This window comes from Hemiscyllium ocellatum, chromosome 48 (assembly GCF_020745735.1).
Source record: "Hemiscyllium ocellatum isolate sHemOce1 chromosome 48, sHemOce1.pat.X.cur, whole genome shotgun sequence".
NCBI lineage: Eukaryota > Metazoa > Chordata > Chondrichthyes > Orectolobiformes > Hemiscylliidae > Hemiscyllium > Hemiscyllium ocellatum.
In genome coordinates this window covers 16,732,384-16,793,334 of record NC_083448.1, presented here as the reverse complement: position 1 = coordinate 16,793,334, position 60,951 = coordinate 16,732,384, and the positions used below count along the sequence as shown (strand labels likewise).

Sequence of the window (60,951 nt, the reverse complement as noted above, 5' to 3'; positions counted from 1 at the left end):
CTTCCTCTGGGAGAAATATCCCCTGGAAACCTCCTGTCTTTCACTTTTCCCTTATTCCTGAGCCATCAAGTAAGGGGAGCAGCTGCTTCCTGTTCACCCAGCTCACAATCCAAAACACAATGTCTTGTGTCAAATCCTCACCTTCATGCTAATGTCACCCTTGTGCTCCAAGGAGAACTCCGGCCTATCCCTGTTCCTGGAATCCATCATTCCAAAAACCCTCCCCATCAATGTCTTCTGACCCTCTCAGCTTTGGTGGCAGAGTTGACCTAACTCTACGGTGACTCAGTGGTTAGCACTGTCACTGGGGACCCGGGTTCGATTCCAGTCTCGGGTGACTGTGTGGAGTTTGCACATTCTCCCCGTGTCTGCATGGGTTTCCTCCCACAGTCCAAAGATGTGCAGGTTAGGGTGGATTGACCATGCTAAACTATCCATACTGTTGAGCGATGTGTAGGCGAGGTTGGTTAGCCATGAGAAATGTAGGGTCTCAGGGATACGGTTGTGGGGGGGGGGGGCGGGGAGCGGATATAGATGGATCTGGATGGAATACTCTTCAGAGGATTGGTGCAGATTCGATGGGCCAAATGGCCTGCTTCCACACTGTAGGTATTCCATGATCCTTAAGGAGGATTTGCAGCCCTGAACGTTTCTCTCTCTGCTCCCTCTCGAGTCTCATTTCCTCCAGGATCTAGCCAACATCAATCACAATGTTGAAAATGTCAGCTGAGGACAGAGAGAGAGAGATGGAGACTTCTGTCCACATGGATTCAGGATCTGAATGTGTTGATCAAACACACAGCAGATGAGATGACCATCTACTCACTCTGCAGCAATACCCAACTTGGAGACTCTTTGCAAAGACCACCAGAGGCTTGGGGACAGGAGGAGGGCAGGAACATGAGTCCGGAGTTGGACTGCAGCAGTCGCAGGGTTGTTGTGAAACAGAGAGAGCAGGCTGGGCGCCTTGCCTTTGTGTGTGGCTGGCTTTCTATACTCGTCACAGTCGGCTGACGCAGGAACAAGGATGTGGGCTGGTAGGCATCTGTACAGGCTGAGTCGGGGACCAACCTTCTTCGAAGACAGCCGCCTGCAACACAGTGAACAGAACACAGTGCCATCCTTTCAGAAAAGGAAAATCATGTCGCTGAAACTACCACGCAACGTTTGGGACTTCAACCTGAAAGGAGATGGCAATCGAATAGGTAATGAGTGATCGCCCCTTCCCCCCACCTTCAGCCTGTTAATTTCCAACCTTTAACGTGCTTTACTGTCTGCATGAGTGTGAGCGTGTGTGGGGAGGGGTCTCAGAATCACGGCTGCTGGAGAAGGAAACGCATGACGTTTTGCAGTCTGTGTGTGTGTGTATGTGTGTGGGGGGCTCCCCCTCTGCATCTATAACCAGTTACTGTGGAAAGTGAGGGGCTACCGAGAGCTCTGAACTGGTCATTCAGGGGAGGTGAACAGGGAGAAAGGGTGCCTGTGACGGTGGGACTGATAGTGCTGGTATTCCCAGGCCAGTCCCCCGCCCACAGGACAGCCTTGGGGGAACTGGGTTGGAGAGGGCTGGAGGAACCTTGCTGTCTGTCTGTTAGGGTGAATGAACAGGATTCTCCATTGGGCTGACGCCCTGAGAGGTGGATGACAATACCTCAGAGAGTGAGCAAGTTCCAGTCTATGTAAGGCTATAAAGTGAACCGGAAAGAGAGAGAGAGAGAGAGAGAGAGATAGAGAGAGAGAGAGAGAGAGATAGAGAGAGGTTGCAGGCGTGGGCATGGAGACAATAACTAATGATCCAGATTGAAAGATGCATCGTTACTTGAACAACATTGGTTGCTTCAACATTTGATGTGGTCAGATGTGACCATGTCTCTCCAGCCTCCAGATCCAGGTGCTGGTGTTTGCCTGGTAGGGTTCTATTGGCTGGTGTTACACTGATGTTCACCTTGCCTTTATTCTCTCAGGGGGATTTGGCAAGTCCTGGCTCACTGGGCCATTACTCCAAGACAGTGAGAGGATTCTCTGTGTGTGGAGTCAGGCTGGGATTAGAAAGGCACTTCCTCTTTCTGTCAAAAAAACAAGGAGGAGATGAGAGTGACACAGATTTCTACCATCAATGATGGTGGCCATCATTCCTGCACGGTGTACAGGAAAGTTCACTTAATTCATTGCCACAGAAGGCTGTGCTCATTGAGTATATTTAAGACAGAGATGGATAGGTTCTTGGTTGTCAAGGGGATCAAGGGTTACAGGGAGAAAGCAGGAAAATGGGATTTGAGAAACTTATTAACCATGATTGAATGGCTGGGAAACCCGAGGGGCTGAATAGCCTATCTACTCCTATGTCTTATGGAATTCCACCAGCTTTCAGAGTGGGATTTGAACTCGCTTTCCTGAGTGCGTTAATCTAGGGCCTGTAAAATGGCCAGACCAGTGACATGACCTTAAATACCTCTGGCTGAGTAGATTGGACAGTGTAGACATCCCATTCTCCCAATATCCTGGTGTCGAACCCTCACCCTTCCCTTCCCTTCTCCCCTTGGTGCCATTGCTAGCCCAGTCTCCAGTTTCCCAGTGTAAAACACTGTCAGACCCAAGCCAAAGCCAAGCTGTTTGCTCACACTGGACTCTCCTCTATCCCTGTTCTCCTCAATCTTTCACTGTGCAGGAGGATTGGAGATGACCTCGTGACAATGACTGACAAACCCAGCCCTGCCTTGATGTTGCTTCTCAGTGGACAGGGATAATCTGAATGCCCTCTGTTGTTGCCAGAGAGTGCACTGACAGACCATTCGGCCCATCTGCTGGGGCTTGTGTGGGTGTTCCACGTGAGCCTGCCCCTAGCCCCATAATTGTCTCACCCTATCAACATATCCCATCCCTTCCTCACTCCCATCCACTCTCTGGTTATCTAACTTGATATGAAAGCAGCCCACTCCCTGGGATGTGAAAGTTCAGAGCCTCACCAGTGTCTGGGGGACATTCTCATGGGGACTAACCTACACTTCAGGTAGACACTGCTCTCCTACCATGGAAGCTTCATGTCTCTCCGTTGTTTCTGGTGTTGGGGATTTCGGTGAGACACCAGATTGGCAGGAATACAATCACTGCCGGACAGAGGAACTGGTCACAACACAAAGCTTGGAATGGGCCCAGTCAGTGATCCCTGATCCCATCTCGGAGCCTGTTCCCTGATCCCATCTCAGAGCCTGAGCTGTGATTTCCATCTTGGATCCCAGTCCGTGATCTCTGATCCCACATTGGAGCCCAGTCTGTGATCCCTGATCCTATCTTGGATCCCAGTCCATGATTCCTGACAGTGGGACCTCATTTCTCCCAGCACACAGAGAAAGCTGAATCCCTGTGATTTGTGAGACAGTGAGCCAGCACTGACAGGGTCTCCCGCCCAGCATCCTGTCCCAATCTCACTGCCCACCTTGACCACACGTAGCTGTTCCTGGATCCTGGCTTGATCCGTGCTTCAGTCCTGAGTGCACCCACCCATCTTGATGACTATGCTGATCCTGGCTCAGTCTCCCCGTCATGTTCAAGTGCCTGTATGCTTTCACCTACCCCTACCTCTGTGTCTCTGTCTCGAGAACATCTCACAGCACCCCCCTCTGCCCCAATAACTCTCCAAGTGCTGAGCTAGCTTGAGTTACTGCGCCAGGCTAACGGATAGACCTGATGGACAGGCAGGTGCTGGGATCCAGAGCTCAGCTAGTCCTTGTTCATATCCCCCTCCACACCTCTCCTTAACCAAGGCAATCACTACCTGCCCTCAAAAGACCCGCATTCCGTCTGGGTCACGTTAGATTGGATTCTGGATCCTGGGAGGTGCTTTGGGACATATGACTGCAAGATAAGGAATCATATCAATCACTTCAATCAGAGAAAGGGGAGCGGGTTGGAGGAAGACAACATTCCATGCCTGTTGGTGGGCAGACTGGGGATTCCAGAAGAGAGAACGTTTGGAATCTCATGATCCCCCCTCTTCCAGTTCTCGATGTTTGTAGAGTTAAGTTCACAAGAGGGATTGAAGGAACTGAGAACCCGTGGCCAAATCCAAGAGGACACAGCCAGCCTGGGAGCTAGAGGTTTCCTACAACAGCAGAGGGAGTCAGAAGCTTAGTGTTACAATAACCAGGACCAACCCCACCTGTCATGTCCTCACCTGCTCGGTGACCTGCTGGGAAAGGACAGAGCAGGATTCAATTCTGTCTCAATGCTCACAGCTGAGCTGGAGGAGGATAATGTCCAGCAATAACGTGTTTTACAGAGCTGCAAGCAAACAGCATGGGATTAGCTGGACTGAAGAGAACAATAACAACATTCGAAAGCCATTTGAACATGGAGGTAGCTCAGAGGGATATGGGCGCATGTGACCAGTTCCATTGCAGAAACCTGGTCAGCATGGAGGAGTCTGTTTTTATGCTGTATACCTCGATGACTCTTTTGGGTGAACAGCTACTGCAGGCATGATGGGTCATACAGTGTGTGTGTGTGTGTGTGTGTGTGTGTGTGTGTGTGTGTGTGTGTGTGTGTGTGTGTGTGTGTGTGTGTGTGTGTGTGTCCCAGGGTGACTCCCAGTCTGGAATTTAGGACACACGAGGGTGTGAGAGATTACATCTTCTCTCTCCCCAGACTGTGAGGACTGACAGTTCCTCATCCTTCTGATAATATCAAGCCCTGTGTCTGCAGGAGGCTGAAGGGACCAGATGGGAACATGCAGCCCCCCCCGAGCGTGTTCCCACCAAGTAGCCAGAACAGGATCCATTATCTCCCGAGTTCCCTCACTGAACCACAAAAGGGGGAAAATCAGCCAACCTCTCTCAATTCCAAATCTGACCTGTGACCCTGAAGGATGACTGATGATGGGCCTGAACATGTGAAACCCTGACAGGCAGTGTCAGCAAACTTCCAGCGTTCAATCCTCTGAAAGATTCACCCTCTCAGACACCTCCACTGTCAGAGGAGGGAGCTGTCCCTGGTATCCTGGTGCACGTTTATTACTCAGCTCATAACGCTCAGACAGATTCTCGGGACATTATCACTTCCTGACAATGACAGAGTTTGCAAAAGGAGGACTTCATTGAATTAGAATCCCTCTCCTGTGGAAATAGTTGCTCAAAGAGGAACCCACCCCCAACCTCTTTATTCCCCTGATTAATGCACCTCGTCTACATATCCCTGAACACTATCAGGCAATGTAGGCTGGCCAATGGGAGGAAACCAGAGCAAACCCACGCAGACACGGGGAGAATGTGCAAACTCCACACAGAGTCACCTGGGGCTGGACTTGAACCCAGGTCCCTGGTGCTGTGAGGCAGCAGTGCTAGCCACTGTGCTGTTCTAGACTGAGGCTGACAATAGTGATACCTGCCCTGCCAATGGACGATATCAATGTTGAACAACATTGGAAAGGACAGCAGTGTTGGAATCATGGGCAGGGTGTTGATGTTTGATGTATGTAGGAGTGAGGGGAGGGATGTGGTACACAATATCGTACTGTCTAGTCTACAGTATAACTAACACGCTGGCTGCAAAGCAGAGGAATTCACAGTTAGAAACTAGAGAGCCAGTCACCAATGTGATCATGCAGAGGATAGCTGCTGGGGAAGTGGGATTGTTATTTTCCCATTCCCATTGCTGTCTCCTCAGACCTGAACTCCTCAAGACTCTGTGTGAGTGAGTGTGTGCATCTGTGTGAGAATAAGTGAGTGTGTGTGAATGTGTGTCTGAGTAAGTGTGTGTGCACGTGTGAGAGAGAGGGAGAGAGAGAGAGAGAGAGAGCGAGAGTGTGAGTGAGTGAGTGAGTGAGTGAAGGTATATTGTGAGCTTGAATGTGAGACACAGAAAGAGAGGAGAAAGTGGTCATGAGAAAAATCAGATGTGTTCCTGAAAGTGATTGTGCACTCACACAGAGGCATCAGAAAGGGAGGCATGGGGGTGGACTGTGCATGTCAAAGCTTGTTTTCAGTGTCTGAAAGTTCAGCAAGAAGATTGCACCCGTTGTTTAGCTGAGTTCTGTTACAGGATGTGGCTTTGCTGATAACACTGCAGTGCTGGAGAGACTGTACCTCTTCAATGGGGAAACTAGCTCAACTTACTCAGCTCAGGCGAGAGAGCCTGTCCTCTCCCTCAGGCAGAGCGCACACTGACCCATCATCAAACTCAGCAATCTCAAACCAAAACCCCTAGTGCTGGGGAAACCTCGTCAGTCTGGCAACATGTGTGGAGAGATAGAGAGTGAATGTGTCCAGTCAGTCTTCTTCAGAGCCCAGGCCATTCTAACACTGGGGTGGGCAGACACAGGGAGAAGCGAGCTTTGGGAAGAGCCTCCTGTCTTCTTGACCCACAGATCTTTATTATCAAATCCTGCCGTTTCTCAGATACATGTGCAGGCACAGGCAGTGACAGGAAATGGCCCACTCAGAATGGAATCTGAACAAGGTCTTGACACGGGTTTCGCTGAGTTTTGCTGTGCAAGTGGACCCTCCTTGGGGTATCTAATTTTCCATTCCCTGGGTAGTGCTAACCCACTGGTATCTACTCCAAGTGCTTGCTCTTTGTGTGTCTGAGATCCAGCAGCCTGATGTCCTAAAGCATAGGATCAGGACCCTGTTACAACCTCCAAATCCACCCAGAACTTCGAAAACAAAAAGAAACATTGGACTCCTCGCTGACCAAGTTAAAGGAATTGCTCAACGAGGTTACAAGTCGGAAGACTTTTACTGTAACAAACAAATTAAAAGCAACATTGTCAAAACAATTCACAGCAGGCAACTGAGATTCAAAGCAAGAGTGAAGATATCCCTCATTAGTTACCAATTAGACAGATATCCTCATGATCACTGTCCTCTCCACAGGATTACAGAACCCACTCCAGATTTAGTCCTGGCTTTCGGTCGGTGATTCTCCCTGTTTCACTCAAAACCCACGACCAATGACTGTAAAAAACCAACATCCTCTGCTGAATCCTTTAGATTCCCACGGCTTCCTTCCTCTGGACTTTATTAACAAAACACATACTTTGGTGGAATGTGGGTTCATTAATAAGACCGCTGTTTGGTGCCCGTCCCTAATTGCCCTAGAACAGAGGGCAGGGAAGGGTCAACCACATTGGTGTGGGCCTGGAGTCACGTGTAGGGTAGAGGGAGCAGATGTCTTTCCTTGCAGACAGGACATGGGAGAATAGAGGGTGGACTGGGCAGTAGGTTTGGAGTCACTATGATGGAGATGTCTTTCATCTCCCAGGTGGCTAGGAACCGGATTAGGAATTGCACCAGTTGTGGTGCATGGTGGGCTGGAATTGAAATCCACAGCTCCAGGGCATTGGGCCTGGTTATCTGGATGATGTCTCCATGTTCATCCCTGCCCCACTCAGGTCTAAATCATGTTTTCCTGCCCCCATGTGATCGTCCTGCTGACTGCAGCAAAGTGAGTCTCCAATGATTGCTCACCGTCTTCCCCATCTGAAGGTGAGCATTGTCATGACACCTCGGAACGCCCTCTGTGGAGGTATGGGGGCTCTGGGAGAGTTGGAGGGGGGGAGTGATAGAGGGAGGTTTGGGGACTCTGAGAGACCTGGAAGGTGGAAGAGGGCTGTGTTTCTGCTCAGAACGATGAGTCAGTATCAGCTAGCGACTGAGCTAGGAGTGCGTGGACTGTGGGGTCAGGTTCTGCTGTTCAGGGTCTTGGTGAAATCAGGGTCACTTGACGCAAAGCCATCCAATTGGCCTTTGGCTGTGAAACATAGAGCTTGCATTTTGGCCAATGCAGATTTTGGGGAGGGGTGGGGGAGTAGTGCCCGGCTCCCATTTTTATCTCTCAGCCCCCCCCCCCAGGCCACAAGCCTCATTCCTGATGAAGGGCTCTGGCCTGAAACGTCAATTCTCCTGCTCCTCAGATGCTGCCTGACCTGCTGTGCTTTTTCAGCGGCACACTCTTCGACTCTGCTCCTGTGTTGACCATCTCTTGCTGGTCAGAATCCAAAAACATCAAGAGAAATTGCTGGAGAAACTCAGCAGGTCTTGGCAGCAACTGTGGAGAGCAAGAGAGACAGAGACTGTGTGAAAAAGAGAGAGAGAGAGAGAGAGACACACACACACACAAACTGCGTGTGGATAAAGAAAGGGTAAAGGTCAGCCAGGGGGGAATCAGTAGCTACCAACGGGGGCCATAGTGACCAACAATGGCAGCCTGTTTGAGAACAAAAACAAGGCTGTGTGTGTGTGTGCACACGTGCGTGTGCAAGAGAGAGAGGGAGGGAGAGAGCGAGAGTGTGTGTGTCTGTGTAGAGGGTGGTGGGGAGCAGTGGGGTGGGATAGTGGTTTGGGATAAGGACCTGGGAGACAGTGCCCAGGGCCTACAGAGAGAGACAAACACACAGAGCACTGTGTGCACTCCCAGCTGAGTCACACACACACACATATTGGTGATACTGTCACATACAACGTGCACTGCCAGAAATAACTCCTTCCCCTTCCCCCCGCTGGGTCGAGATATATCACAGGAAATCAGACGAACAGATGTGGGGGGGTGTCGGCAGGCTGGGGAGCTGAGGAGATAAAACTCAGGTCACATCATGCTTTGAAAAAAATTGACTTGTGTTCTCAAAGGCCTTTGCACAGACAGCAAAAAGTCCCAAAGCATTTCGAGTCAGAGAGGCCTACAGCACAACATCAGGCCCTTCAGCCCATTGAGTTTGTCCTGGTCCAGAAACAAGCATCTTGCTGCTCTAACCCCATTTCCCAGCACTTGGCCCATAACAAGTGTACACCTCAACTTTCTCGATGTGCTGGAGGTTTCTGCCTCTCCCTCTCTCACAGGCAGTGAGTTCCACCACTCTCTGGGTGAGATATGTCTCTCTCACATCCGCTCGAAACCTCCTGCCCCTTAGCTTCAGTCTCTGGCCCCTGGTTGTTCATCAAGAGGGAATTATTCCTTCCTCTCTCTACTATCTATCGCCCTCAGCATGTCATCCATCTCCATCATGTGCGTATTCTGTGTTCCCATCTCCCTCAGACAGACATCCCACTCTTCGAGAGTAAAACAGGCCCAGTCTTTAGGGCAGCACGGTTGCTCAGTAGTTAGTATTGCTGCCTCACAGCGCCAGGGACCTAGGTTCAATTCCACCCTGAGGCAACTGTCTGTGTGGGAGGTTGCACATCCTCCCTGTGTTCGTGTGGGTTTCTTCTGGGTGCTCTGGTTTCCTCCCACAGTGCAAAGGTGTGCAGGTTTTAGTGGATTAGCCATGGGAAATACAGGGTTACGGGGATAGGGTGGGATGCTGTCTGGAGGATCAGTGTGGCCTGCTTCCACACTGGGGCAGCCCTGAGGTATATGCTGGGGAGTACAGGCTGTGGGGAAGGGGAACTGGGTTTCTCAGCCTCTCAGTCAGTGCATTCTGCTGCCTGAATCTGCTGAGAGCTTCCTGCATTACTTCCTGTTTTCCTCACAGCTCTCCTGCCCTTGCATTGATGTACTCATGTCACCTCGGGTCATATTCAGGCTGCTGTGGGGCGGGGAGTGGAGGGCTGACCTCATCCTCTGAGCCAACACTGCCCTTCAATGACAGTGCTGCACTCCCACGGTGTGGCCCTGGGGATGTCAGGCAAGGTCAAACCCTGCAACCCTCAAGGAAGGGGGGGGTGGTGGGGAGACATGAGTGTGTGTGTGTGTGTGTGTGTGTGTGTGTGTGTGTCAGTCAGTCAGAGTGAGAGCTCCCAATGTCTCCTTCACTTCCAAACACACAACTCTGCTTCATGAGAGGTTCAGGCCAGATCTTGGTGGGGAGGCTGTTTCCCCTTGAGGGAGAGCCTGGGACCAGAGGGTGTCATCTCAGAGAAAGGGAGAGATGAGGAGGAGTTTCTTCTGTCTGAGGGGAGTGAGGCTGTGGGATTCTTTCCCGCAGAGGGATGGCGAGGCTGGGAGGGGTCTATTCAAGGCCATGACAGTGAGGGGGAAGGAAGGGCTGTGAGGAACAGGCAGGAAAGGGGAGTTCCGGAAGATCAGATTAGCCCCAATCTCAGTGAATGGCGGAGTGGACTCGATGGGCTGAATGGCTTCCTGCTGTTCTCATGTCTTATGGACAAAAAGAGCAGATGGAGTTCACTCCTCGCTCTAAACCTGCCTTGGCCTATCCCCTCAGTTGATCTTATCAGTCCCTTTCCCTGTCTCGGTGGTGACTGAGAAAACAAAGGACGCAATTCATCCTCAAGGGGAAATCTTCAACCGATGGTCAGTTTCGACAGGGCTGTGTGGGTGGGAGAGCAGGGTGTTCCTGACTCTGAAGGGAACTCAGAGATTGCAGAATAACTTTGCTGGGTGTTACTACTGAATAGACCCAACTCCAATCGAAAACAGGACAAGGGGGTCAAGAGAGAGTGCTGCTGTTTGGAAGGCACACTTGACAGCTCTGTCAGCTCAAGAGAATAGAAAGCAAGCAGCTGTTCATGGAGATGACTGTGCTCTCAGTACGGAGGGGAATCATTCCCAGTACAGAGGGGATGGAACCCAGTCGGGAGGGGATCATTCCCAGTACGGAGGGGATGGAACCCAGTACAGAGGGGATCATTCCCAGTACAGAAGGGATCAAACCCAGTACGGAGGGGATGGAACCCAGTACAGAGGGGATCTATCCCTGTACGGTGGGGATCATTCCCTGTATGGTGGGGATCTATCCCTTGACAGAGGAAAATCAATCCCAGTGTGGAGCAGATGTCGGAAATGTGATCCCAGTATGTCTGAGCACTTAAGGATAGTCATGTCAAACTTCTCAGCTTTATGATCTTCTTTTTCGACTTTGTAAGAAAGGTTGTGTAGCTGGGGTGGTGCTAGGAATGGGGACATTGTCGAGTTTTCACTGTACTCCTGTACTTGAGTAGGTGAGAGATTGTAGAACCCCCCTCCTGGAAGCTGGGGATGAGTCATTGAAAGTTATGTTTTGTGATCTGTGTTTGTTTGCGAACTGTTACTAGGTCGATCAAAGAGTGTGATGCCAGGTGAACACTGTGCTGTGTCACACAGATCATCATCACCCAACACATTGGAGCGTCCCGTCAAGTCAGGCTGGTTGAAGAAACGGAGGTCACTTGTGAAACAATGGCACCAACGCTGGTTTGTCCTTCGGGGTGTCTATCTGTGTTACCACAAAGAGGAGGAAGACGGAAAACCACAGGTACATCTAACCGGGAGCAGTTAGTCACTGTGCTGCTCCTCACCAGAGAACTGTCCGCTTTTTGGCAGCAGTATCATCACAAGAAACTGAAACAGGAATAGTTGGAAATACTCAGGAGGTCAGGCAACTGTTATCGACCAGACCAAACCCCCCCTCCAAATACATTCAGGGGATAGCCTTGACCCAAACCTGTCCTTATTTTAAAGGACAGTGCCTTTAAGGCAGTGCATCCCAGATGCAATTTGATTGGTCAAACTACCAGGTTTGAAGCAAAGTACATTGCTTCAATGTACTTCATTTGTACCCCATCAAATATATACCAAAGAGAAAAAAAAACCTTAGAATCAATTACCTCTGCTGGGAAACGTAACAGTAACTGTTCCAATATAGTCCCATCCTATAAACACACCCTTGGCAAGGGCAAATTCAGTAAAATAGATTGTCTCACGTGTGATTTTCCAGTCCATGAGGAAAGAACATCAAGAGAAAACTGAGAGGAGAGAGAGAGAGCAAGAGCGAGATGTTCTAAAGTTTCCAAACCTCAGCTTCAGGACCCCACAGGCACCTGCAACTGCAAAACTGAAACTAAAACCTTTGTTCTGAGGGAGCTTGACTCCACCCTGTCAGGCTGCTTCTATTGTTCCAACTTTTAAAAAAAATTACCCAAGGCCTCACAAGTTGCTTCTGTTATTGGAATCAAATGGACAGCTAGGTCTTAAGACAGTGGGCGGCACGGTGGCACAGTGGTTAGCACTGCTGCCTCACAGCGCCTGAGACCCGGGTTCAATTCCCACCTCAGGCGACTGACTGTGTGGAGTTTGCACGTTCTCCCCGTGTCTGCGTGGGTTTCCTCCGGGTGCTCCGGTTTCCTCCCACAGTCCAAAGATGTGCGGGTCAGGTGAATTGGCCATGCTAAATTGCCCGTGTTAGGTAAGGGGTAAATGTAGGGGTATGGGTGGGTTGCGCTTCGGCGAGTCGGTGTGGACTTGTTGGGCCGAAGGGCCTGTTTCCACACTGTAAGTAATCTAATCTAAAAAAAACCTCTCTTTTAAAACAAACAGGAAAAATTACACCTTTTAAAGCCATAATATTCTCACTCAGCATGTGCGAGTTAACGCTTTCAGTCAGTAGATTCTCCATCAGATATGATAGCGGTGAGGAAAACGTTGGTACTTGAGCAAAAGGTGAGGTTGGGGGAGAAGGGAGTGTTGCGTGGATACGTGGAGGTGGAGCTCAGAATGAGAGATGTGAAAAGGGGAGGGAAATGAGGGAATTATTGACGGTAACTCAGGACAGAAGAGAGGCTGACTAAGTGATGATGGGAGCTCAGAATTACAGAGAATGGGTACTCTGTTCTGAAAGGAACCCATTACATGTTCTCCTTGGTCCTGAGAGAAGGTGCCAATGGGTTAGCTGAACGCAATGCAACGCATATCATAACAAGACTGGGTTTGGGGATGTGTAAGATCAGTATAGAAAGATTCAATCAAGTTCTCCAGTTACTGAACTCAATGTCTTAAATTCGATAGAAGGCTGCAGGGACCCCACGTGGAAAAGGAGATGCTGTCCTACATCACTGGAGCACTGTAGCAAGCCTGAGACAGAGATGTTGGTCAGGCATCATGGGTGCTGTGTGGACAGAATGGAACTGCTCTGTGGAATGGTTGCTCAGTGGGGATTTTGTCTTCCCTGTGTGGAGAGGAGACCACATTGTGAGCAGCGAGTACAGGAGGTAATTCTGCTGCCTTGGATCAGGAGGAGGGAGAGGGTCACAGCCGTGGTGGATGTACTGGCAGGGTTACTGACAGTGCTGGCCTGACCAAGGGCCTTCACTCAGTTCATTTCCAGTCTGTGCGTGACTGCACCACAGCTGAACGGAGTCCATACTATGAGAATCAGCATCAAATAGCAGTCACTGCCTGGTGCCTTTGGAACAGGAGGTCCATGGGCAGATGGGCAGAGTCTGACAGATTGTGTAAGAGGCTGAATTTGGAACATGGTTGTGTTATTTAGCTGAACTGCACTGTCTGTCCCCAGCCGAGAGAGAGAGAGAGAGGGGAGAACGAGACACAGTCCACACTTTTCAAGGGAAGGGGAATGGAGGCAAATTAAATATCATCATGAACTCTCACAGCTCTGGGGCAAGGCACAGCTCAGTTCCTCTTGGGAGGTCACCTCAGCCACAGTCAAAGTGATGCACACAACAGGAGCAGGCCATTCAGCCCTCAGAGTCTGTCCTGTCATTCACTGTGATCATGGCTGATCATCCACACAGGCTCCTGCTCCCGACTCCCCATCCCGTTTCAGCCCTTTTCTTCCGAGGAATTACATTGGACCCTTTCTGGAAGTACTCTGGCATCAACCACTCTCTGTACCAGAGAATCCCACAGGCTCCCCACCCTCTGGGTGACGCCATTTCCCCTCAGCTCAGTCCCACCCTGTACCCTGAGACTGTGAGCCCTGGGTCTGGACCTCCAGGTTAATCAGCAACATAACTCCGAGTTTATGCTGGTGACTCATCGTCAAATTTATAGGTTTCTGCCAAAGGCTACCTGATTCTTCCAAACCCCAGTGCAGATTGTCTGAGGGATCAATGTGGGGGAGACCATCACTGCATTCCCATCATGACTGGAATAGCCTTCCTCAGGTAAGGAGACTGAATATAATCCTCCCAGCTCTCCATTCTCAATGTGACAGAGGAGAAGGGCTGCAGGTGGAAGCTAAGGGTAAGGGTCAGACTACTCAGCAATTTCCCTGGTCACATCTCCCCAGAGTAGAATTGGAAAAATGATCCCTTGCTGTTCACCAAGGTCATGTCAGGCTGCAGACCCAGTGGGATCTGGGTGATCTGTAAGCTTTCCCCAGGGTCAGTGTCATTGAGTGGGTGGGGAAGTGTTGTACATCTGTCTATCGCCTTGGCACTGCTTTGGTCTTTTGTTAATCAATCAGAGGGATATTGTGACTGCAGGCTCTTGTTATTTATACCCAGGGATTGGGTGATGCAGTCACTAAATCGGTGTCTTTTCCAGGGCTACATTGTGCTCCAGGACTGCAAGGTGAATGAACTCCCAGCTAACCCTGATGATCCAGGAAAATTCCTCTTCGAAATCACTCCAGGTATTGTCTCTCTCTGTCAGAAACCCCTGTGTACGTATTTCCCCCCACCCTGCCAATTCACTCTCCCAGCTGGGAGCTATGGCCATCTTGGAGGAACATCCCTGGGCAGGGACAGGAAGGTGAGATGAGGGGGGAGGCAGGCAGGTCTGAGCATTCCCCCATTGTGGCCCATTGTTTGGACATGGAGCAGATCCGCAAGGGGGTCTCTTCACAAGCTATCAGCCCCCACCCAATCCTGGTCAGTGATAGATGGGTTCAGCATCAGTCCCAAGGAGGCCTTGCCCCTCTCAGTGCTATCTGGTAGCCCTCATTGTCACTGCCTCTTCATCATGTAATGACACCCTGACCTAGCTAGCCACAGCCACATGATCTTACAGGGAACGGGATAAGATATTGTGAAGCAGTATGCGGGTAAGGTGAGGATTGAGCATGGCTAAATCAACCGTTTGGTTCATTTAATTACCCGCTCATCATTTGTTGTGCCGAGTGAAAATTTATTTTATTAACACCCAGTTTACCCTCCACCCTTACTCAATGACTAAAATACAATAACTTTATTACTAAAATAATAAACACTTAAGATTAAACTAAATTATTTCTAAAACCTATTTAAAATTCTAAACTTAAAAATTAAATAAAAATTTAATTACATTTGAAATGATTTTTATTTATGTCCAACAGAGGATCTATAAAAGTCCTAAGAGTCCATAAAAGTTATTGAGCCCTCCACTATCACCTGATGAAGGAGCGTCGCTCCGAAAGCTAATGTGCTTCCAATTAAACCTGTTGGACTATAACCTGGTGTTGTGTGATTTTTTAAACTTTGTACACCCCAGTCCAACACCAGCATCTCCAAATCATAAAAATTCTCAACAGTTCAAGGGTCAAAGACAACTCTAGGTTTGCAATGGTCTGTGCAAATGTTTTACACTTCTCAGCCCCGAGTGCTTTCATTAATTCATTGTTTTTCTCATACCATTTCCCCCAGGCTCCCATCACAAAACCATAAAAGGATACTATCGATCCCTTGGTAAAAGTTACGATTTCTTCCTCCAGATGTTTATATTTAGTAATCTTCTCTTCCCATGCCTGTTTGAGTGAGTTTATTTCGGTATCCAATTTAATTGTCACATCTACCACAATTACTTGCTGTACCTTTTCAAAAATCAAATCCAGAATCCATAGTTTTCCTTCTTTGTCTTTTATCTGCGGCTGTATATATGTTGTCCATCCCTTCGCTTTGACATATTTCGTTATTTCCTCTGCCATCCTGTAATGTCTTTTAATCCTCATATTTTTAACAAAAAGCCACCAGCCTGAAATATGTGCCATAGTTTCTGTTGATTCGTTACATCTCCTGCCATTTTTAATATTAAAGGGCCTTCCGTAGTTCAATGACGCTCTGGTTGGGAATAAAATTGAGTTGATTACTTTTGATGTCTTCATATATTGGACTTCTTGTAACCAATTATTGGAAATCCAGTCGTTTTTAAAGTAATGCCATCCATTTTTGCATTTCAATATCTCTTCAGTTGTTAGAATGCTTACTGTTGTATTCCTCAAGGAGAAGGTGAGGTCTGCAGATGCTGGAGATCAGAACTGAAAAGGTGTTGCTGGAAAAGAGAAGCAGGTCAGGCAGCATCCAAAGAACAGGAGAGTCGACGTTTCGGGCATGAGCCCTTCTTCAGGCCCTCACCTTATCACCCTCACCTTGACCTCCTTCCACCTATCACATTCCCAACGCCCCTCCCCCAAGTCCCTCCTCCCTACCTTTTATCTTAGCCTGCTTGGCACACCCTCCTCATTCCTGAAGAAGGGCTTATGCCTGAAACGTCGATTCTCCTGTTCCTTGGACGCTGCCTGACCTGCTGCTCTTTTCCAGCAACACATTTTCAGCTGATGTATTCCTCAAGCCCATTGTTCATACTTTCATTATTCTCTATTTCATCCAATTTGCTCATTAATTTGTGGATTCCAGATTTCTCTTCAATTATTTAGTTTCCTTAATTTTTGCATTTTAGATATGATACTAGTTCCCTCGAAAGAAAATGAGGCATGTAAAATTTCATCCGAGGAATTGTACAACATCTCGAATTTTCTTAAAATAGCAATTGGAATAAAGAGAGATAATTTAGTTAGCCCTAACCCACCATCACGGTTTTTAGTATATAATAATCCATCTGTGATGGATTGTGGCAGATGTAATATTTCCTTAACTGTGTTTTTAATTAAAATGTCTAATTTATTGAAATAATTTTGGGATGCTTCGGATAAAATAAGGTAATAATATAAGCTGGGGATAAAATACGACTTTACAATTTCAAATTTCTGTACTGGTTTTAAAAAGGCTTTCTTAAGATTGTTTACCCAATCCCTAAATTGCAACTCCGAATGGGATTGGCTAATCCCAATCCATGGGTCAATTTTAGCCCCCAAATATTTATCAATTTTACCCGGCTCTATAAACTGTATTAGTCCATCGTTAAGTTTCCAGTTAGGCCTATTATTATAAATAAACGTTTTGTTCTTATAGACAAAATAAAATCCTTTTGTCTTTTTGACATTCACCTCCAAACCAGTGTTCCTACAAAATCTTTCTAAGAGTTTGAAATGATAAGCCATCCCTTCATATGACTGACTAACCAATGCGATATCGTCTGTAAATGTCAGGGAGGCAGAGTGGTGACTTGAACCATCTGGACCGAAAAAGAATCCCTTTTTACTCTCGTCTATCATACTAATTAGAGGGTCCATTATAATATTAAAAAGTATGGTAATAGTGAGTCACCCTGTTTAACCCCTTGTAAAATTTTTATTGGATTAGTTTTACAATTAAAACCCTCAACCACTGTTGAATTATAAATTTATAATTAATTTAATAACTTTGGGAGGGGGCTGTACTCTCTTTCGGGCACTAATTATTAATTTATGTCCCACTGTATCAAAAGCTTTCGCCAGATCAACAAAAAATATCACGAAATCATTTTTGTTTCTCTTGGCCCCATGAATGATATTTTCGAGGATCTTAATAATCTCCTTGCAGCCTGATATCCCAGTGAGAAACCCCTTTTGTCATTTACTTAGTTCTATTGCCTTACTCAATCTCTGAGCCATTATTGTAGTGAAGAGTCTGAATAAAATTGGCCCTACTGTGATAGGTCACCAATTGTTAATATCCTTTAGTCCTCCTTCATCATTAACCTTAGGGATTCATATAGTCCTCCTAACTTTCATTATTTCTGGGATCTTAGCCATTTTAAGCCAAATAGAAAATACTCTGGGTATAATATTGTTATCTTTATTAAATATTCCAACAATACCCCCGAGTGACATCTGATCTGACCCTGCTGCAGTTTTCATGTCCATCGCCTTAATGACCTGATTGATGTCTTTCACCGAGACGGGACCGATCAGCATATCACCCAGGGTACCGTCCCCATTACCCCTCCTCAATTATTTTTATCATTGGGAGTTGATAATCTTTCGTCAAAGTATTGTTCCAATTGTTCTTTGCTCAGGGGGAAACACATTTATTTGGGGCTCCCATTAGCATCCTTGCTCAATATTGCCTCTTAGTTTTATATAACATCTGAGTTTGTTTAAACATCCATTTCTTCTTACTGTATCTTTTCTTGGCATTATTGGGTACTGTCTTAGCTTTCTGCCTATTACTATCCAAGCCACCATTTCATTTATTTCTTTTTACCTCCCTTTTTATTCTCCTTTCTAATATCTAACTTCTTAATTATCTCTTCCATAACAATATCACCTCCACTCATTGTTACCTGTTTACTCTTATTAATCTTGTCCTCAATAATGTCCAATAATAAATTTATGAGTTATTACTTAATTCTACCTTCCCTATATCCTCACCTCTTCCTTGATATTTATCTACTCCCGTTCCTATCCCTTCAATATCTTTATCTATATCCCCCTCACCAAAATCCTTATCTTTGTTCATCTCTTTATCATTATTGAGGCCCACTTCCTGATTACCATTCTTGCCCTGTCTGATGCTGAGACCAGGGCTCCCAGCTTTGAAGTTCCTTCCCTGACCCTCTTCCATCTCTCCCGCTCTGCTCTCAGGCCTGACTGAAATCTGAAACTGAAGCACGGCAGACCCAGGTCCTGGGTGTGCCTCAATGGTTTCACAAAGGCTGGAGTGGCCACCTTATACAACTTTATAAAATAATGGAGTTCACATCAAGTTCATGGTGGGTGTCTTTTCCCTCGGGTGGGGGATTTCAAGACTAGGCGACATGTTTTTGATGAAAACAAGCAGACATAAGAAAGATGTGAGGGGCAACTTTTTTTTTTAACACTGAGGGTGGCTCATGTGTGGAAAGAACTTCCAGGGGAAGTGGTGGATGTGAGTCCAGTTACAGTGTTTAAAAGATAATGACATGAGCAGGAAAGGTTTCAGAAGGATCTGGGCCAGGAGCAGGCAGTTGGGATTAGTTTATTTTCGGATTATGGTCAGCATGGACTGGTTGGGCCGAAGGGTCTGTTTCCTTGCTGCATGACTCTATCAAAACAAGGCCAGTAGCTTCATGCTGAAAAAGGATAGGGCAGAGTCACACAGTGCTGTCGGGGATAGCCAGTCACAGAGAGAGACTAATCTCACCAAAGACTCTACTACTCATGGTCTCGAGCAGGACAGAGCTGGATAGATCTCAGACTCTAGCCACAGCATCCTGCAATCGTTCCTGCTCTCCCTTACTCTCCTCACCTGAAGGTGAGACAGTGTTAGCTCCATGTGCTCCTTTTCAGTCGCTCAGTGGCTTGCTGTCGTTTAGTGGGCAGGCAGTTAGGCCTGACTCACAGAGACACACCCTGGGCCGAGGGGGAAAGGAAGGTCAATTCATTTCCAAACCTTGGAGGCTGGTTGCAGAGGTAGGACACACACACGCACACACAGATGCAGGCATCCTGTCTGAGACTCCCTCTGACACAGGCTAACAAGTCACAAAGCAGACTCCGAAACTGCACAGGATGTGGTCTCCGTGTGAATTGTTGGCAGCTTCCTGCTTCACAGAGTGTGGCCCTGTGGGAGGGGGTAAGAAGGGGAACAGCTTGGTGTGTACCACCAGCCCTCGGTGATAAGCCAACAGGAAAGGTATACCTCACTCACAGCAAGGTTCCTTTCTCCAAGTCCCAGAGTTTGCAACAGGAGAGCTCCTCAACACCCCACCCACAGCCTCAACCTAAAGCAGATCCCTATGCGTGTGCCTGAAATTCAGAGGGAGCACTTTCACTCCAGTGGAAGGTGAGAAGGCTCAGGGCCTTTCCTTGAGGTGGGTGGCTATGCCCTCTGAGTGGGCAAGCTGCAGAGCAAGGGTGGGCAGGAGACAGGGGCATTTACTCAGAACCCCAGGGAGTCTGATGGAGACTACCACCTTCTTAAATGGGTGCTGTGTGTGTGTGTGTGTGAGAGATAGAGTGAGGGGGCTGTGAGTACACTCACAGCTCTGGGAGACCACATGATGTGCTGTGGCATCCTCACTGCCTGCAGGTAGTCCTTCCTACTCTCACTGTACGGGGGGTTGGGGGAGCTCCTCTCAGGGAGAACCTCCCTCAGTATCAATCCATGCTGAATGCACACAGACAGGGACAGGCCACGCTGTCCAGTTTACCAGTACCATCACCAACTCTGCTGTTCCTCCACATCAATTCCACTTGACCCAACCATTCTCCATTATCTCCTGGTGTTAGTATCTCTGTCCTGAACATACACAATCACTGCGGAGAGCTGGCAAATGGACAAAAAGGACTTTGTCTCAAATTGTCTTTTTTTTAAAAACATTGGTTTCTCAAGCAAGGACTGGTATTAGGGTCATAGAGATGTACAGCAGGGAAACAGACCCTTCGGTCCAATCTGTCCATGCCGACCAGATATCCCAACCCAATCTAGTCCCACCTGCCAGCACTCGGCCCATATCCCTCCAAACCCTTCCTATTCATATCCCCATGCCTTTTAAATGCTGTAATTGTACCAGCCTCCACCACATCCTCAGAACTTCTCTCTGCTATGTTCTAATTGATTGGGGTGATTTTGTACTTTTGATTGTCTGGAGTGCTGCACTTGTTATTTCTTCATTTTCCGAACTGATTTTTCTCCTCAGAGTTTGTACTCATGCATGTGTACCTTTGCATCGAAGTTGTGAGGGAGACAGTGGAGGAGATTGCAGAGGCATTGGCGATGATGCTTCAGGAATCAATGGAGTCAGGAAGGGTCTCAGCAGAGTGGAAAATGGCCAATTTAAGGCCCCTGTTTAAGAAGGGAGGGAAGCAGAAGATGGAAATTTATAGGCCAGTTAGCCTGACCTTGGTCATTGGGAAGATTTATTTAGGATGAGATTGTGGATTATTTGGAAATGCACAGTATAATCGGACTGAGTCAACACAGCCTCATCATCGGGAGGTCATGGCACACAGATCTATTTGAATTCTTTGAGGAGGTCAGGAGCAAGTTAGACAAAGGAGAGCCAGTGGGTGTGATCAACTTGCATTTCCAGAAGGCCTTGGACAAGGTGCTGAACAAGATCAGAGCCCACGGTGTTAGGGACAAGGTACTGGCGTGGATAGAGGATTGGCTGACTGGCAGAAGGCAGAGAGTGGGGAGAAAGGGGTCTTTCTCAGGAATGGCAGCCGGTGACTAGTGGAGTTCCACAGGGGGTCAGTGTTGGGACCACAGCTATTCACGTTATACATCAACGATCGGGACAAAGGAGCTGAGAGCATTGATACTGAGTTTGCAGATGACACAAAGACGGGTAGAGGGACAGGGTAGTGTTAGGGAAACAGGGAGGCTGTGGAAGGATTTGAACAGGCTCAGAGAGTGCACAGAGATGTGTCAGATGGAATATAATGTGGGAAAGTGTGAGGTTATTCAGTTTGGTTGGAAGGATAGAGGCATAGACTCTTTTCAAACTGGGGAAAGGCTTCGTAAATCTGAAACACAAAGGGATTGAGGATTGCCTTAACGTTAACTTACAGGGTCAGTGGGCAGTTGGGAAATAAATGCAATGTTAGCATTCATTTCAACTGGGCTGGAATACAAGAGCAGGGATTTACTGTATAAGGCTCTGGGCAGACCACATTTGGAATATTGTGAACAGTTTTGGGTCCCATATCGAAGGGAATATTGGCATTGGAGGGGATCCAGTGGAGGGTCACAAGAATAATCCCCAGGATAAAGGGCGTGTCATGTGAGGAGAGGGTGAGGACTCTGGGTTTGTAATCGATGGAGTTTAGACAGATGAGGGGGAATGTGATGGAAACTGACAGGATACTGAGAGGTCTGGATAGGGTGGACATGGAGAAGATGTTTTCACCAGTGGGAGAGACTGGGACCCAATGGCACAGCCTCAGAGTGAAGGGACCACCCTCGAGAACTGAGACAAGGGGGAATTTCTTCAGCCAGAGGGTGGGGGATCTGTGAAACTCTGGAGGCCAAGTCACTGAGTGTATTTAAGACAGAGATAGATAGGTTCCTGATGAGTCAGGGTGTCAAGGGTTATGGGGAGGAGACAGGAGAATGGGGTTCAGAAACAGATCAGCCATGATGGAATGGTGGAGCATTTTCGATGGGCTGAATGGCCTCATTCTGGTTTGATGCTCTTATATAAACAAGAGTAGGATATTTGACCCCTGAAGCCTGTACTGCCATTCAATCGGATCCTAACTGATCCTCGATCTCAATAGCCTAATCCGCCCTCTTCCCCAACCCTGATCAGAAACAACAGCTGCATCCACCACCTTCTTAAAATCACAGTATCTTGGCCTCAACTGCTTTCTGGGTTGGTCAATTCTACAGGTTCAGCAGTATCAGATAGAGACATCTCTCATCATATCAGCACGAAAGGTTTATCCTTTATCCTCAACCAAGCACCCTTGTTTCTGGACTTGCCCGTCCATTGGGAACACCATCCCTGGGTTTACCTTGCCAATTGCTCTCACTATTTTATAGCTTCCTTTGAGATCCCTCCTCATCCTTCTCAACTCCAGTGAATACAGTCTGAACCGACTCAATCTCTCCTCAGACCATAATCCTACCATCCCAGCATTTGGTAAACCTCCACTGCATTTCCTCTCTAGCAGGAACATCCTTCCTCAGATAAGGTGAGCAAAACTAGACACAATATTCCAGGTGTGGCTTTCCCACCGCCCTGTACAATTCCAACACACAAGCTGGTCAGAACGACCAGAGACTACGTCTGATGCACAGTCTGATACAATTGCATCATTCTTCCTCTGGTGATGGTACTGAAGTTGCACAGTCCCTATTCTCAAAAACCCACTGGATACCAACCGGTGTTCTTTCTATTTGCTGTTGAGACTGTCAGACTGTCAGACATGGTGATGTCCGTTGTTGGTGAGTGATTGTGAGTGAATCTGAAGCCAGTTGGTGGGTCAGTGGTAGTGGATTGAAAGGCCTGCTGTTTGCTGACATTTCTCCCCATGTGATGTCTTACAGTGGGCTCGAGTGACCGTGAGCGGACAGGAGGAGTTCAGGACTCCCATGTGCTGATGGCCAATTCACAGAACGAAATGGAAGACTGGGTGAAAGTGATTCGCCGGGCCATGGGAACGCTGTCCAGTGGAGGTACCACACTATCCTCTGGAAATTCTCTCCAGTGTATCCTGGTCTTTGCCCCTCCTTGTTTCACATCACTCTGGAGGTGAAGAGTTTCACTCAGCATGTTTACAGAGGGATGGCCTCTGCTTCCGGCCATTGATGGGGTGTTCGGGTCATCAGCTAAACCACCATCCCACTGTGGGCCTGGAGTCACATGCCAACCCAGATTGGGTGAAGATGGTAGATGACCTTCCTTGGATGAACCAGACTGGGTCTTTAATACTAATGTCATGGGCATCAATGGGATCACCTCTGCAGATTTCTCTCCAGCTGGCCATGTCCACAGAACAGGAAGCTGGATTGTTCATCCACTGACCTGACCGTGGTTCGATTGGCACCCCATCAGTGCGCTCCTGCCCATGGTCTTGGCTGGTACAGCTGAGGCTCTTTGTTGCATTGAGAACTCAGAGCAGCCCACCCCTCAGCAACACATACATCCATGATAACTACTCATTGCCAGACCAGACTATGCCAGCCTCCCAGCTCCCCACACTGCCATACCATCCTCATGGGAAGCATGGCTTTCCTTCAGGAATGTGATCACCAGCTGGCAAGAGACTTCAGGAGACCCAGTCGCTAAGGGCCCACTCTCAATTGGAGGATAAAAATAGGCAGGTTTTCACCAAACTCTCCCAGGCCTTACTCAAACCCCAACTGGGATCCTATGAACAGTTTTCAGCCCCTTCTCTAAGGAAGGATAGACTGGCCATTGGATGCAATCCAGAGAAGATTCACTTGGCTGATCCTGGGGATGGAGGGACAGGTTGCGTAGGGTGGGCTTGTACTGACTGGAGCGCAGAGGAATGACAGGAGACCCTTGCTGAAATGTACAAGATCCTTCGGGATATGGAGAGGTTGTTCCCCCTTGTGGCAGAGTCTGGGACCAGAGGGTGTACTCTCAGAGAAAGGGGGTCACCCACTGAAGAGAGAGATGTGGAGGAATTTCTCCTCTCTGAGGGGAGTGAGGCTGTGGGATTCTCTCCCGCAGAGGGATGGAGAGGCTGGGTCACAGAGGGGAGGGAGGGAGAATCAAGGGTGTTGGGGGACAGGCAGGAAAGGGGGAGTCATGGGTGAGCAGGTCAGTCACGACCTCAGTGTCTGAGACTCGATGGGCTGAATGGTCTACTTCTGCTGATGATTGTAAAGAAATGCTTTGATAAATTAACTTACAGTAAGATTCTACAAAACAGCCATGATCTTTCTGACCCCGATAATTTGCAGAGTATAAAGAAGTGAAATTGAATCTCTGTCTCCCACTGCACAGATGCTGTGAGAGCTGCTGAGATGCTCCAGTAATGGGTGTTCTTGTCTGTGACTCATGGGCTGGGTTAAGAACCCAGGATTGGCCAGGAGGAAATCCCAGATACTTCTCTGATTACACCCAATGGAACCTTTGGCCTGGATGGGGGATGAGGGATACCCCCCCAGTTGACCATCCAATCCAATCTCTCTCTCTCTGAGTGAGTAGGTTTCCCTGAATGCTGCCTACAGCTGGCTACCTCCGAGAGTTTCAGGAAAGACACAGCTCAGCGTTTCCCCTGGGGCCGTGAAGAGTGAGTTTCCTTTGAGTTGTTCCTTGGAGAAGAAGGTGGAGTTTGTGGAGGCTTTGGGAATATTCTGGGAAGCAGCCCAGAGAACATCTCTCCAATGGACATCACTAGGTTAACTTGGATGCTGTCATGGTGAATGGACAGCTGAGAAAATGCAGAGATGTATGGACAACACAAGCAGGTCTTGTACTGAGTTAGGGTGTGCCAAAGGAGGGGATAATGCTCAGAGATTTGGAGCTCACATATCCTCAATCTAGGTAGGCATCATGGGATCCAATCTGGATGTGCCCATGACTAGAGACAGTCACATACCATGGTCAGAGAAATGGCTCAGTGAATGGGTCTGAGGCTATTGAATCCATATCCTGAGTGAGGGATGAGGAACATCCCTTTGATAATGTGATCAGCAGGTCCTGGAGAAGGAAGAGGGAAGGGCAATGGCCCTTTTAAAGAGCTAGCATGGTCCTCCTGTGCTCCAGGCTTTGAGCTTTGGATGGGGCCAAGCCACATAAGGGGGGACCTTGGAGCAAAAGCTCCAGGACATGTGTAGTGCCCATCACCGTCTTCACCTGAACTCCTCTTCTTTCAGCTGTCTTCGGTCAGCGCCTGGCAGAGACGGTGGCATATGAGCAGAAGTTTGGCCAGCACCTGGTGCCTATGGTCATGGAGCAGTGCACAGAGTTCATTCGGAAGTATGGGCTGAATGAGGAAGGCATCTTCCGCCTTCCAGGGCAAGACAACCAGGTGAAAGAACTGAGAGATGCTTTCGACTCTGGAGAGAGACCTTCTTTCGACAGGTAGGCAGATAAACACTTCCCAACACCCAGTCAGGCTGCTTCTATTGTTTCAACTTTTAAAAAAAATCCAAGGCCTCACCAGTTGTCTATCTTCTTGTAGATTGCTTGCTATCTGTCCCCAAGTCACGCTCTCTAAAAGAAACCAGAGCAAAGCACACTCTTAAAGCCATAATGCCATCACCCACTCTGTGTCAAATTCAAACCAACCACCTGGTTCATGGCTCAGGCACCATCATCACCAACACACAATGAACATGACCTTGGACAGAGATGTGTTTCTGTTGCTGGTAGTTTTACTGTGGGAAAACTAGGGGGTTTTCTAGGGGGTACAGGGGCTACACATCCACACATTCCCTCCCTGAACTCTGCACACTTTTCCAAAACTCACTTTGGAAGGAATTGAGTGCTCTTGGACTCGGATTCACAGGATCATGATAGGGTAGGAGGAGGCCATTCAGCCCATCATGACTTGCACCAGCTCTGCCATCTTATGCCAATCTCCTGCCATTTTTCAAAAAGCCTACACACCATTATCATCCCATAACCATCTGGATGTCCCTCTTCAATGTCTCCACCATAGCATTTTTCTTCATTTCTCCCAGAGGTGGAGTACTGAGACACCAGGTGGGCACCATCGTTTTCTCGAGAATTTAGAAGGTTAAGGGGTGAGCTGAGATATTAACAGGAAAAAGACAGGGGAGACAAAGATAAACTACTCCCACTGATTGGGGATTCGAGAGGTGGGGGGCACAGCCTGAGAATGTGGGCCAGAGATGTTCGGAAGCACTCCTCCACACAAAGGTGGGGGGGGGGGAAGCTTTGGAACTCATGCACAAACCCCAGTGGATGTGGGATCAGTTGTTAACTTGAAATCTGAGAGAGAAAAATGTTTGTGAAACATAGATGTGAAAGGGAAATGGGCCAGGTTAACAGAGTTAGGCTTCAGACCAGCCGTGATCCCATTTGATGGTGGGACAGGCTGGAGGGGCCGAGTGGCTGCCTCCTGTTCCTATGTTTCATTATGGTATGAACAGACAGAGAAGGGTGGACAGGGAAAGATTGATTGGCTCATCCAATCTGTCCCATGCCTGGGGTCTGACGATAGATGTCCTCCCAGTCATCTTCAGGGAGCGATGAATGAACTGAGACTGAGAAGACAGAAACATTGGCAGGCAGCATGGGCTCAGGAGACTTGGAATAAACAGAAGCTGTCCAGAATATCACCACCTTGTTTTTCCTCCTCCCCCATTATAACCCTGACACCAGTGTCCCACCAACCTCTCTGCATGTGAGGGGAACTGGTGGCAAACGTGAGAACCAAGGAAGAGAGAGTTTGGAAAGAGTCGGGACCAGATGGAATAGCTCAGTAGAGGACAGAGATAGAGAGAGAGAGAGAGAGAGAGAGAGAGAGAGAGAGAGAGATGGACACAGAGAGAGAGAGAGAAAAAGAGAGAGAGAGAGAGAAAGAGAAAACCAAGTCTCCCAGATCCTAACTTTGGTCTGCCAAGGTTATTCTCCTCCGAAGATTTGGTGATAACAGAAGTATTTCGGTCACACCTTGGCCAGAACTATAATCTGAGCCCTCACTCACAGGGATGATCTCAGATCAAGCTGAAGGGGTGATTGAGCACTGATCTGTTCCAGAACAGGTTAGTTTGAGCACCCTGAGCACTAGGACAGTTTTTTTTTAGATTAGATTAGATTAGATTACTTACAGTGTGGAAACAGGCCCTTCGGCCCAACAAGTCCACACCGACCCGCCGAAGCACAACCCACCCATACCCCTACATATACCCCTTACCTAACACTACGGGCAATTTAGCATGGCCAATTCACCTGACCCGCACATCTTTGGACAGTGGGAGGAAACCGGACCACCCGGAGGAAACCCACGCAGACACGGGGAGAACGTGCAAACTCCACACACAGTCAGTCGCCTGAGGCGGGAATTGAACACGGGTCTCTGGCGCTGTGAGGCAGCAGTGCTAACCACTGTGCCACCGTGCCATTGTTGAGCAATGTGGTGGTCACTTGCCAATGATGGAGCAAGGATAGGGGCACTGGCCCCTCAGCTCTCTGCTCAATGATTGTGCAGTGTTTCAGGGAAGCATCATCTTTCCACCATGGGGGAGAGGTGGTAATCTCTGCACTGCTGCCATTACTGGCCACTCACCCCATTGTGATTATGCCAATTCCAATCTCCACATATCCCTGCACATTACTTCTCTCCAGAGAATCATTCCAAGCCCTAATACATGGCATACAAACAATGACAAACAGATCAAGAGCCTTTGGATGTATACTCCCTGCTCTGTAAATGGGCAGGGCAAACATGACAGTCCTTATTTCCACCATCTTCTCCAGCTTTCTCCCAGCTCAGCCCAGACATTAGGGAAAACCTAAGGGATAAGTTCATTGGAGAAAACAACATTCGCTAGGTCCTATTAGCTTTGTCCCTGAGAGCAGGCACATACTCAAGCCTCACTCAATTGGGCATTGGCATGTGGGGGTTGCTGGCTGGCTCAGTATTTATTGCCAGTCCCTAGTTATCCCCTTGGGAAGGTGGGGGAGAACTGCCTTCCTGAACCACTGCAGTCCCTCTGCTGTGGGTAGACCCACAATGTCCTTGGAGAGGAAATTCCAGGATTGTGACCCAGTGACTCTGAAGGAAAGGCAAGAGATTTCCAAGTCAGGATGGTGAGTGGTTTGGAGGGGAACTTGCAGGGGGTGGTGTTCCCATGTACGTGCTTCCCTTGTCCTTTCAGATAGAGGTGGTCATGGCTTTGGAAGGTGCTGTCTGAGGAACTTTGGTGAGTTTCTGCTGTGCATGTTGTAGGTAGTACACACTATTGCTACTGAGGGTCAGTGGCAGAGGGAGTGAATTTTGAAGGTGGGAGATGGAGCACCAATCAATTTATGTTATTAAGGTCAACAAACGTCCACATCATTCCCATTGAATCCAAGTCATTTGATCCAGTAATTCATTTGAGGTTGAAGTGTGGGAAACCTGGGGCTGAATTCCTTCCCCTAACAGTGAGGGTTTTGTCACTGGGAGGAAGAGCACCTGAACTTCTCAGTTGTTTGATAGATCATGCCACCTGTGGGGTTATTTGTGGAGTGAATTCCTGTGAATCCTTCCTTTTCTATTCCGGGTTGGAGATACTGGAACTTGTTTTCTCTTGCAGGAACACTGATGTACACACCGTTGCCTCTCTCTTTAAGCTGTACCTGAGAGAGCTCCCCGAACCAGTTGTCCCCTGGTCTCAGTATGAAGACTTCCTGACTTGCAGCCAGCTCATGAACAGCGATGAGGAGCAGGTAAGTTCTGGACCTGTGTGTTCTGCAGTGCTCTGTGTGTTGGGTGAAACAGAACCCAATCTCTCAGTCTCACTGCCATGTGTTCAGACAGACAACAGCAGGAATCCCAGTATGTTTCAGAGTGATGACCTGGTTCCGATTCTCAGAATAAAGAGGAACTGAGCTCGGAAGGGTTCAGGTCCTGGAAAGACACAGGGTTTGTCCCTCATCACAGCTGATGGAGAGAGTAAAACAGTATGGACCATCCTGTGGTTCATTGTTACATCTGTGTAAGACCCTGGTGAGACCACACTGAGAATATTCCAATCAGATGTGGTCACCACATTCCAGGGAGAATATGGAGGCTTTGGAGAGGGTACGGTTGTGATTTCATCCGGATGCTGGATTAGAGGCTATGAGCTGTAAGGAGAGCCGAGAAAAAGCTTGCGTTGTTTTCTCTGGAGCAGCAGAGGCTGAGGGGAGACTTGATAGAAGTCGATGAAATTATGAGATGCATACTGATGATCAGAATCTTTTTCCCATTGGAGTTGAAATGTCGAAGACTCGGGGACATACACTGAAGCTGAAGGGGAGGGGGTGATGTTCAAAGGAGATGTGAGGGGCAGGTTTCTCACACAGAGACTGGTAGGTGCCTGGAACACACTGCCTGGGGTGATGGCAGAGACAGATGTGATAGGAATGTTGAAATAAGCACATCAATGTGCCAGGAGTGGAGGGACGTGGGTCAAGGGCAGGCATTAATTTGAGGTCATGTTCAGCACAACATGGGGTGGGGGCTGGAGGATCTGTTCCTGACCTCTACAGTTTGGTATTCTGTGTACCTCCCAGTGGATGTCCAGCAGAACCTGTCACTGTGATGGTGCATTGGGATCCTCTGATGTTTCCCACTCTCAGCTGCACAGAGAATGTGTGTACCTGCTGGGGCCTTGCAGTGGGCAAAGGGAAGGGGTTCAGGTCTTCCAACACCATGGAGTTTCAGCTGATGTGACAACACCATCGCTCAGACCACAAGATGCTGGGTGTGGATGTTGTGGTATTGAAGGATCCAACAGACAGTTATTACAGTTAGCTGTCATGTAAAACAGAAAGATGACATACCTCAGGCACACAAGTGTCTGGGCTAACATGAAGCATCTGAGGTTAGAACAGAGAAGAATCACATTCCTCTAGTGATCCGGGGTAAGTTGGGGGATGTGATCCTTAAGGCTTCAGGTCAAACACTGTGATGCAATGATAATATCACAGGCATGGTCCCTAAAGGCATCCTGACTTACTGACTGTGAGACATCACACAACACTGGGGCTGTCATTGTCCTGCCCCAGTGAAACCCCAAGGAAGATATGGATGGTGTTAGAGATTGACTAGCTGTAGAAAGCAGGCATTTCTTAATGTCAGCCAGGTCACCCTGGGGAACATGGTGTATGAAAGCTGACCACACTGTGAGCTCTGAAACTCATTCTGGAGACAGGTCAGAGAGCTGGAAATGTTACCTTCACATTGGGAAGGCTCAAGCAATCTCCTCCAGCTGTCATCACTCTGACTCAATGGAAGAACAGACCCACATAACTCCCTGTCAGGGCTTGAGCTGGTGCGGTGTGGTTTTGTTACATGCTGGTATGGGGTAGTGTTCCAGTACAGCTGACAGGAACTGCCTTTGGAGAAGGGTCACTGTTAACTCTGCTTTCTCTTTCTCTTTCTCTCTCTCTCTCTCTCTCTCTCTGCAGATGCTGCCAGACCTGCTGAGTTTCTCCAGCATTTTGTGTTCGTGTTTCAGATCTCCAGAATGTGTTATCTCATTGGTGTTGTGTTGAGATTATCTCAATGTCATTTAGAGGTGTGATTGGGATTGTAAAATTGACATGTATGACATGTGAAAAGGAGGGCAGGGGTATCAGTTGAGAGATATTGACTGGGACAGTGAACACAGACTCTGAAACTGCACCAGAATCTTCTTTCAAACATTCACAGAGTGGACAATGAGAGGAGACAATCCATCTGACCTGTAACTTATTCTCCACAGGGTCAACAGGAAGTGATGAGGCAGATTTCCTTACTGCCTCAGGTGAACTATAACCTCCTCAGCTACATCTGCAGGTACTGTCCCACCATGCCACACACTCACTCACTCTCATCCCAACCTTGGCCTCTCCACAGCTTCAGAACAGAGAGTGATGTGGGTTTGGAGACAGGGAGAAGGGAGAAGGGAATGGCAGTCAGGGATCTGGGAAGTCGGTGTGGGTGGGGGTGGAGGTGGTGGTGATGCGGAGCTCAGGAGAGAGCAATGTGGATCATGTAAAAGGGGGTCTGGACTTCAGAGGGGTGGGAATGTTGGAATGGCAATGAATGCAGGTGGGATTGGAAACAGGAACGTCAAGTTTGGAAGAAATGGATGTCTGGCATGAAGAGATGGGAATTATGTGTTCAAGGTTTCGATAGAGGACAGTGGCTGAATGGACAAAGTAATAGTGCTTCCTTGTCACATTCCAGAAACATGATTTGCTGATGGATTTTCCCACCTGGGAGTGTTGACCCTACCCATTCCCAACAGTCAGAAACCCTAGTGGAGAATGTTTTTAGAGTCCACTGGCAATATTGTTTCCCGAGGCTGGGAATCAGAATATCAGCATTCCAGGTGGTTCTCCAGCATGGAACACTTGCTGGGTAACTCCCTAGGGAATCCTCAGGGGTAGAATTTCCATACCATCACCCTCACTAGACAAGTGGGGTTTAAAGACAGACCAATTCCCTGGTCCCTATGGCTCTGATCCGAGGATCCTGAAAAAGGTAGATGCAGGGATCGTGGATCATATTCCAAGCACTGTGGGAGGAATTCAATTCAGCCGGATCTTTCAAAAAGGAACAGGATAAAGGCTGAGGGTGGAACAGAAAAAAAAATCAGACCTGGGGAAAGAGCTGGCAGGCAGAGGAGGGGTGGAATGGCCTCTTTTTGTCCTGTTGTCTCATTGATACCAATATGTTCTTTCCAAATTGTTTCGGACGATTGGTTCCTGAGTGAATGTTTGTTTGTTTTTTTTTGTTCCCCTGGTCAGGTTTTTACATGAAGTCCAGCTCAGCTCCAAGGTCAATAAAATGAGTGTGGACAACCTGGCAACTGTCATCGGGGTGAATCTCCTCAAGCCCAAGGTCGAAGATCCCGTGGCCATCATGAGAGGCAAGTCAGGGTCTCGTGTCTTCCGGGAGGCCTGTTTGAATTCTAACTTGCCCGTTACATCCCTGTCAGGTAGTGGAGACCAACACTCGGTGCTCCAGAGGGTAATCGGTTTGAGTCTAGCTGGGTCTTTCATTATTGTGGAGAGAGACTGACACATCAGAGTGTTGACACAGCATTCCCTAGGCTAGGAACTCCCCAGTGGTTATCCGCCATCGTTATGGACCAGGCCAGACCCCCTCAAAACATTTTCAGAAGGTAGCCCAGACCCTAACTTTGCTGATTGTTTTCGGCAGGTGTAAAGTAGATATTTCAGGAGGGATGCAGCTGGTCAAACCACTTAGTTTTAAACAAAACAGAATTTATGTACAGGCTATTGAATGAAACACAAACAAAAGAGACCAGAATACAGAATAACTTAATCTATCTGAAAATCCAACAGATTGTCCAAATTTAATGATGCTATTTCAAATTCCTGCAACAATCCACATTAAAAACCCCTTGGCAAAAAGGTAAGGCTAGCCACAGGTTGTTACAGGAGAGGGAGAGAGAGAGAGAGAGAGAGAGAGAGAGAGAGAGAGAGAGAGAGAGAGAGAGAGAGAGAGAGAGGGAGAGAGAGAGATGGCAGAGAGATTGAACATGGAACCTCCCTCCACTGTTGCTGTTTCTCTGGATTTCCCAGCTTTACCTGACCAGCAGCTCTGAACAGCCAGACTGCTAAAACCAAACCAAACCAGAAAAAAGCTGAGCTGGGAGAACTGGCCACTCCCTTTTCATTGGACAAGGATTTTTATTAAACTTCAAAACTTCGTCAAGTAGACAAATCCCCACACCTCGGAACCCATGACTTTATGACCCCGCTGAAAAAGAAATGGCAACCTAACCTTGTTAAAGGAGCAGTCACACCATTAACAAGGGCCCAAATCCAGAATGTCATCAAATATTCTTCACTGGCCCACAAGGCTCCAGCTCCATCAAGAAGCTGAACATCATCTGCCTGTTTGGTACCACATCCACAAACATCCCCTCCCTCCGTCACTGACCCTCAGTAGCAGCAGGGTGTACCATCTACAAGACACACTGCAGCAATTCACCAAAGACCCTCAGGCAGCACCTTCCAAACCCACGACCACTTCCATCTAGAAGGACAAGGGGCAGCAGATACATGGGAACACCACCCCCCTGCAAGTTCCCCTCCCAGCCCCTCACCATCCTGACTTGGAAATATATCGCTGTTCCTTCACTGTCGCTGGGTCAGAATCCTGGAATTCCCTCCCTAAGGGCATTGTGGGTCAAGCTGGACCTCCCGGTCTACAGTGGTTCCAGAAGGCAGCTCACCCCCACCTTCTCAAGGGGCAACTGGGGAATGGCCAACAAATGTTGGTCCAGCCAGTGACACCCACACCCTGCAAAAGGATATGAAACTTTTCCAGGAAGAGATTACCCACCCTGCCCTCACACGGTGACCGAGTTAAATCGAGTAAAGGAAAAGAAATGTTCCTATAGTGTGGCTTGGTGTGAGAGTTGGTAGGAATCCATTGTATGCATGCCCAATGACTGCTGGAGTGTGGTATCTTGCAGTTCCCTTCCTTGAAACAGTCGGACTTTAGACTGGTGATAGAATTGGCCTCAGAGTTTTCACAATGTTCATGTTACTTGCTCACATTTGACAGAAGCATGGGGCTTGCAAACATTGAAATCAAAACTGGAGCAGCATCAGTCAGTGACTGGAGGGGTCAGGGAGCCAATGGGAAGAAGCAGTAGTGAGATTTCAGACCCCAACCACGATCCCAGAGTGAACTAGGCCCTGCATTGACAGCTGGAGATTACCCTGCAGCTCAATGTCACTCCAAACCACTGCAGGACTGTTGGTCAGAGCATCTCTGAGGGTGTGTGAGCCTGTGGACACCAACTGGAAATACCTGACTGATTCCAATCAGAGAAGCTGTGCCAGAGGCCAGAGCTGGGAGAGTGTGCAGGGAGGGTGGGAAGTCAGCTAGTGAGACCTCTCTGGGCCTGGCCAGTATGGGGCTTGTTGGAGCTGTCCATGTATTTACTGTCCTTGCACTGATCGTGTGGTGGGAAGGTGCTGCTGTCTCCCTGTTAAAACTCAGCAGGACAATAACCAGAAACTCTCTTTGTGTGTCTGTCTGTCTGTCTGTCTCTCTCTCTCTGGAGACAGGGACCCCTCAGATCCAGAAGCTGATGACTGTTCTGATCAGCAGACATGATGAACTGTTCCCTAAGTACAAGGATAAGCCTCCTTCACCCTCCTTGAGGACATGTGCCCAGAGAAGCATGGTGGGCTGGGGTGCTGCAGACCCCCAAACAGGAACAACAGCAGGAACACACAAGGTGAGGCTGGTGGATCACACGGAGCAGCTTATCTCTAGGCCTTCTGAATCACCACCATCACAGCCCATCAGATAGGCCTTCCTGCCTTTCCCCAGGAGATCCCAGGCCTGGCTTTGGAAAGGCACTCTCCCAGGATGGGGAGGCGAGTCGGGGAGAGGGCATTTGGAAGCCCGAGATCCAGGCACAAAGCAATCCGTGTTTCTTGAGGAGGGTGGGAGCTGGAAGAGCCAGGAGATCTCTGGAGATTTTTCCTCTGGGGCTGGGTTCGGATCCAGAGAGAGAGAGAGAGAGAGAGAGAGTGTGTGGGGGTGAGCTGGGGTCAGAGTGAGGAGGGAGTGTGCAGTGAGGCAGGGGGTGAAGGAGGGTAAATATTGACTGAGATCTGCAGTCATGAGCTGTGATGGCCCCTGGTCCACCTTCAGGCAGTGATAGTGGTGTCCTGGGGAATTGGGAGAGACAGCTGATATCTGCTGAGCTCAACAACATCTGGGAGGGTCAGGAACATATTGAGTCACTGCCCCAGGCCACAGCTAGCAGCCTTCAGGCTCTCTGCCAACACCCAGTAGCAAAGTGGGATCCAGGGCTTACACAGCTCCAACAGCAATGGACAGGGTTAGAACATGGGGCTATGTTACTGTCTCTGTCTCAGCATCCCCCCCGCTCTTTGTTATTTCCCAGGGATCTCCAGCAGGGGCACAACAGCAGTACCCAGTGTCAAGGGTCAGCCCATCTCTATCCCCAGACTTCAGCGCAGGACAGAGAGGGTGCCACTCTGTCACCCGGACTGTCCCTCAGCCAGGCTGCCGGGGTTGGGGGTGGGTGTAAGCACCATACGCCTGTGGGGAAACAGGCAAGTAGGTGGCTCTGATCTCATTCTGAACATGGGTCACTGGACCCGAAAGGTTTACTCTGTTTCTCTCACCACTCCACAGATACTGTCAGACCTGCCGAGTTTCTCCAGCATTTTCTGTTCCTGGTTCAGGTCGCCAATATTTGCAGTCCTTTAGATTTTTCTAAAATGTCCTGGCCTGAGAGCCTTCCTTGATGTAGTAGAAATATAGAAAATACAAGTGGGAGTAGGCCATTCGGCCTTTTAAGCCTGCCCTCCCATTCAATACAGTCATGGCTGATCATCTAACTCATTCCCCGTTCCTGCTGTCTCCTTATGACCCATTGACCCCTTTAGCCCGAACTCCTCCTCGAAGATATTCAAAGATGTGGCTGAGAATTTCACAGTCTCCCCACTTTCTGGGTGAAGACATTTCTCTCCATCTCAACGCTAAGCGTCCAATGACTCCCTGGTTCTGATTAGGAACATCCTTGCTGCATTTCCCGCGTCTCATCCAGTTCGAGTCTGATTAACAAATACAAGGACATTGTTTGGTGTGTGTGTGCGTGTGTGCGTGTGCGTGTGGGGTGGGGGAAGCTGTCTGGTCGCTGTTTCTTCAGTATGACTCCAGGACTACAGTGATAGCTGCTCTAGGATATGTCAGGACCATGAGATGTTCTACAGGAATGCAGGCTGGTCACATTGATGGGAATGTTAACAGGAACATCTTTCCTGCCCCTAGGAAGAGCGTGATGTGAGCACAGCAAAGGATGAATTGGAAAAGTGGAGCGAGAGTCCCCGGAAAAGGACACAGACCCTCCCGGTGCAGAAGTGTGCAGGAACATCCAACAGTTTGGAGGATGCTGTGTCCAGCACTGACTTCTCGAAATGGTCAAAGGGCTCCCCGGTCAGGAACAGCCAGGATCCTCTCAGGGAAAAGCACAGGCGCAGTTTCTCCCAGGATAGCCGGCAAACTGTGGCTCCCTGTCACCTCGAGTTCTCCCCTCCCGGTGACACACAGGTCCCACCAACAGCCTCTGTGGCTCATGCTCAGGATCAGGAACCCCCCAGCTGTCGACTGACACTTACCTGTCCCTGTGACGAGACACCGAGCCAGAACACAGCAACCGACTCATCCCAACACTCCACGGAACCCAAACTGGAGAGCCAAGGGGAAGATTCCGGAGCCACAGATGGAGCAGAGTTCAGGGCACAGCTGGACAAACTGAGGAAGGACTTTGAAAGCAAGAGGAAGGATTACGAGGAGAGAATAGAGAGGTCAGTGTTGAACACACATTTGGGAACCCAGGGGGCTGTCATGGTGGTGGCTGGGAGGTGGGGTGAATAGGTCAGGAACTGCAGATGGGGTGCAGACAGGAAGTGAGACATGGAACAAAGAATTCACCAGACAGTACAAGGCCTGGCATTGACGCGAAGGGACATTGGTCAGTACAGCACAGGATTAGGTCCTCTGGCTCACCATGTTATGGGCTCAAAAGTCAAACACAAATAACAAACAGCAATATGTCCAAGTACAGTCCTTCCTACCCACAAGAGCAAAACCTCACCACAAGACAAATTGGGATGAGGGTCAACTGGAAATCCAGATAGATGTGACAGCCACAAAGGACAAATCCTTTGCTGAGCTGCAAATCAGAGGAATTGCATGATCCTGTCCAGGGAGTGGGGTACAATGACCATTTGCTGTGGCTTTCTGTGACCCACTTAGAGTGCAAACTGAGTTGGTGTCCCTGGGACAAGACTGTCACAGACAGGTTGTCCCTGTCTCAGTGCATTTCCTCCAGGTGGGACTGTCAACAGTGTGAAAGCCAAAACACTTCTCCAGAACCAGCAATCCAAAATAAAACCCACAGCTATCACTGCTGGCAACCCTTGGAGGGTCAGGCAACATCTGTCCGCAGAGGGAGAGAGAGAGAGGGAGAGAGAGAGAGAGCGAGAGAGAGAGCGAGAGAGAGAGAGAGAAAAATAGGGTGATGTGGTTCAACACTGCCACTTTCCATCAGATCGCAGAGATGGGAGATATCCTGCAGACCAAGTGGGATAAGGGGGGGATAACAGAATAGGTGACAGGGCTGAAAAGGGACAGGACAGGAAGGCTGGGGTGAGCAACAAAGAGACTTGGGGCCATTGTGCACCCCAGCACCATTCCCTTTGATGCTGGAAGACTGAGTTGTCTTAGAGCAGCAATTGGAAACAGTTGGAAGCTACCCAGGCAGTTGGTGAGTGTGAATAACGTGTCCAACTGCTTGTGTGGGATCAGTTCCCTCGGCTGTGTTGCAGGGTGACAACCCACAGTGTGGCACGGTGACCTTTGGGTTGTGTGTGTCTGTAACGACAGGGCTGCTGCTGCTGCTGCTGCTGTGTGTGACACTGACCCAGACAATCCTGCTGTTGTTTTCCAGCTTGGAGAAAGAGAATTATGAAGTCTGGGCCAAGGTGGTGCGACTGAACCGAGAGCTGGAGCTGGCTGGGAAACAGTATGAAGCCTTGGAGATCCGGTTACAAAATGCCAACAGGGCACGGCAGGAAGCAGAGAAACGCAACCAGCTGCTGGAGCAAGAACTCACCAACTTCTTTCAGAAAAACAAGGGAGATTAATACTCCCTCTCAACACCCTTCACGGAGCTGCTTTCCTGGGGCTGAACGGACTCATTCACACAGACACACACAGACAGACAGACACACACACACGTTTCCCATAGCAAAGTTTCATTACAGTCCACCCTGACTGGTGGACAAGGACAAGGGGAAATCTGCAGGACTCCCTTCATGTTGAGTAATATTCCCTTGAGAACGCGGTTGGCTGGAATCCAACAGTGGGCTGGCACTGACTACAGAGGACATGTCTGACTCTGTGTGTGGAGGGATATGTCCAACAGGCTGAGTGACAGTGATGTTCCTCACTGGACAGAAAATGCTGCTCTCTCTCTCTTTCTCTCTCGGTCTTTCTCTCTCTGTCTCTCCCTCCACCCCACCCCACCCTGGCCAACTATGTGTGTGAGCCCTCTCATGGTGATCAAGAATATCACAGTCCCTGGTCCATATGAAGACTTGGTCAGATTTACCAGGGTAGGTAATCCTCTCTCTGGTTTGGTGTATCTCAATCCATATCCAGTGCAGTGCTGGAGTGATCAACCATATTCCTCTGGGATGAGTTGGTGAATCCATACATGGGAGGGTGAAGCTGAGTTGGAACTTCAGTGGGAGTGGGCTGCAGGACATCTCTAAGTTCTTCAGCAGGAGTGAAGGGGGTTCCATTACTCTCTCGGGGTGTGTTGATTCATCGACTCTCCAGTGGTGTGGTCACCAAATCTCTCTGTCATTGGCAGTCTGAATGGTCAGGGTGGAAAGTGCCTATGGGGCTGAGTGGTCTTTCCGGACTCCCACAGCCTTGTTAGCCAGTGAGACGGAGAGTAACCTTTCCAGATTCCTGTATTCCCATTGTTCTGTAGACCTTGCCACCTTGTGTTTCCTGCAGGCGGTGCTGAGATAGGTGCCATTCCGATAATGCCCACAGTGTGGGCACTCCTGGATCACAAGCAGCTTGACCCAGCCTGTACCAGGAGTTCATCATTTGCTGTCAGTTTGTGTTATGTGGACATTGCCTCAATTCTTTGCTATCTGCTGCTGCCTCTTCTCTGTTTAATGCTGGGTCAAGCTGTTAGCTAATTGGAGCTCAGCTTCTGTGAATGTATAAACACAGTCACAGTAGCTGACTGAAAAGGTGACAGAAACTGTCTGATTAAAACCAAATGACTTATTCAAGGTACAATCAGTCTTTGTGTCCTGCATATATTTCCCAGGAACTCATGCTTTTTATCTCAGCCTTTCCCCTCCAAGTGCTGTGCTTCTGTGATTCTGAAGGCTGGTGTGTGGTAAACACTACACATTAAGTTTTGCTGTTTGTAGCAGGGACCGTGGCTGAACCATAGTTATGTAAATATTGACTTACACTGTGTGAAGGGAAAAGCAGGGAGCAAGGAAGCGTTGGGAAAATAAATGTTTGATTATCTCCAGATGACTTCCTCTTTCTCATCGAAGGATCCTGGCCCTATTTACATCGAATCATAAAATCCCTACTATGCAAAAGTGGCCGTTTGGCCCATCGAGTATTCACTGACCCTCTGAAGAGCATCCCATCCTCTCCACGTAGCCCTGTATTTCCCACGGCTAACCCTGCACCTTCCTGGGCACTGCTGTGCGATTCAGCATGGTCAATCCACCTTACCTACACATCCCTGGATACTTTCCTGATGAAGGGAATATTCCTGAAATGTCGTGCTCCTACTCCGAGGATGCTGCCTGACCTGCTGTGATCCTCCAGCAGCTATGGTGCAATTTAGCATGGCCAATCCATGGACCCTGCACACCTTTGGACTCATCCTTACGTGTTTATCGATCTGCATCTTCAGGACATCTGTATTTATCATCTCCACTATTCCCTCTGCTCAGGGAATGTGTGAACAAAGAACTATCTTCCAAATTCTCAAATGAAGATCCTAACACATTTGGCTGTGGTCTCCCACAATGTGAGAACAGCCACTCTACACAAACACTGGTAGGTCTTCACCCATCCCTGTTCCAGAGTGATGCCCTGTTCAGGTTCTCGGTCTCTCCCTCTCTCCCTCTCTCTGTCCTGTGAGTTGTCTGTGACCCACCCTGCTGGATAGAGCCTTGATATCTCTTCCACAATGTGGTGATGTAATTCTGAGACCACTCCTGATGGGGTTTCACCCCTGACACCAGCGTTAAACTCTCGATCCCAGATTTTAATGGGACTGAAATTCCCACCACCTGCCCTGGCAGGATTGGAACCATGGTACTCAGAACGTGACCCAGCTCTCTGGATTTACCAAAACCAAACCAACTGCGGATGCTGGGAATTGCTGGAAAAGCTCAGCTGGTCTGGCAGCATCCGTGGCATGGAAGCAGAGTTCACATTTCGGGTCCAGTGACCCTTCCTCAGAACTGATGGGAATGAGGGAAATGTTGGTTTTCTGCAGAGGATGGGGTGGGGGAGGGGGGAAGGAGCAAACGATAGGTGGGGATAGTGCCCAAAGAGAGAGGAGAGCAGTTGGACAGACAAAGGGGTGGATAACGGTCAGCCTGGGAGGGTGAATAGCTGCTAATGGGGACTGTTAGTGGCTCCCAATGGGTTGTGTGTAACAGCTGACCATGTGATAACAGGGCCTGGTGTGTGGGGGTTGGGGTAAAGAAGGTGCTCCAAGCCATCAATCCTGAGTCCAGAAGCTCTGGAGTCCCCAAACAGAAAAGGAGCTGCTGTTCTTCCAGCCTGCACTGAACTTCACTGTAGCTAGCCTGAGACAGAGATGTTAGCCAGGGAAGAGGGCGGTGTATTCGTCTGGAGAGAATACTATGGGCCTCTCACTTCTTGTTCACATCGAGCCTGCTGTATACTGTAACAAAGAACTGCCCAAGACACTTGAGCACATTGGCTGGTGAGGTATACATTTAAAGTGATACCCTTGGTCAGGTAGGAAGTGCAGAAAATCCAGACGGATTTGAGGGCCTTGTGCAGCTGGTTCCAGTCTCTGCCCTGACAAAATCCGTGGCCACATCACAGTGAAGTCCTGCAGGACTGAACAGAAACAGTTGTCCCCACGTTCATTCCAAGACAAAGGGTATTGCAGTTTATCGAACAGCAGTGCACCTGAACAGGTTGTCCTGACAAGTGGCAATGCGTTCAGTCTTCATTCCAGAGCTTTCTTATTGAATTCATGAGGGAGTGATCCTGCCATTCCCTGTCCTCCTGTCACTGCACGCTTCCTGTCCCCCTCGAGTCCTTATAGGGGCCTGGTCACTTGACTGTGTTTGGATTCTGTTTTACTCACTCACAGGATGATAATGTCACTGGTGAGCCCAGCATTTTATTCCCCATCCCTAATGGCCCAGTGGGCAGTTATGAATCAACTCCATCGCTGTGGCTCTGGACTCACGTGTAGGCCAGACCAGGTCAGGATGGCAGTTTCCTTACCTCAAGGGACATGACTGACCCAGATGAGGTTTTCTCTGGCAATCGCTAATGGGGTCATGGTCATCATGAGCTGGATTAGTATTCCAGCGAGAATACCTCTCCCTACATAACATCACACACATTAAACTTTGGGCCTTCAAATTGAGATGGGTTTTGTTCCTGAGGAATTGGTCTCACTGTAGCGAGCTCATGTTAAAGCTGACTGATGGTTGTATCTGGTTCGGAGTGGGTTGGTAATCGATAGGAATGTGGCATTCATAACACAAGCAGCTCAGGCCCCATCAGCTCCTGGCTCCTTCCTGTTCCTATTCACCACATCCTGTTGGACGAGACTGGCCCATTGAGTAGAAACACTGGACATGATCTAGCCTACGTTGTCCGTGCTTGGGACATCCCAAGATATCCAGGTGCCCTTACCAATCGTGCCTTCCTGCAGACGGCCCATCACCCTGCAGTTTACAGGTTCAAGTGCAGACTCAGTGACCTTTCCAAATCAGAGTTGAAGGTGTCCAACTCCCCCTGCAGCTCAGACAGTGAACTGCAGGCAGCCAGTCCCCTTTGGGTGATCCCATTCAGTAGCTCTCTCTCTCTTTCTGACATCTTGCCATCCCTGAAGCATACTGGAGAGATCCTTCTATTTGACGCGTTGATCAGGAGGCCCAGGCAGATGCTGCAGGCAGTGCAGGGTTCAGATCTCTCCCTGAGTGGGGTTTGGTGTTGTGAGGGGGAGTGTTTTAACCTGACTGGTGAATCGGGCAGTGGGAATCTGTCCCAGTGATGGACAACACAAGACCATTACTGACTGTTGTGGAAACCCTATCCTGCCCTTCACAGAAGGACGCTCTGGTCTACAGGACCCAGGGCAACCCCTGTGAAATGGTCCAACAAGGCACTCCGTTCAAAGGCATTGTGAGATGGGTCTCAGACCTTGCCAATGATGCCCACCATGCCTGTGAGAGTGGGTGGGCAGTGGGGTGGAGGATGATGTACCATTCCATTCCCATGGCAAGGCCAGCATGGAGGCTGGGAGATGATGTGTGTCAAAGTCACTAAGGGGGTTCTGCCAGCACAGCGTTAGCCAAGTCTGTCTGTTGGCTCCTCATTGGCCACTGGCTCCCAGTGTCCTGGAAGGATCAGAGATATTCCCTGCAGTGTGGAAGTAGGCCATTCAGCCCATTGAGACCATACCGACCCTCCCATCTGGACCCTATGGTCCCATATTACCCATGGCCAGTCTACCTGGACTGTGGGAGGAAACCCACGCAGACACAGGGAGAATGTCTGTGTGGAGTTTGCCCAGTCACCTGAGGGTAGTATTGAATCCAGGTCCCTGGTGCTGTGAGGCAGCACTGTTAACAGCTGAGTCACTGTGCGGTCCCTGGAAGGTGGTGTCTTCCCACAGTTACACAAGTCCTTGGTGGGACCATACCTGCAGTATCACGTACAGTCTTGGCCTCCCTTACCTGAAGCAGGATAGAGAGAGTGCAGTGGAGGCTCATTGGCCTGTTATGGGAATGGCTGGACTGTCCTAGGAGGAGAGATTGGTTTGACTGGGCCTGTATTTATTGGTTTGACTGGGCCTGTGTTTATTGGTTTGACTGGGCCTGTATTTATTGGTTTGACTGGGCCTGTGTTTATTGGTTTGACTGGGCCTGTGTTTATTGGTTTGACTGGGCCTGTATTTATTGGTTTGACTGGGCCTGTATTTATTGGTTTGACTGGGCCTGTGTTTATTGGTTTGACTGGGCCTGTATTTATTGGTTTGACTGGGCCTGTGTTTATTGGTTTGACTGGGCCTGTGTTTATTGGTTTGACTGGGCCTGTATTTATTGGTTTGACTGGGCCTGTGTTTATTGGTTTGACTGGGCCTGTGTTTATTGGTTTGACTGGGCCTGTGTTTATTGGTTTGACTGGGCCTGTATTCGTGTGAGTGCAGAAGGATGGAAGGGGATCTGACTGAAATGTATCCAAAACTCTAACAGGGCTGGACAGACTCAGTGCAGGGAGGATGGTTCCCCTGGGTAGGTGGGGGTTAATAACCAGGGGACATACAGTCTCAGGGGGATATGGGGTAGACCATTTCAGACTGAGATGAGGGAAGATTTCTTCACTCAGAGAGTGGTGAGGCAGTGGAATTCCCCACCACAGGAAGCTGGGGAGGCTGGCCCACTGAACACAGTCAAGAAAGAGATTGGTGAATGTTTTCAAGATTTGAAGGGATGAGAGACGATGGAGAGAACATGGGATGGAGGCGAAGGGTCATCCATGAGCACACGGTGAGTGGCAGAAATGGGACTGAATGGCCGACTCTAGTTTCTGGTTGCTGTGATTCTCTGTATTTCCAGCAGGTGGCGGAATGTGACTGCCTATGATACTGTGCACTGACAGATTTCCAGGGAGTCTCTCCCTCGGGGAGAAATTGGAAATGTTCCTTTTTTTTACCCCCTCCCCACTTCAGGGCAGCGCTGCAATCAAATAAACAGACCAAGCAGAAACAAATAAAGCTTGCTGCTGGATCTGAACAACAACCACTCCCTGTGCATCACTGTCCAAGCCAATCATTATTGTCAAGTGTGTGTTGCTGGGAAAGCACAGCAGGTCAGGCAGCAGGAGAATTGACGTTTTGGGCACAAGTCCTTCTTCAGGAAATTGCTGCCTGACCTGCTGTGCTTTTCCTGCACTCCCACTCTTTACTCTGATCTCCAGTCCTCACTTTCTCCCAGTAACTATTGCCCATCCCTAAGTGCCCAGGGGAGAGTTCAGAGGCAGCCATATCACTGTGGGTCATGTGTAGGCCAGACCAGCTAAGGATGGCAGTTTCCTTCCCGAAACGACATTCCTGAACCAGATGGGTTTTCCCAGTGGATTCACGATCATCTTTTTAGACTCTGATTTCCAGATTATTTTCCAGCTGCTGTGGTGGAATTCAGGTCTGCAAACATGATCTGGGTCTATGTATGAAGCCTCCAGCGATAATGGAGGCAACCGCATGCTCACCCTAATGAGAGCAGCAAGGAAGAAGTTGGTTTTTCTGCAGTGGATGGGGTGGGGGAGGGGGGGAAAGGAGTAAACGATAGGTGGGGATAGTGCCCAAAGAGAGAGGAACGCAGTTGGACAGATAAAAGAGTGGATAACGGTCAGCCTAGGAGGGTGAATAGCTGCTAATGGGGACTGTTAGTGGCTCCCAATGGTTTGTGTGTAATAGCTGACCATGTGATAACAGGGCCTGGTGTGTGGGGGTTGAGGTAAGGACATGGGAGAAGGTGCATTAAGCCCTAAAACTGTTGAACTCGATTTTTGAGTGCAGAAGTGGAAAATGAGGTGCTGTTCTTCCAGCCTGCACTGAGCTCTGCTGGAATACTGCAGCAATCCTGAGACCAGGGGAACAGTGGGGCTGTGTTAAAGTGACAGGTAACTGGAAGCTCACAATCTCTTTCTGCAGACAGCGCCTGGGTATTCTGGGAGGTAGTCACCTGGTTGGTTTGTTACGGTTCTGACAGCAAGGGCACTCTGAAAGTTGGGAACCTCAGGTGCTGGGGGTGGCTGAGGTCTGGGGTGCAGAAGGAAAGGGGCCGAGCAGTGCCAGGTGCTACAGAAATTCCAGCCTCCACTTGCACCCTTGCTGCTGCCTCACTGAACCAAGAGGTTGGGGTTGTGGAGAGAGGGCGGGGGTGTGCTTCGTCCCCCTGTCCCACCTAAAGGGAAGCGCCGTGGGTATGAGAGACGCGGTATTTGCTAGACCCCAGCTGGAGTCCCACCATGCATCCATGTGGAGGGGTTAAGCATCTCTGTGCAGCATGTCTGTCTCATCTCTCTCTGAACTCCAGAATCCCCAGGCCTTGTACAAACATAACCTCTTTGCTAAAAATACTGCACTTTCTATCAGCCAGCTGGACTCTGTTTTTGCTTGTTTCTCTTGCTCTGCGGGGGCAATGATGCTAAAAATAAACAAGCAGAGTGTGAACTGGGGCTGGCTAGGCACTTGGGTGCAGCATCAGTGTTTGTCTGTGTGTGCGTGCGTGTGCCTGTGTGTCTCTGTGTGCACGTGCATGTGTATGTGTGTCCGTGTCAGTGTGTGTGTGTGTACGTGTGTCCGTGTGTGTCTATCAGCCTGGATAGCAATGAGGAGACAGTATCTTGAACATTCTGCTGTTTCCACATAAAGCCCATTGCAAATCAGAATAGAATGAGACAGCAGCCAGTCAGCCAGTTCAACATCAGGAGCTGGTATCCCACAAGCAATGTTACAACCACCAGGAGGGTGGGGGATAACACTAAGCTCTGGGCAGCAATCCCCACAGGTTTCACACCCAAACCCTTGTGTTAGACTCTTTCCCTGTCTTCCTTCTCCAGTGCCCTGGGCCTTCACAGTCTCCCATTAAAGCTGCTGATCTAAGCCAGCTTCCTGTATTGTGAGGTACTGGTAAAGTAACACTGCTTCCCAGTGAACAGGGCTGTAGTGGCTCACAGCTGCAGGTTACTATTAAACAACTGAGATGTGGTGAGGCCATTGTCTCTCCCTGTCCCTCTCTCACTCTGTCAAATGAGAGAACAGCTCTCTGGGAGTATCGTGACTGCTCCCCCCTCCCCCGGTCATCAGCAGCAATGTCTCAGGATTCGCTCCGTGCCCTGGGTCCAGGGGGGGGTCTCTGTTACTGACACAGTCCAGAGGCCACAGCCATGGTAGGTACCCTGTACATGTAAAGGGCATTGGCACCTCTGAGACAGGCTGCATGATCAAGGCAAGTCCAGCCTTTGAGCTGTTTGTCAGGCAGTATGCAGGGCTATGGACAAAACCCACAGTGTGTCCAGGCAGGAGCTTGTGAGGAGGGGGGAATGGATGTTGGAGCCTCAAACACATCGCACTCAGCTGCTGTCTTAGAAGGAAAAGGTCTGCACTGTGTCTCACTAACAGGACAGCCTCCCCTCTCCCTATCTCCTGGAAAAATCGATGGACGCGTTTCCAAGGGCAGAATTCCGATGCAGTGCCATCACAGTTGTCCTGGCCAATCCCAGTGTGGGAGGGTGTCAGCGTGACATTCCAGGTGTCAGCAACACAATGCCAAGTGTGACAGTGACAAGACAGCAGATAAGAGCCGTCGGGAACATCTCTGTAGCATCACCAAACCAGGCACAAGGACTCACAAGGGCATTCTTCACACAGGCACTATCAAGGTCCTGAAGTGACAACTCTCTCAGCTCTGCCCAGTGAAAACGCCAGGCAAATTGACAGCTCGCTTAGTCCATCTGACCACAAGCGAGCCCTCTCTCTCTCTCTCCCCGTCTCTGTCTCTCCCTCTCTCTTCTCTGACCCCAGCTGGCCAAGTGCTTGAGGCATCATATCTAAAATCCAGACATCAAGTGCTGGTCGGGCTGACCTTTACATTGGGCACAGATGAGAGGTTTTGTTGGAAACTGGGAGAAAAACACAGGCTGTATTGACTGACAGCAACCTGTCATTTACCTGTTTCGGCAGTAGCCAATTTGTTGCCTGTCAGATCTTCCCATTGGATGCCTGGAGTCTCTCATCCATGTTCATTGCTGACCTCCTGTTCAAGTCTCACTCTGGAAAGGAAGTCACAGGGATCTGTGGTTGGTACAGGCTCTGGGTCAGGCTCCTGTCGTATGGATGGAACTGAATCCAAATCGTTTCAGTCTCTGCAATGTCCCCTCAGGCGTACAGATGTACAGCAGGAAAACAGATCTTTCACTCCAACTCGTCCATGCTGACCAGATAACCTCAATTCATCTCGTCCCATTTGCCAGCCCTTTGCCCATATCTCTCTAAACCCTTCCTATTCACATACCCATCCAGATGCCTTTTATATGTATCAGCCTCCACCATTTCCTCTGGCACCTCATTCATATATACACACACACACACACACACACACACACACACACCTCTCTGTGTGACTTGTAAATCCCTTTTAAATCTTTCCCCTCTCACCTTAAACTGATGCCTTGCAGTTTTGGAAAACGACCTTGTTTATTTACCCTACCCATGCCCTTCATGATTTTATAAACCTCTATAAGGTCACCCCTCAGTCTCCGCTCCAGGGAAAACCATCCCAGCCTGTTCAGTCTCTCCCTATAGCTCAAATCCTCTAACCCTGGCAACATCCTTGTAAATCTTTTCTTAACCCTTTCAAGTTTCACAACATCCTTCAGATAGGAGGGAAACCAGAATTGCATACAATATTCCAAAAGCGGCCTAACCAATTCTTAAGGGGGATGGTGAACAACCAGAAATCCTGGTACATCTCAGTACCAATGAGATTGCTAGGGAAAGGGATGAGGACCTGAAAAGTGAATATAGGGAGTTAGGTTGGAAGCTAAAAGGCAGGACAAGCAGTGTAGTAATCTCAGGATTGCTACCAGTGCCTTGGGCTAGTGAGGCTAGGAACAGAGAGCGAGTGCAGCTGAACACGTGCCTGCAGAGCTGGTGTAGGAAGGAGGCCTTCAGATATGTGGATCATTGGGGTACCTTCTGGGGAAGGTGGGACCTGTACAAGAAGGATGGATTGTACCTGAACTGGAGGGGTACCAGTAACCTGGGCAGGAGGTTTGCTAGAGCTCTTCAGGAGGGTTGAAACTAGTTTGTCAGGAGAATGGGATCAGAGGATAAGGGAGCTGGTCAACAGGCAGGTACAGTGTGTAGAGAGTCTGTGATGGAGGACGTGACAGGGCCAAGTTGCAGTCAGTGCGATGGGTTGAAGTGTGTCTATTTTAACACAAGAAGTATCAGGAATAAGGGGGATAAACTTGGAGCATGGATCATGACTTGGAGCTACCATGCTGTGGCCATTGCGGAGACTTGGGATATCACAGGGACAGGAATGGTTGTTGGATGTTTCAAAAGGAACAGGGAGATGGGAGAGTAGCATTGCTAATCAGGGATAGTGTCAGAGCTGCAGAAAGGGACATCATCGAGGAGGATTAGTCTGCAGAGTCAGTACAGGTGGAAGTCAGAAACAGGAAAGGAGCAGTCACTTTATGAGGGGTTTTCTATAGATTCCTCTTTATAGCCACTTATTGGGAGGAAGATTTTGAAAAGGTGCAGAAGGAACAGGGTTGTTGTCCTGGGTGACTTTAACATCCCAAATATTGATTGGAACCTCCTTAGTTCAAATAGTTTGCATGGAGCAGATCTTGTCATGTGTGTCCAGGAAGGGTTTCTGATGCAATATGTAGATAGGCTGATGAGAGGGGAGGTCATATTGACAACAAACCGTGCCAGGTGTCAGATCTCTCAGTGAGAGAGCATTTCACTGACAGTGACCTTTCCTGTGGTTATGGAGAGAGATGTGAGCTGACAGTATAGGATTTAATTGGGAGAGGGGGAATTACAATGCCATTGGGCAGGATCTGCAGAGCATAAATTGGGAACAGATGTTCTCAGGGAAATGCATGACAAAACTGTGGAGGTGGTTGAGGAATCACTTGCTGATCGTGCTGGACAGGTTTGACCCACTGAGGCAAGGAAGGGATGGGAGGGTGAAGGAACCTTGCATGACAAAAGATGTGCAACATCTAGTCAAGAGAAAGTAGGAAGCTTACTTAAGGTTGAGGAGGCAAGGACCCGACAGGGCTCTAGAGAGTTCCAAGGTAACCAGGAAGGAACTGAATGATGGACTTAGGAAAGCTAGAAGGGGGCATGAAAAAGCATTAGTGGATAGGACTAAGGAAAATCCTACGGCATTCTTATGTGAGGATGACCAGAGTGAGGGTAGGGCCAGTCAGGGGTACTGGAGGGAACTTGACCCTGGAGTTGGAGGAGGCAGCGGAGGTTCTTAGTGACTACTCTGTTCAGTATTCAGCAGTGAGAGGGACCTTGTGATGTTTGTGAGGACAGCGTGAAACAGGCTGATATACCCAAACAGGTTGATGTTAAGGAGGAGGATGTGCTGGAAACTTTGAAGAACGTGAGGATAGATAAGTCTTCTGGGCCAGATGGGATACACCCAGGAAGTGAGGGAAAAGATTGCTGCACCTTTGATGATGATCTTTGCATCCTCACTGTCCACCAGAGTAGTGCCAGATGACTGGAGGGTGGCAAATATTATTCCCTTGTTCAAGAAAGGGAATAGGAATAATCCTGGGAATTACAGACCAGCCAATTTTACATCAGCGATGGGCAAATTATTGAAGAGGATTCTAAGAGACAGGATTTATGATTACTTGGAAACCATAGTTTGATTAGAGGTAGTCAGCATGGCTTTGTGAGGGGCAGGTCATGCCTCACGAACCTTATTGAATTCTTTGAGGATGTGACAAAACACATTGATGAAGGTAGAGCAGTGGATGTGGTGTTCATGGACTTTAACAAGGTGTTTGATAAGGTTCCCCATGGTAGATTCATATAGAAAGTAAGGAGACATGGGATACCGGGAAACCTGGCTGTCTGGATACAGAATTGGCTGGCCCATAGAAGACAGAGGGTGGTAGTAGGTGGAAAGGATTCAGCCTGGAGCCCGGCGACCAGTGGTGTTCCACAGGGATCGCTTCTGGGACCTCTGGTCTATGTGACTTTTATAGAATGACTTGAATGAGTAACTGGAAGAGTGGGTTAGTAAGTTTGTTGATGACACGAAGGTTGGTAGAGTTGTGGATAGTGTGAAGGGCTGTTGTAGGTTGCAACGAGACTTTGACAGGATGCAGAGCCCAGCTGATAAATGGCAGATGGAGTTCAACCTGGAAAAGTGTGAAGTGATGCCTTTTGGAAGGTTGAATTTGAATGCAGAATACAGGATTAAAGGCAGGATTCTTGGCAGTGTGGAGGAACAGAGGGATCTTGGGATTCACATCCAGAGATCCCTCCAAGTTGCCGTCCAAGTTGATGGGATTGCTAAGATGATTGGTGGGATTGAGTTTAAGTACCATGAGGTTATGCTGTACCTCTGTAAAGCCCTGGTTAGACCACACTTGGAATATTGTGTTCAGTTCTGATCACCTCATTATAGGAAAGATATGGAAGCTTTAGAGAGGGTGCAGAGGAGATTTACCAGGATACTGCCTGGATTGGAGGGAATGTCTCATGGAGAAAGGTTGAGGGAGCTAGGGCCTTTCTCATTGGAGTGAGGAAGGATAAGAGGTGACTTGATAGAGGTGTACAATACGATCAGAGGCACAGATAGAGTGGGTAGCTAGAGACTGGTTCCCAGAGTGGAACTGGCTATTACGAGGGGACAGAACGTTAAAGTGATTGGAGGAAGGTTTCGGGGAGATGTCAGAGGTCAGTTCTTCACACACAGAGCGGTGGGTGCATGGAATGCACTGTCTGTGATGGTAATAGAGTCAGATCCATGAGGGATGTTTAAGGGACTCTTGGATAAGCAAATGGATGGGAGTAAAATGGAGGATATGTCGGTTAGTCTGATCTTACAGGAGGATAAAAGGTCAGTACAACATCAAGGGGCGAAGGGCCTGTACTGAGCTGGACTGTTCTATGTTCTGTATTCTAATGTCCAGTACAAATGCAACATGACCTCCCAAATCCTGTAATCTACCCTCACTAACCTATCTACTTTTCAAGGCACTAGGAACCTGCAATCCCAGGTCTATCTGTACTGGGAGGGGGCTCTCTGCCTGACCCTGAACTTGATGCCAATGCCTTGGCAATGAATAAGTTAAAAATGCCAACACTGACATTCTCACGTATAAGGGCAAGTGATGACGTAGACAGCGACAATAGGAAGTGCAAATGACTTCAAGGAAATCCTTCCTCGAGGATAATTTCCTTAATTCCTTGATCTGGTGTGTAAACAGTACATTAACGCTCATGCCAAGATGATGGAGCGCTGAGTGAAATTAGAAGATGCTATGATAGACTTGATTGTAGGAGGCACCACCCATTTCAGTGACAGTCTCACTGCTCCTGTGACCACTTGCTTTGAGTTCAGTATATTCAGTGTTCTGCAGGAGAATTTCAGTGTCAGTGTGGCTGACTGACTGAGTGAGTGAGTGATGAAGCACAATGTGGGTACATGTGAGGTTTTTCACTGCTCTGGTAGGAATAGGAAGGCAGATTATGATCTGATTGATGATAGATTGGGGACGTGACAGGCGTTCCTTTTATACTGAAGCGAAGCTGGCAATGACAAAAGCCTCCATCGTGAGAGGGTTCGAGTACAGGAGCATGGACGCCTTGCTGCAGTTGGACAGGACGTGGGTGAGACCACAGCTGCAGTGTTGTGTGCAGTTTTGGTCTCCTTACCTGAGGGAGGATGTATGGTGATGTCAGTGAGTCCTGGGATGGCAGACTGGATCAGTTAGGACCATACTCACTGGTGTTGAGGGGAATGGGGGGGGGGGGGGGGGGGGGGGATGTCTCTTACACAACAACTGATACAATACTAACATCCTGTTACAGCATTAACATGGGATGGATGTTCCTGCTGAGCAGGGGGTCCAGACCCAAGGCTCACAGTCTGAGGATACAGGCTAGGACTGAGCTGTGGAGAAATGCCTTCACCCAGAGAGTGGGGAGCCTGTGGGATTCACTGTCACTGAAACAGTGAATGTTATCAAGAAGGAGTTAGATATAGTTCATTGGGCTAGATGATGTATATGCAGCTGACCGATGACACAGATTCTGTCACCTTTGTGGATGACGCATGATTGACCCATACGCAAATACATCCACACTTGGGATAAATAAAGAGCTAGCCTGAAGGGGATTGGAATTTGGATGATTTTGCATGGTCTTAGACTGGACGTTCCTCCAAGAGATAGCGACTGTAGGAACAGTGGGTGAAGCAGACCTGACGGTCCCCAGTTAACCCTTTCAGGCCAATGGCTTTCTGCAATACTGAAAGCACTAGTCTGCTTCTCTGAGCACGAATCCCCTGACTGTCACCCTCGCCCTTACTCCCTCATGAAACCTCTCTCACTTTGGTGAATAGGAAAGGAGTGACTAGTCCATGGTGAAGTTTCTTTCTGGAACCTTGCCTTGGGCTACTGTTGATCTGGCTGTACCCCCTGTGGAGGTGTGCATGAAGGTCACTGCTGAGGGCAATGTCTGAGCCAATGCTAATCTCAGTCCAACAAACCCCATCAACCATGGCATCCTGTAATAAGTGGGCAGAGGCTGCTATCCTGTCATCGAGCCACCCTTTATTTCCCTGTGCACAGTACACTGGCTGTGGTCAGTTCCTGGACTGAGGGCACTCTGACCTCCTGGTTCTCCTGTGTCAGCCAGGGCTCCCTGATTGGACCAGGTTAACAGACCCCAGTCAGGGATCTCAGAGTCAACACACTCTATCTGGTTCCAATCAGTAGCCTGGCCTTTGCCTGTCTTGGTGAGGAGAGAATTGTTGAGTGGGTTTGTCCCCACGTTCTGAGCAGTGTTAGTGTGAAATCCCCCATCGGTAGGTCAGGCCATGGCATTGAGAAATGGCCTCGCATCTGAAAGGATGAACCTTCCAACCCTGTGTACAGCAGTGACACCCATAAACAAAGAGATAATCACCAAACATTGGGAGCATCCAGAGGAATGCACAACATCCGAACATTCAAACAAATTCTGACCTTAAACAAACATCCAATTATATCAATGAGGATGTTTCAGAGGAGGGGGGGTGGGTGGGGTGGGGAAAGCCATACCACAGTCAGCCTCAATTTTCATTCCAAATATACAACTTTGATTGATGTAATTGACATGGTCCAAACACAGATATTCACACAGAGGGTCTGAGCAATCCTGTGCCTTGTGGTGCCCTGTTTAAACTTTCACCCTGAGGGTTTGTTGCACAAGTAGGGAGTGCGATCCAAAATATTTACTTACTGTAGTAGCTTCCCTTAAAAAGGGACACGTTCCTTTTCCCACAGGGTTTTTAACTCCACCCTGGCCTGATGGGTTTCAGCTCTTCCTCAAATTAAGGAAGAGCCTGCAGTACTGGGCAGATTTAGTCAAAGCATTATTCCTCCCCCTCCCCCAGCCTTAATCCCAGACCACTCAGCACCAATCACAGCATGCTGCACAGAGCCTTTGTGAATTACCATTGAACAGTCAGGTCTAGCCACAGTTCCTGTACCATCTGTTTCAGAAAAGGAGAGCTTTCTGAACCTGAGGGAGTACTGGCTGAAGTTTTCAGAAGGGTGCGGAGGGCTGTCATTATGAAGCAAGGGGCTGTTGTTGTGTGGTGGGGTGGAGCACATTTTCCAGCTGGCTGGTTTGTGACAGGCCATGGAATTGTTCTGCTAATGTGTATCTGTGTGTGTGTGTCTGTGTGTGTGTGTACGTGTCTGTGTGTGTGTGCGTGCGTGTCTGTGTGTGTGCACGTGTGTGTGTGCACGTGTCAGTGTGTGCACGTGTCAGAGTGTGTGTGTGTGTGTGTGTGTGTGCGCGCGTGTGTGCACGTGTGTGTGCGCGTGCGTGTCTGTGTGTGTGCATGTCTGTGTGTGTGCACGTGTCAGAGTGTGTGCACGTGTCAGAGTGTGTGTGTGTGTGTGTGTGCACGTGTCTGTGTGTGTGCACGTGTGTGTGTGTGTGTGTGCGTGTCTGTGTGTGTGCACGTGTGTGTGTGTGTGCACGTGTCTGTGTGTGTGCGTGTCTGTGTGTGTGCGTGTCTGTGTGTGTGCGTGTCTGTGTGTGTGCACGTGTGTGTGTGTGCATGTGTGTGTGTGTGCGTGCGTTTGTATATATGTTGTATTTGAGGAGAAAGTTTTTCGGAAGTGGTGGGCCATTTAGCCAAAATCACCATCTGACACCACATTCCCCTGATGGAACCAGAAATCTACCATCCCTGCCTTGAACTGACCAATGACTGTACTCCCATGCTTATCTGTGCCAAAGATTTCCAGCACTTGCCCAGCCTCGGAGTGAACAGGTTGTTCCTCATCTATTCCATAATAGCTTGCCTTGAATTCTGATGCTGCACCCTCTCTTTGACACCCTGCAACACCGGGAAACATCCTTCCGCCATCTACATTCTTCCTTGCCCGAATTTTCTCCACTTCAGTGAGATTGGAAATGCAGAGATTCTCTGCCCAGTCAGTATTTGATTGATGGGACAGTTTTGCAGCAATGTGCGTGTGTTTTCACTGCCACTTCAGCAGAGTCATGCAAGAAAACATTTCTTGACTCAGCATCTCCCTTACACGTGGTTTCGGATGATGTTAGGCATGAATTCAGAAGGGCCGGGAAGGTTTGCAGCTAAAAATAACACCCCACCAAAATGCAGTGGCATTTACCTACGTTCACAGGCAAATAATGGGAAACTTTCTCAGCGTTAGCATCACCTTATTGACAATATGAACAAGCAAGCAAGGTCAACATAGGAACACTGGTCCACACTGCTGGCAGATCGTCCGTACAAACAGCTAGGTATGAGCACTTTAGGTCAAATTAAACACACGGAATAATCCCATCTCAACACCAACCAGACAATAGCGTGGAGTTACCAGTCTCTGTGGTGGGAAGGGATAGCAGATTAACATGCAAAAGCCAGAGGTTAGGGTTGGGATCCTTTTGACCCTCCCTCTGCCTTGCTCTATTTCCAGATCTCTCCATCAACTGGCTATGCGTCACTTGCAAAAAGAGAGCCTGAATTGGTGGCGTTTGGAGTTGGGAGTGGGTTGGAAGACCCTGCAGAGTGACGTGTGGCCCTTTATTTTCCTGAAAGCTGCCTGGATGTGTTTTTGGTGGTTTGGAGGATTTACTGGAGGATTGAGTTCAGCACTGACAAGAGGCAGGTAATGTGTCAGTGGAAGGAGCTAACCTGGGGGATCAGGGACGTGGATTCATTGGTCAAGGTACTGCAGGAAAGGTCTTTCAATGTGTCTCAATACAAGGCACATTGCAGCAACTCACTAAGCCTCATTTATCCTCACCGTCTGACCTCGCCTCTCCCACCTGCAAAGACAAAGGCAGCAGATTCTCTCCCCAAACACTGCTAGCCCAGCTCTGAGCCACGCACCGTCCTGACTTCCAAATAATTCAGCTATTCCTTCCCTGTCTCCAAGTCAATATCACCACTGCTTTCTCATGGACAGTTCGTGTGGGTAAGAAATGCTAGCATCGCCAAGCCCCACCAGACATCCTCAAGCTGACTGTGATTTCTATCCATTTCCTTGTATCTAATAGGTTCCCTCCATCACGCACTTTGCTCAGAGATGTTTCCATCTGTCTATTCTCTTGTTCCTCTTTCCTATTCAATGGTCATCCCTCAGTTTGCCTCAAACTAACACCTCCCATCCACAATGTTCCCTCATCCCAAAGGGGTTGACTCCATTCAAACACAGCAGATCATGAGGGGGCTGGATAGTGGGGTGGTCTACTACTCTTGTGGGAGAGTCTAGAACTGGGGGCCACAGGTCAGAAATAAAGTGGGGGCGGGGGGGCACCCATTTAAGGCAGAGGTGAGGAAACAGTTTCTATTCTCTCAGTGGGTTGAGGGCCTTTGGAAACCCCTCTCTCCAAAGGCAGTGACCAGAGAATAATCTGTCAATGACGGTTAGGCAGAGGTGGATGGATTTGTGAGGATCAAAAGGATGAAAGATGTTCAGGGATAGGCAGGAATGAAGAGTGGAGGGCCGAATGGCCTATTCTTCTGCCCTGTTTGTGGTTTCTCATTACTGTGTCCCACGGGAAGGAGGGAGAGGGGTGGTTGGTGGCAGGAAGACAGTGGATTGCTGTGAAGGTTATATGGTCTCCAGCCAGACTGACTTGCCCATGGTTGGGTTTTCTCTCCCTGGGTCTGCTCAATTCCCCAGTCACAGGGATCCAGCGGGGGGCTGCTGAGGGACAACAGGGTGGGTGGGTGTACATCTCACACAGTATGGGTTCCCCAAGGCAGCCATGCACAGAATCCTAGCCCCCAGTGCACCCTACAACACCCTCCGTGGAGTGGGGTGATGCTGGGTGTTAGTGCCACCTTCAGACTCAATAGCAAGGAGGTAGGGCAGGTCCATTCAGGGTGAGTGTGGTAACAGCACATCACCAACCCATCCTGCAGCGGGAGACAGAGCATACACATACAGGAGTAGGCCATTCGGCCCTTTGAGTCTGCTCTGCTGTTCACCATGATCCTAAGTCTGCACCCCATTCCTACTTTCTGCACATCTCCTTTTGACCCCCTTTTAACTCAGGAAAACCATCTGGGTGGGTATATGAGTAGGAAGGGTCGAGAGGGAGATGGGCCAGGTGCTGGCAAATAGGACTAGTTTGGGCTGAGATATCTGGTCAGCATGGATGAGTTGGACCGAAGAGTCTGTTTCTGTGCTGTACACCAGTGTGACTCTATAATTATATCAAACCCATCCTGAAATGTGATGTAGCCATGAGTAGACCTTACCTCACATAGAATTTTCTAAAACTTGATTCATTTGTGGGACATGGGTGTCACTGACTGGACAGCATTTAAGGCCTGTCCCTAGTTACCCCTTGTGCAGGTGGGGGGTAGGCTTCAACATCACTGCAGTCCACTTGCTGTGGGTTGACCCACAATGCCCTTGGGGAGGAAATTCCAGGATTTTAATCCAGTGACATTGAAGGAACAGTGATATATTTCCAAGTCGGGGCTTGGAGGGGACCTTGCAGGGGCTGCTATTCCCATGTATCTGCTGCCCTTGTCCTTCTGGATGGAAGTGGTCCTGGGTTTGGAAGGTGCTGCCTGAGGGTCTTTGGTGAATGTGTTGTAGATGGTAGACACTGCTGCTACTGAGGGTCAGTGGTGGAGAGAGTGGATGGTGATGGATGTGGGGCCAATCAAGCAGGAGCTGCTTAGTCCTAGATCGTGTTGAGCTTCGAGTGTTGTGGGGAGTATTCCATCCCACTCCTGACTTGTGCCTTGTAGATGGTGGACAGGCTTTGGGGAGTCAGGAGGGGAGTTACTCCCCACAGTATTCCCAGTCTCTGACCTGCTCTTGTAGCCGGCTGTGTGTTTGTGTGGGGAGTTTCCGGTGAATAATAGGAGTGTTAGGAGTGGGGGATTCCGAGATGGAATAAGTGATTGAAAAAAAAGTACGCAGCATATATATTATTGTAAAACAGATTTTATATCAAAACAGTGCACATCACACGCTTACTTTGACACAGAATAAAGCTCTCTGCTGTTATATCTTTGATCATTCATGCAAAAAAAATCCATTTACATTTAATAACTTATGATATTTCACAAATGTCAAACTTTTTTATATGAAAATAAAGCTCAATAAATAAGTGATGTTTTCTGAACAGATCACTGTCCCTCATGCAGTGAAGCAGCTGAACACATGACAGACAAGAGCTGACTGTCTACTGGGGATGAACCAGATGGTCAATGTGCTTTACCAGTGGACTACAGGAGGAGTGGACGAAGGTGTGTGCTGAGCAATGTCACCCTGTGAAATATGGATCAATATCCAAGGATATTCTCCAAACCCAGCTCCCCACCTTTGGAGTGCAGAAAATGTAAGGTTCAAATCTGATGGAGGCTTCACTCGGTACACATCTCTGTCAGAAATTATTTCTCTCTGCCCCCCCCCCCCACCCCACAACCATTGCGGGGACCAGAAAAACAAAAGTTGGACTGATTTTCAAAGGACAGTGGGGAGATCTCACCCTCAACAATCCCAGATTCAAAAGTGTCAAGGGTTTCACTCATTTAACGACATCCGAGTTGTGAACGGTTTAGGGAAACATCACCTGTCCTGAGGAAACAGACAAATTGCTGGAAAAACTCAGCAGGACTGGCAGCCTCTGTGGAGTGAGCGAGAGACAAGTTTGGGGTCCCAGTCACTTTTCCTCAGAACGGCCAGAATCCCATTAAAAAAAAAGACAGCAGGGTGGGAATGGAGTGGGTTTGTGTTGGGGGAGGGGGCAAGGACTCCAGGGTACCCAGCACATGTTCTCAGAGGGCAGAACTCTCCGGAAGCCAGTCCATTACCACTCCTGAAGTCAGACAGCTTGTCCCGATGTGTGAAAACTCTCAAGGGTGAAGAGAGCTGGGAACAGGGAGTTTTCACATCACCCTCAAGTGCTCAGAAATCTGACAACTGGGCAGCTCAGGATAAACCAAATGACAGGCTCCCATCTCTCTCAGCTTCTCTCGCCTCCTTATCTCAGGCTCTCTCTCGTTGCCAGGAGAAGTGTATGACAGCAGTTTGATGCTGTGTCGGGTAGGACTGTGTGAGAGGTGAGCTGGCCCAGTGGAATGGAAACCGACACCAGGAGCTCGGGTCTAGGGGTAGTGTCCCTCCCTCTGAACGAGGAGACACACCCTCCCTCTCAGGGAGTTGCCAGAACCTCCTCGACAGGTTGTTCAGAAATACAACTGGTATCAGTCACAAATTGCAAGAGGTGACTTGATGAATCCCAGAAAGGACCAGACAGTTTCTTTGCAAGGTTTTCTGTGTGGGGGGTGACACAGGATCAGAATGTTGCAAATGCAACATGGTGTGTAGCTGCAGTGCTGTTTGTGTGTGTGTCCTCATCAAACCTGCTGAACAAGGAAGTGACAGATCTAACTATACTGCTCCACACCCAACTCACAATCAAACCAAGAACTGCTGATGCTGAAGATCTGAAACTTTGCAAACTCAGCAGTTCTTGCAGCCTCTGTGCAGACACAGAGAGAGAGAGAGAGAGAAAGAGAGAGAGAGAGAGAGGGAGAGAGAAAGCAAAAGCGAGCAAGCAAAAGAGAGAGACACACACACACACACACACACACAGTTGCTCATAAGACTGTCCATCTGGGTCCTGGTCCAGAGATGGCTCACACAGGACTGGAAACCTTCACTCTGTTGTCTTTCTTTCTCACTCACCCTCTCTAGACAGACGCTGAGAAAACTGCAGAGTTTCTCCAGCAAATTGCCCTCTCCGACCCCAGTGGAGAACAGCCATGATACAGTGCGGATGACACTCACTGATTCTGCAGGTTGAACCTTTCAAAATGATTCGGTGCAATTAAAGAGAACCGAACTCAATGGGCAGGAAGCTTTGGCCTGGAGTTGGAGTTGGAGTCCTGTTCTCCTTGATGTGGGACAGGGGGTGAATGCAGACAGGGAAGGGGAAGTGAGAAGGTTTGACAGGAATTGGTGAATTCTGACTTAATGCAGTGGGTAGAGAACAACATGTGGTTCCAGATGGAAGGTATAAGATGTTCAGAGCTGAGCAACACCATTGCTGCTGTAGTCCACCTTCCTGAGCTCAATGTTTGACAAGGATAACTCAGGAGGAGGGCAGAAAACACTTCGATTGGAAAATGATGGAGGAGAGGACAGGGTTGGCTTGGCCCAAGCTCCTGAGCAGCTCTGTGACCCTCCCTCAGCAATTCTGCTTACCCTCACTCCGATTCCTGCAAACCAGATCTCAGTCAGAATGGGACCACCTCTCTCACTGCTGTTAAATAGTCTCCCACTGTGATAGAACCAACCCCACCTGTTCCCTGGATTTATTGGTGGTGATGAAGTTGCTGAGAGTGCCTCTTTGAAAGGGCCAGGGATGAGTCACAATCTCAGCCAATCTCTGTCAGGTTTTCCTTCATAATGTCCATTTCTACCAACATATCCACAGATGTATACTACAACAACAACACTCACAAACATACACAAGGGAGGTCACAGAAACACTCAGAGAGCCATGATGGGGATCAGATTCAGTGGGAAGAGGTGATTGTATCACTCACAGTGAGTCCCACTGGAAGATAGTCATCCTGCTATCTCAGGCCATGAGAAGACTTGATCCTGATTGGTTGGTTTGGTTGTCAGGAAGGGGACCCTTTGCACGCATGTAGAGATCAACCTATCACCCGCTCTGGAACATCACAAGGTCACTTCATGCGTAGAGTTAGTGATCACACCCATCTCTCCTTCCCCAGGAACTCTCTCTCAATATCCTCTCCTGACTCTCGTCTTTTGCAGTTACGTTAAGATTCCTTTGCAGGATATGGGTCTTCCAAACTGGACTAAACCCAATGGTTAGCATTTCACGGTGACCCTTGTTTATAACACAGTCCATCTGATTCATCACTGTGGGGCCTGGAGTGATACGTAGACCAGGTCAGGTAAGGATTTCCTTCCCAGAGCAGATGGGTTTTTTTTTAAACAGGTTGCCCAGTCACCACTAGTTAGTTTTTGATACCAGGTCTTTTTTTGAGTTCACATCTCATCACCCTACTGCCGTGAGATTTGAACTCAGGTCCCCAGAACATGAGCGTAGCCCTCGGGATTAAACATCCAGTCACTACAGCACCAGTGTAGGCCCCAATTCCACATTGTCCTTGGTCACAGACTCCTTTCTGACCACTGACCCAAGCTGAACATGTGACTTGACCTTGATCTTGAGCTGAACATCTGCAAGACCACCTACTTATACCTCTGTTACACCACCTGTCTGCACTCCATCTCCTAACATCTCCCCACATACCCTTTCCTTCAACTCTCACTGTCAACTCAAACTCCCTTAATGAGAACACATCGCGAGCCCTGATCCCTCATCACCCAAGCTCAATGAGTGACATGGTCTGGTGACACGCACCTGTGAAAAAACTCATCGAAATCTTGCTCACCAGTTGTCTCTTCCAGCTACTGTGCAGTCCCTGACCGACCCCCTTCATTGTGAGATGATACCATACAGCTTTAAGGGGATTTTCCTTCAACTGCTTCCAACATGATCTGCCTCTCCAAGAAATGGTACCTGAGACTACAAGTCATTCACTATGAGGAACAGTGATACAAGTCACACAGACCGTATTTAGCTCCCAGTGAGTATCATCAGTGTATCATCTCTTCATGATTATTTCACCAATCTTTCTGGATATCACAGAGAGGGTGAAAATCAGTGCCCTTGACTCCAACATTGGGAGAAATAGCTTTGTGCTGTGATACTCCTTCTGTAACCTCTCTCAATCCTCCTCTGAATACTGATACTGAGCAGCCTCACATCCTAATCACACAATCCCAGAAATGTGATGGTATACAAGGAGCATATTCAGCCCATTGGTGCCTGCACTAGCTCTTCAAGTCAACACCGGAGCTTTGTTCTAATCTTCCCCCAT

General features: G+C 48.8%; 2 protein-coding genes across 2 annotated transcripts in view; one reads left to right on the top strand and one right to left on the bottom strand.

Moving 5' to 3' along the window:
- The first annotated feature begins 1,032 nt into the window (after nt 1–1,032).
- Nucleotides 1,033–38,749, top strand: LOC132836822 (rho GTPase-activating protein 25-like). The gene is made up of 11 exons (XM_060856292.1): nt 1,033–1,205; nt 10,983–11,182; nt 14,212–14,299; nt 22,776–22,904; nt 25,077–25,284; nt 28,470–28,602; nt 30,624–30,697; nt 31,654–31,775; nt 33,955–34,127; nt 35,699–36,234; nt 37,380–38,749. Exons 1-11 carry the CDS (start codon nt 1,142–1,144, stop codon nt 37,573–37,575), a joined length of 1,923 nt encoding a protein of 640 aa, XP_060712275.1. The 5' UTR covers nt 1,033–1,141; the 3' UTR covers nt 37,576–38,749.
- Nucleotides 38,750–57,022: 18,273 nt separating this feature from the next.
- bmp10 (bone morphogenetic protein 10) overlaps nt 57,023–60,951 on the bottom strand; it is a 10,588-nt gene continuing 6,659 nt past the window's right edge. Inside the window, exon 2 of the mRNA XM_060856681.1 lies at nt 57,023–60,951. This exon is cut by the window's right edge and continues 1,929 nt beyond it. The gene's annotated coding sequence lies outside the window, so the exon portion shown is untranslated.

What these genes read in the sequence shown, in the direction of transcription:
- LOC132836822 (XM_060856292.1), top strand. Translation starts at nt 1,142, where the DNA reads ATGTCGCTGAAACTACCACGCAACGTTTGGGACTTCAACCTGAAAGGA. An exon ending in GGGAACGCTGTCCAGTGGAG is followed by an intron (nt 22,905 to 25,076) that starts GTACCACACTAT and finishes CTCTTCTTTCAG; the next exon opens with CTGTCTTCGGTCAGCGCCTG. An exon ending in CTCCTCAGCTACATCTGCAG is followed by an intron (nt 30,698 to 31,653) that starts GTACTGTCCCAC and finishes TCCCCTGGTCAG; the next exon opens with GTTTTTACATGAAGTCCAGC.